Here is a 72,089-nt window from a genome sequence, read left to right on the forward strand (position 1 = left end):
GGGAGAGACGTTAATAAGCAGGCGGTGGATAAATGCAGAGTTCGGATTCAGATCGGCGAGATTGAGATGGGACGAGTGAAGCCCTAAATTAGGTTTGGAATTGTGTGATATCGAGATACAGCTTTTTGCTACACGCCCTGCATTGAAAAAGCAGAACGAATGCGGATGCATTTTATTTATATTTTGTGACCCCTTAATGAAGCAAGGACACTGGATAAGAAGTCGTTTCCAGATAGCAGGTATTAAAGTCGAGCCCCGAGGAAGCCAATGGGTTATGTTTAACCACGGCGAAACGCGTTGGCATGGGATTGGAATGGAAAATAATTAAAAAAGAAGAAATCTTCAAGAGTCCTTTGGATTGTTTAATGCTTCTCTAGATAACATATTATTATTGTTGTGATAAGTGGTGTGCTGCGATTATTGTGACTGTCTAATCGGTCAACATGTTTTGTAGCGGGAATTCCGTTCTCCTACAGAACTGTGCATAGAGACCTGGAACCTCAGTGAATTAGGATGGCCCAAAACTCACCTCAGTACCCAAAATCCCCTTACCGAGCTAGCTACAGTGTCTCATTGGTCATAACAAACTCCCAATGTTTAGACAAACGAGAACATGAACTTAGATTACCTCAGGTATCGTGGCACACATGAACACTCTTTCGCTATATAATCATTTCAAACCAGAACGCGGAGTAAATGAGGACACGTGCATATTTGAAATATTTATTTACTAATGCAGGGTTCTCAAACGCAGTATCTTATATAATACAAGCAAACATATAAGTAACAAAGTTATCAGCATAGTTACTAGTCCATAAAAGGCGAATGGTGACAGCATACTAAGATGCTGTAATCAATAGGAATTAACAACACCTAATTCTCACCCTCCCTATTTAGCATAGTATTTTATATCTATGAAGGTATCATTTGGGTTTTAGCAGGGCGGGCCCATACCTCAAAATCTCAGTGGCAGAGGATCACATCATCTTCCACCAGCTGTCTGCATGCGAAGCACCATCAAGTGTGTTACGTGTGTTTTCAGTAAAGCAATATAAAACCCGCTTAGAGCCTGATTTTGGCAGCAGCATGTGTGTTATGTCTATGGAGGTGCGAAGATCAGACCTCACAACAACACTGTGTCGAGTTATCCTTGGAGGCTTCAGCACTCACTGTGCAGACAGTGTACCAAGCAAAGCTGATATCAGAGCAATAACAAATTATTTCTCAAGTAAATCACGAAGCTCTTCTGGGTTGAAAGCTAAAACAACAATTATGTGTCGTGTGCAAAATGAAGCAAAAGGAAAAATGGCGTTTAAACATTTAATAAGCTCATGCTTACTTAACACAATATATAGAAACTAAATATCTATATGACAGTTTCGAGCATTTCCCCTAATGGCTCTTCTTCAGGACCTATCGGAAAACCTATTCCTATTGGTACCACTCCTCAAAGTCCTTAAATAGGAACCCAATAGATAGCATGTGATACGCATACCACTATCATACATACGGTAACCTGTAACATCATTCCTTATCTGTAACAAGAAAAGAACAGTGGAGAGTTTAAGAACAAACCGCTCATCAGCTACAGCTGACAAACCTTGGATAATATATAGGCAATGATGTGAAACACTGTGCTGTGAAGGTGCTTAATAAACCATAAAATACGTAATTACTCTGTGAGAAAACAAAATTAGCCCACTATCATTGTTTTTACACAGTAGGTGCAAAAATGGTGTGTCATGGTCTTGTCAGGGAGGAGTGGGCCTCTAGTCAACCCTACATTGGAAGAATGAGACACTGAATTGTCAACGTTAATATCCGTCAAATGGCAATCGGTATGATTTTACGTGAAGATAAGAGAATGAATTCCTCCAATCGTGGCTATCAGGAGATATGCCATGCAAAACGCCCTGCTTACTTACTTCGTCATGGCCGTCCTCTGCCTTTGTGTCTATTTCGAATCCCTGGAGACCGCATTTTACCGATGTATGTCTTGGGTTTCCATTTTGAACTGATGCGTGGCGGCTGCTTCCGCACATGTGTCTTTTTTTCACATAAAAACCTACACTGCTCAGAGACCTGAAAAATGGCCACCCGCCCCGGGTCCATTTTGGGATTTTTTATTACAAATGATATCTATGCACACAGGGAGTGGACCCTGTGGTCTCACATAGAGTTTGTGGGTGATAGGAAACGGGAGTATATAGGTACTCTAGGCTGTCCGTTATCTCCTATTTCTTCGACTGTTTAAAAAAAACACTGATCTGGTGTTGCTCACTTCAGTGTTGTAGATCCTCTGAAGGGAATAGTGGACTGGTTCATGACCAATGCATACACTCCTGAGAGGATGTAAAATCATAGAAAAAGGCCAAAGAGATATAATTTAGTCCTTGGGTATCAGTTCTAAGTTTAACAAGCACTGGCGTTGCCAATAGGTTTCGCATTTGGAAAGTTGGAGCTATTGGTTTTGTAAATGACATTTTATATTTATATATTGTTATTGACAATGCCAATAACGATATATAAATATAAAATGCCATTTACAAAACCAATAGCTCCAACTTTCCAAATGCGAAACCTATTGGCAACGCCAGTGCTTGTTCTTGTGACATCTGTTCCATTTTGCACACGTTTGTTGTGAAATTAACGTCGTTCTGCACCTGTGTGGATCAGCGCCTTGTAATATCTGTGCCACCCAGCAACCGCCTATTGAGAAATCATTTCCAATGAGCATCTGTCCCTTGTGGTATTGGTTTCACTTTTCACCTGCCCGTGTCTGCCTGGTGTGACGTCAGTGCCGCTGCTCTCCTGTGGATTGTGAATGATCTCAGTTCATGCTACATCTTTCTGCGTCTAGGTATGGTGACGTTAGAGCCACTTCCCACCAGTGTCTTGTGACATTAGTGTTACCCTGCACGTGTTTTGGATCTGACTCGTGGTTTTAGAGGCATCCTCCAATCTTCTGGATTAGTATGTCGTGAGATCAGTGATACTTTACACATCTCTTGTGACAATAGTGTCAATCTGCACGAGTTTGTGATACAATGACGCGCTTCAATCGTCTGCATTTGCATCTTGTGAGATCAGGGAAACCTTGCACAAATCTCTTGTGAAAACAGTGTCATTCAGCACGAGTTTACATCTGTCTCTTGTGATACAATGACAGGCTTCAATCGTGTGCATTTGTTTTTTTTATTTAAAATTTTTTTTTTTATTAGCATCATGAGTAACATCAAATACATATATATACAATATCAGACAAGTCATATGAGAAAAGGCATTGATCGAAAAATAATACTAAAAATCAATATTTCTGTTTGACCATTAAGACATAATTACTCCCCAAATTTCTTGTACCTTCCGTTTTTGCCTTGGTCCCTTAGTCATCGCTAAAGAGTTTTCCATATTATAAATGTCTTTAACCAAAAGCCACCATTCCATGACCGTGGGGGGATGACTTTGTATCCAGGCCCTGGCAATAGTTAATCTGGCACATGTAAAAAGTATATTCATCAAGTCACGAGATCTATTATTTACCCCAACAACTCCAATCAAAATATCCAGTTGCGTGAGTATAATTGGCGTAGCCAATTTGTTCGAGATAACACCAGCTACATCCTTCCAGAAAATGGAGAGCTCAGGGCATGAAAGAAACATATGAACGATGTTTGCCCCCTTGAGTGCACATTTAGGACATTTTGTGCGATCATTCAATTCGTTCAATTCATTATTACAAGCCCATTTTAGAATCCTGTCTGGTGAATAATACAGTTGAAACAAAGTTCTAAACAGCTGTAGTTTCAGACTAGACGATTGAACTGCGTTATTTAGGCTATTTAGTGAGGAGGTTATCATATCTGGTGTTACATTCACATCCAGCTTTGTACTCCACTTTTCTGCCACCTTACTAATATCATCCTTGTGTAAGATAGAGAAAGTCTTATAACCACAGCTGATCAGTGCCTTGTCAGAATCCCTATACATACAGCTCCAGATTTCGGATTCAGATATACTATCCAGGCCTGTTCTACGGATAATATAATCCTTGATCTGATTGTATTTAAACCAAGCCCTTTCTGGTAATTTATACATCATCTTTAGCTTTTCAAAAGTAGAAAATCCAGTATGGTCATACAGATCTCCCAGATTATTTATGCCATTATCCGAGAACATAAAACTAGCTGGATCATGAAAAACACCTGGTAACCCTGGATTATACCAAAGTGGTGTTTTGGCATGAAATAGGGAGATATTATTCCTATTAAGGATAGATCGCCAGATATTTACTGTGTCTCGAATCGTCTTGAACCGTACTCGTTTAAAGTAGTTGGGGTCATTGAGTCTGTACAAAAACATAATAGCCTCCTCCCCTAATATGAATTTATGAGAATAAAGACATTTGTCGGAAATAAGTAAGCTGCGAAAACGAGTTAAGAAAGCAGCCCAATAATATAATTTAAAGTCTGGTAACCCAAGTCCACCTTGGTCATAGGGGAGTTTAAGCAGAGATATCGCCCGTCGTGCTTTCTTATACCCCCATATGAAGCTGCTAATGATACCCTCCAGTCTGCTAAAATAAGTATTACATACTCTTAAGGGTATAGACCGGAAAAGATATAGAAATCTAGGTAAGATCTTCATTTTGATTAAGTTGATTCGCCCCAAGATCCCCATTGGAAGTTTGTGCCATTTCTTAAGAAGAAGAGAAGTTTCTTTTAATAAAGGTTCATAGTTAAGTGCAATTATTGAATCAAGATTAGAAGAGATTTTTACCCCGAGGTATGTTGCCACATTACATACTCCATCCATTGGTGTTAGTGAAGTAAAATTTGTAATTATTTGCGTTTTGCTGATATTTAATCTATACCCTGATGCCATACCATATTTATCTGCTTCGATACCTATACCTGATATCGCTTCAGGGACATTTGTAGAGAAAACCGCTACATCATCTGCATAAGCAGTTATTTTTAGTGCTTTAAGGCCATTTTTAAACGGTACGATCATCTCTTGCTTGTGCAATGCAATCAAGAAGGGTTCTATTGCTAAAGCGAATAACAGAGGAGACAGAGGACACCCTTGTCGTGTGCCACGTTCAATTGGAAAGATAGGTGAGCATTGTCCTGAGTAGCATACTTTACCCCTTGGTTGATCATACAGGGACTTAACCCATTTCAAGTACTGACCTTTTATGCCGAATGCAACCAAAGCTGCCCAGAGGAAGTCCCACCCCACGCGATCGAATGCCTTTTCTGCATCTAAAAGGATCATACCGAGTGGGGTGGGACATGTCCCCGCAACATCAAATGCCGCTATAGCAGTATTAATGTGAGCGGCAGTATCCCGTTTGGAGATAAACCCGTGTTGGAATGGTGAAACCATCTGCGGCATTAGTAACGCAAGCCTTGTTGCTAATGTTTTTGCAAATATCTTTGCGTCAGCATTAATTAATGATATAGGTCTATAAGACCCTCTCTCTTGTGGGGGTTTCCCCTTCTTAAGAAAAAATATAATTTGAGTGCGATTCCAGGATTTTGGAGCTTGTTCTCCTTTACCGATAGCTTTAATAACCATAATCAGGAGAGGAATTAATTCTTCCATGCATTTTTTATAAAGTTCTAGGGGGATTGAATCTTCGCCTGCAGCTTTTCCCAGTGCTAGGGAGTTAATAGCTGCCTGTATTTCTCCTACTGTTATATCTGCTTCTAAGTGATCAGCTTGCTCATCCTCTATATTCTGTACGACATTTTCTGTCAAATAGACTTTTATATTATCTCCTGTTGGGATTGTTTCAGGCGTATATAACTTTTGGTAGTATGTGGCAAACTGAAGTAAAATTGCTTTAGAATCTTGATGTAATTGTCCGTCGTCACCTTTTATTTCCTTAATCAGCATTTGGGCTCGGTCTTCTGCCACTTTATATGCTAAAATTTTTCCTATCCTCTCCCCACTTTCATATTGATTCAGCCTATATTTAGCTAATTTAGAAATGCTTTCTCCCTAAAAATATTTTTCAAAACTAATCTTGATTCCATCAGTTTTAAATTTAAATCTTCAATTTCTTTTGCCCTTGTAGTAGTAATAGTAGCTAGCATCTTAGATAGCCTCTCTTCGATATTAGATATATCATCTAGTAATTTTTTATTTTGAACCCTATTGGTTTTATTTTGCTGCCAAACATACTGTTGTGTAAACCCAGGGATGCTGGCCTTACATGCATCCCACACCATCAAAGGAGATGTAGAAGACCCATTGATATCAATAAAATCTTTTATATGTCCTTTCAACAAACTCACAAATCGTGTGCATTTGTATCTTGTGAGATCAGTGATACCTTGCATACGTATTTTGTGAAAACATTGTCAATCTGTACGAATGACGCTGCAATTGTCTGCATTTGCATCTTGTAAAATCCGTGACAATTCGCACACATGTCTTGTGAAAATAGTGTCAATCTGTACGAATGACGCTGCAATTGTCCGCATTACCATCTTGTAAAATCCGTGACAATTTGCACACATCTCTTGTGAATCTGTACGAATGACGCTGCAATTGTCTGCATTACCGACGTAATGCTGGCAAATGGCCGGAGGGAAGCCGGATGGGGGCGGGAGAGCCTGGTGGGGGGGCGGGAATGCGAGCGAGGGGAGGAGAAGTGTGGCAGGCGGAATAGGGAGATGCGCGGAGGGAAGCCGGATGGGGGCGGGAGAGCCTGGTGGGGGGGCGGGAATGCGAGCGAGGGGAGGAGAAGTGTGGCAGGCGGATTAGGGAGATGCGCGTGCTTGTGTGGTCACGTGACCCGCTTTTGTGGTCACGTGACTCACATGCACTGTGAGAAAACCGCAGTGGTTTGACGAGTCGATTGAGCACTTGAATTTTCGCCTATTACATTCGCAAGCGAATGATAATAGGCGATATCATCTGTTAGGCTGCGATGCAAGCGGGTTTGTGGAACTGCAACACTGAGTGGCAGGCGCAATTAAAGCGCCTCTCTTCTCAATTAAGAGAAAGCTCCAGCAATAGAGACTTCTTTAAGACGTTCCCAAAGAAAAGAGTCTTGGGCAAATGAGGTTGCAACTTATACAGGTGTTCCAGATATTGGTAGTGATGTTAAAAGTAAAATGCATATTATATGAATACACATATACACTAAAACAACGTAATGGTTAATTTATGATTTCGTCTACTTATAGCATTTTAACACAGTTAAAACAAATCTTAGCTATTCAAATAAAACACGAGGTGAAGAAAACTATTATGAAATAAAACTGAAATCTCGCTGAAATTGACCTGTTAAGGGTAGCCACAAAAAAACAAAGCTTCCGCCCAACTGTGAAAAAAGGTTACTTTCTACTCAAAATGGACAGCTTATTACCTCACAATATATATATATATCAATATATATCAGGACTTAACAACATATCGTTACATAACGCATACAAATAAATTCTAATGTATCCGTATTGATGCCACCAGCAGTGTCAATAGCAAAGAAATAAATAAGGTCACCGACTAGGTCACTTAAGGAAGCATCTGTTGCTTCAGTTTGATTGAGGGAGGTTATAGGCACAACCTGTGTTACTGCTTCCAAATCTAAGGATAGCACAGTTAATTGTCCTTGGCAGAGCGTGTTTCTGTTATATTTGCCAACTGATATTTTTCCATTACAGTGCAAACCGGTATTATGTTGTTCAGTGAGCATGTGATGCCAGCAGATCCGGGTTCAATCCCTGCTCAGTTCTGACAACATTTCCTGCAAGTAGTTTGAAATAAGCAGAGAGACAAATAAACAACACGGAGTGAGTACCTTTTACCTAAATCAGAGTACAATGAGGGAAAAACAGAACTATAGACGCCCATGCAGCTGAAACGCAGTTTAATTTATTTTCATTATATTTTATGTTCTGAAGACAGTTTTATTTAATTGAAATATTGTGGTAAAATGTCCTTCAAGTGTGCAGTAGTATCGAAAAAGTGCTGCAATACCAAGGCTCGCCGACAGGGGTCCCACACAGGACAGTGGTTGTAAACAAGAATAGGCATTTTCCATGCTTTGTTCTCAGTCTTGCTCGATGAACAGAGCTTTTGGCTGTGGCGCAGAAGGTCAACTCGACTATTCTGGCAAGTCCTCTGCGAGTTCAGTCATGCGTAACAAAATATACATCTACACATATGTAAGAAATTCGTTGTAAGTAAAGTAAGAATATCCACGTATTCGAGCACGCAACAAAGTCCCAGGCACGGTATTTTAAATGAAACGCCTTTAAAGTGGAGAGCGCCTTACAAAACATGTTTATTGTAAATTATGTCAGTCGACTAAACACGTTGATATTTTAGTGCGCTTGAACCGATCACCAATCCCAACAAAGTGATGTTGGCCCACTGCGCGAGAGGCATGTGACCAGGGCCAGTGCGGAGACCTCAGAGTCCACGACTCACCTGGGGCTAGTAACACCTTCTTGAAAACGGCGCCGCCTTTTGTCTACACTGCTTAGAAAAGACAGAAGTGCTTACGAAGCGCTATATAAAATTATATTATCTATCTATGTTGGCTAAAGAATGGATAGCAATGCAGTATGGCTGTACATTCCCGCCAAAGGTTTTGGTGGCTTTATAAATGCGAGTCTTGAAAACGCTGTTGTTATTGAAAATATTTGTTTTTCTGTAGTACAAAGGAGAGAAGAAGAATTAAGAATTGAGAATAAAAAAACAACTGGTTTTGTTAAAAAACATATTTTACTGTCTGTAGAATGGAGCGCTCGTTGAAGCTGACCTGACAATGTGAACTAAACACCGGCGCTGCCTGCATTACAATTCTGGTGTTTTGCTAACCTTTCACGAATTAAATGTTGTCTAAACAATGGGAAATGGTAAAACTCCGTAGAACGGCCTGTAGCTTTCATCGTCTAAAAAGAGTGTTATGCTCAGAGGCTAACGCACCGGAGGGATGCAAATCATGCAGAGAATAGGTCCGGCACTGATGACATTGTATGAGATGCGCGGAGGGAAGCCGGATGGGGGCGGGAGAGCCTGGTGGGGGGGCGGGAATGCGAGCGAGGGGAGGAGAAGTGTGGGAGGCGGATTAGGGAGATGCGCGTGCTTGTGTGGTCACGTGACCCGCTTTTGTGGTCACGTGACTCACATGCACTGTGAGAAAACCGCAGTGGTTTGACGAGTCGATTGAGCACTTGAATTTTCGCCTATTACATTCGCAAGCGAATGATAATAGGCGAAACCTAAAAACCCATCTCTGCTCTTTTTCGAGAAGCCTCCGTTCACAATTGTCTGTATTTCTAGTGTATTCAAGGATCACTCATTTGAAATCCAGGGGTGTATGCTTAAGGTCCAAAGAATAGACTGACATCTTCGTTCTGGTGCTTTGACACCTGATATTGCTGTGGTGCTCGCATATTCTGGTTCGGATTTTGCGAGTGGTCATGCCTACATGATGCAAATTGCATGGGCACGTTATCAAATAGACTACTCCTGAAGTGTTGCAATTTGTAAGATTACGCAGTTCCCACCTCATTCCATTGTTAAAGATCACTGTTTTTAGGTCTCGCCTGAGCCAGCGCACGCGCTACTCTGGCGAGACTTTTAGTATGTGGTCTTCAGAAAATGCTAACACGCGCTTTTACTTGTGGCAGCCTAGAGCTTGCGGTTACGCGCGCTCTTACAAGCAGAGGCGCCATCTGGCTTTCCTCTCTCATCAGCAGCCATTGTCTTGGCCGCCACTACCTTCTGTGTTCACCCTTCCGTCATGCTCTTTTTTTATCCCCCCCTTCCCGCTTTGCACTTTCGCGGCTGTGTCACTTTCACGGCCACACGGATCTCTCACTGTCTGCGTGCTCATTTTTACATTATCGTTTACTTCATTTAGCTCTGTTCATATACATGAGAAGCTTTTGGACGTGAGGTAATCTGCCACTTTGAGGGGTATTTGGTTCACCAGACATTCAACATGCTAAATGTTAAATTTGTTTTTAAAAATGGCTTTAATAAACCCACATTTGTGTTCCTGAAACTTGCCAAATGTGTTCTAATGAATCGGTACCTGGAGGTTAATACGTGATGTGATATAAGGCTATTTTGATTGCCAAACAAGTTTTTATTAAAAGAGGAAGGGTTAATAAAGCGTTATCCTGTGACAAAAAAAATGCGTTACTCCATATCTTTAATTGATTGGAGGAACTAATTCTTATTATCGTATCCCTTCTTTGGTATCCATGGCATGCTTTGTGGAAAGTGAAGATGTTTAATGCTTTGCAGAATGTGTTTCCTCTTAATGAATTTCGTGGTTCAAAACTGCTGTGTTATCTTCGAGGAAGTGGAAAATTAGCAGCTTGCTTTTTTCCTGAGAAGACCCTGCCTTCTGCTGTATTTTGATTTCCAGTACACTATATCCAGATGGTTTCTACAGCATTGTGTGTGCGTTAGTTACCCTGTTGACCGCTGTCTCATAACATCTAATAATGTCATTTGGTTTACCCAGCATAACGTGTCCTACGGTAGGACACGTTACGCTGGGTAAGCTGGGACTCCAACCGACACACACAGTGCACTGCCACGAACCCTTATAGCACACCTGAATGCTGTAATACCCATTTGTAACTGGTCAACTACATTTTCAACCAGTGTTAACTCTGCTGAAGAAGGCAGCATATTGCTTGTCTGCCACTGTCTGATGCCGACCCTCTCTCTTCCCGTCTGCAGGTCACAGTAAAATTAGAAGGGCCTGAGTGGAACATCTGCGTGCTCCTTCATGCTCTTTTTTTATCCCCCTCTCCCGCTTTGCACTTTCACGGCTGTGTGGCTCTCTCACTGTCTGTGTGCTGTGAGCTCTTGACAGGACATGTTTTTGTTATTGGTCATTGTACATCTTAGTGCATCTAGAGCGCTCCTGACTTGGAAGATCACCACAACCTTGATGCTCGCACCATTACCGCTGTCTAGATTGTTCAAACTACGCCAATATATTTTCTTGTGCTCCTGTTATATTCACAGCTGAATGTGCTTTCACAGCACTGGTTTCCTGAAGAGGTCAAGGGTGCCATCTATTGGGTAAAATTAGAACTGTTTCCCGATGTTAGAATTTCACAGAAGTCCATCTGTTTTATACAGCGTCTTTCCAATCACCCCGCACTCCGTGATAGGGGTTCACCTTCACCGTGTTTTTCCACACCAGCTATCTGCCCGTCCGTACCCTGACGGTCACATGTTTGAGCCCTGTTCAACCTTTTATTTTTAATCGGAATATTGAAGAAGTGGCATTTAAATTGTCTATTTTTTTTATTTTTTTTCATTTTTTTTATTTTTTAAGAGGTTGGTGCAGCTCGTACAACACAGCAAAGATTTTAAAAAAGAATCTTGAATAGAAAAATACAAAAGCATAACATTACATACAAGCTACATAAATTATTGTTGCAAAAAAGATACGTGCAGCGCTAGGGGGTGGCCGCATGGCGCTCCCATGCTCGTGACGGAACCGCTCCGTCACCAGCATAGCGCGACCGAGTCTGGTGACGGAGCGGTTCCGTAACCAGCATGGAAGGGGTTAAATTAGTGATAGAGTCTCGTCTACATGACTTAATCTCAGTTGCCGAATGGACTGTTGGTTTTCAGCTGGGGGTGGGGGGGTGGTCAATAATCAAATCAGAAGGTACAGCGAAACCCATTTGGTTCCACAAAAACGACGGAGTGATGATAAGGTTTGTTGCTAAATTATAGAATTTTCAGTCAGTTGATCCTTTATCAAATAGCCAGCAAAGTTCAGTAAACCTAATCAATCCAACAAAATATAAATGTGTATTTGTTGCATAAATCATTTGAATTCATTACTTGGAGATATTGCTGTGTTGCGACACATCAAGTCTCTCTCAATAGTAGACACCGCCTCCCAATGCTGGTTTACATAGTCCCGGTGTGGTTCCACCTGGCCCCAGTCCACACGTAGTTTTTTGTACTGGTCCCTCTTGTGATCATACTTCTGGTCTTGATCCTTCTGGGCCTGGTCTCATACTCCATGTTTTTTTGGTCCTGGTACTTTTTGGTTGCCCTGGATTTGACCTTCCTGCTTCTGGTCTTGCTTGTCCTAGTTTTACCCAGGTTTTAATTCTTGTTTTTGCTGATTAGGAATTTTTGAATCTTGAGGCAGCATGAAAGAAAAGAAGAGACCAATAGGGTCTCAGCCCTGTACTACGTTAAGCCACCTGCTGCATAGATCTTTGAGTATCCAGTAGCTTTCAAGACATGCAAGTGGTAGGTTATCTCTGCTGATTATGCATTTGCTGAAGAGCTGTGCATATCACCTCTGATCACTATACCTGCTTTAAAGCATAGGGGTAACGTGTAGGTCATGGGATTGTATTTACATACCATGGGTTAGTAGGTTAATGATCATGTCGAAACCTCCTTGTGTTACCTGCAGATCACATTTTACAGTCCTGATAAAATAGAGGAAATAGAAACGTGAGCACTTTAACCACCATCATGTTACTTGTTAGACATTTGTTTGAAACTTTATAGCTTTTTAGTCTATCTTTTGTTATTTTAAGGTTAATGAACAAATGATTTCTGCAGTGTAGTACTAAAAACACTGTCTAAATTACAAAAAAATCTGCTCGTATTGCAAATTGTGTTGATGTATATTATGAGTGTACACAGATAGACACATATATAGTTTGTGAAAGTCTTAACCATTCTTAATTCAGTTGATCTGTTGGCAATTTCTGAAGTGACGTGAGTGTATCTTACCTCCTCTGGCATAGCCAATAGGTCTCGCTTTTGGGACCTTATAAGTGTTTAGCCATGCAACAGTTGATGTTGTTGCACCAAAGATATTGTGCTGCATAACTAAATACTTATAAGGTCCCAAAAGCGAGATCTATTGGCTATGCCAATGCTTGTTGTGATTCTGGTGAGGTGGCAAACGCTGCAATTCCCGCAAGGATAGTGGCCCATTGGTGTTCCAGTAATAGATTGACTCACTAGTCTCATGTTCGTAAGCCGGGGGTGGTTGGGTGTACTAGCATATCCCTCAAGCATTATCCTTTTCTGTGAGAGAACATTGGCTTGGGTATATGCAAACTGCAACTGTTCAAAATCCGCCAGAGTTTTTGGATGACTTGGAGACTCGGTCTGAAGCTATTCTGTATGTGGTTATACAGCTAGGTCTTGTTTCTTCTCGTTCACTTTGTGTAGGACGGTGTTCAATAGGGTATTCCTATGGTTGTTTAAGGCGTGTTTCTTTGCTTTGGACGCTATTCCTCTGGGATAGTTCCTTGCCATCAATTTCTTTGTTAGTTGGTCTGCCTGTCTCCTGAAGTTGTTGAGTTTCGTGCAGTTTCTCCTGAGTCTTAGAAATTGTCCAAACAGTAGATTTTGTTTCAGATGTCTAGGATAGAAACTGTCATAGTTCCATCCTATTCATGGTATGGGTGAATCTCAGTTAGGTGTTCTGTGTATTGAGCCATGTTAGGAATTCTTCAGCTGTTGACTCATTGCCTTCCAGATCACAAGGATATCATCAATGTATCTTTTCCACGTTTTTATGTGATTGAGGAAGGGGTTGGTTTGATTGAGAATTTTGTGTGTCTCCAGGTGATGTACGTACAAACCCGCAATACTCGGGGCAAATGTGCTCCCCATGCTAGTCCTGTGTTGTTGGAGGAAAAGCATGCCTTCTAAACGAAAAACAATTTCGGTAAGAGCCCATCTACAGCATTCTTAGACCAGGTGTCTAGGTGTAATATAGGTCCAATTTGCTTTGATGAGGTCAAGGGTTTCTTGAAGGGGCAGACTGGTATAGAGGCTTTCGACATCAAGTACGATCAGAATATTGGTGTTGAGATTGAATGGAAAATCCTGTAGGAGACACAGGACTGCCTTCGTATCTTGCAGGTATATATTAGTACTCTGGATAAGAGGTCTGAGGAAGGCATCCTCAAATTTCGAGAGGGGCTATAAAATAGAGCCAATCCCCAACACAATCAGTCGCCCTGGAGGGTTTGTTAGTGACTTGTGGATCTTGGGAATGGTGTAGAATTAGGGTGTGGTAGGGTTTGTGTTGACTAAGAATTCCCCTTCTTTTCTCGTGATCCATCATCTATCTATTGCGTTCCTATTTGAGGACTTTGAGGAGTGGTACCAATAGGAATAGGTTTTCCTATAGGTCTTGAAGAAGAGCCAATAAAGGAAATGCTTGAAACATGTTTTGAAGAGAACAGACTCATTATAATCTACTCCTTCAAACACAACCCATGATTTTTAAACACACCGTCTAGAGGCGGGAATAAAACAAGAGTCCTACTAGTCAGGTATTTTTAACCTACCACTACTTAGTTTCCACTTCCCTCATCTACATTGTGTTTATCACGGATTCCATCTTCAAGTGCTCCTGCATAAACATTTGGTCATCTCGATCCTCAGCGGATCAGGTTGAACCCTAATGATGAAGCATGCCACCAAGGGACAACCCTGGTGGGTGAGGGTTCTGTAGGAAAAACTATTTTTTCCTAAACAATCGCGGTGGAGATTTAGTGCTTATTTACGCAACCTTCTCCAGGCTGGGTTTTTCTTTTTTTTAATACATAGCTACAAGGAGGGTAAACCCAGTTTCTACCTCTTTCACCCCATTTTTAGCTGAATGGCCAGTTACTGTTCAAGGGGCTGGGGCCAAGGATACGTCATCTGTCCTGGATTAATCGCAGAGGCCAAGGGGAGTAGCACACAAGACCAGGCTCAAAGGCAACTCGCATTGAATGTTGGGGTCTAAGATTACAACTACACAATCATGCACCATCCAGGGAAAGATCCAAACCCTGCTGACTACTTCTCCTGAGTGCCTCTACAGTGCCATGGTACAGCTTCCAAGACGGCTAAAGCCTATATAAATTTTATTGTGAAATGAAGGACACAAGATGCCATTTCGCTGGAACAAATTGTCACTGCCATGAGTCAAGATAGTGACATGTTAAAACTAAAAGATATTACACATCAGTCTTGGAATCAGCACACTTGACCTCTTACCTGTGACATTGAGTTTAAAAATGTCAAAGACGAAATGTCCATTACTCAAGAAAGCATTTTCCTAAGAGGTATAAGAAATGTTATTCTGGAGAGTCTGCAGCACCACAAAATTGAAGGGGACCATGAAGAACATCGTGGAATTGTTGCCACAAAACGAGGTCTCCGAGACAGAGTCTGGTTTCCTCATCTCGATGAGAGATTTGAAAGAGCATTGAAGAGTTGTGTTCTCTGCAACATTCCTTATATCGAAAACCACTCCACACACCTTAAACATGTCAGGATTGCCAAAGCATGTATGGCAAAGAATTGCAGTTGACTTCTTCGGTCCTCTTGACAATGGACATCACCTGATGGTGATTACTCCCGTTTTCCATTGCTAGAAGATCTGACATCTGTCGATGAAGAATCATCAAGAGATTACACAGCATCTGCGCGACATAGGAGGTTCCTGCAATCTTAAAATCGGACAAGGGCCCACCTTTCAACATTCGAGAATTCATAGACTTTCTCAGTCATCAATGTGAAGCATCAGAAGAGCACACCTCTTTGGTACTCTTAAGAAAGCTGTTCAGTGTGCTGCATTGGAAAAGCTCGACCTTAAAACTGTCTTGAATTCTACTCTTTGAGCTTACTGTGCGACCCCTCACTCAACCACAGACGAGAGCCCAGCAACCTTAATGTTCAGGAGAGCCTTCACGACCAAGTTACCTCAATGGACCACCAAAAGATCAAGTACAGAGGGAGAAATCTGTGTAAAAGACTTGGATCGTAAAAGGAAAATGAAGGCCTATGTAGACAAGTGCACACATTATTTTCACTAAAAGAGATTGAGTGCTTGTCCGTCAACCTAGAAAATGAACATCTGATTTTCCCTTTGATGCTGAGCCCTTTCATGTTATGTTGTGACATGCAAAGGACACATAGTAACTGTCCAACGTCCTGGGAAGTCCATTACACGAGATTAGTGGTATTTCCAACGAGTGGCTCGTCGCTTTCCGGGCTCTGATGTCAATGTAGAGAGAGACTGGGTCTGAAAGGATAAGTGAAAACCCCCTGACTGCTGCTGTTACTACATCGCCAACACAGACCTAGGGCAATTCTGCTGTCTGTCTCCAGTTTCCAAAGACACGGTCAGGACGAGTGATTAAAGCACCACAAAGACTTATTAAAGAGCTATGATTGTGTATGTATTTATTAAAAAAATGTTTTTTTTAACAGAAGGGGAGCTGTACTGTCCTGTTAGTTCGCAATAAACTGAGACGTAAGCGTTAGAGAATAGTGAAGGGAATGCTGGTTTAGAATGTTGAGTTTGCAGTTAGACGCAGATGAATAAAGAAGTGTTATACTAATCTCAGTGTGTGGTGTAGTCATTAGCGTATATACAGGCTGGAGAAGACGCTACATTACTTGGCAGGGCTGCATGGTAAATCGCTGCTAATGTACTATAATCCGGATTAAATGGAGCCAAGTACACAACTGTAGAACTGCTGCCCTTTTTGTTCATGTTAAATCTAGACTAGAAAGCACTAGGGAATCCTTGCCAGTGATAGAGCCCTTTATAAATACACATAACCCAACTTTTCTTTGGTAACCGGTGTTCTCATTATAACCTTCATATATCTGTGACATTTAATAAATGTAGCTCCTGCATTTATGCCCGTGAAGTATGGGTCACGAGTAACTGCCCCCTAAGCACAAAAGACATACTGTACAGAAGCTTGCCCCTATATACTCCTTACTAATACCCCCCTCCCTAAAACTTAGTCCTGCTGATTTAATTGCCTGACCCGAAGATGGCCGTCGTACAGAGCTGACCACGCACATGCGCAGTTTTGGGTTCGAGTGAATAATGCAAATTGCTCCCGCCTCTAGTAAAAATTCTTGCCGATGATTGGCAGCGGGCTGTTTCCGAATCGTCTCATTGGCTGCGCACTCAGCCCATTGTTTGAACGTCCTGTGGTGATTGGTGACAGGCTCTCTCTGTTACGCTGCCTCGGTTCAGAGCGCTTGGAGGCGCCGCGCGATGGAGCACTTCTCCGCGCTCTTCGGGTCCCCCCAGTCCGACCCCTCGCCAGGCGGCGGCGGTGGCGGCTCCTCGGGCTTCGGGAAGCCCCCTTCGCAAGCAGGACCGGGACCCCCACCTCCTCCCGTACCCGAGGACGGAGCCCGAAAAGGGGGCTGCGGAGGAGGCGGGGCCTTCTATCTGCTGCGTGAGCTGCCAGGTAACAGCCAATCAGAGCAGAAGGTGGGCGGGGTGAGCGAGCCATGGGAAGTAGCGGAAGCGGGGCCTTTGAGTGATGGTTGGACTGACCAGACATAAAGGAGCAGCGTCTAGAGTGACGTTTAAATCGACCAATTGGGCTCACGCTTAGTTTTTATTTTTTTGAGGGGGGCGGGGGGGCTGAGTAGCCCCCGTCGTTGCTCGTTATAACTTTTAAAATTGCTAGAATTGTAAACACCCCCCACTGTATTTGTGACGAGTCTGTTTACTGTGGGCCCCTCGTGACAGCTGTGCGGGGGCTCCTTCGTTCTAACCCGGCCTCAGACCCGCCTGGGTGCCTCGTAGGTGCCCCTCTTGGTTCTGTATTAACATGCGGACCCCCCGGCGCCTCTGAAGCCGTGGGGGGGGGGGGGATCACTCACCCCTCAGTGCTAGCTCTTTGGGGGATGGGGGGACCCCCAACAAGCTGACCTCCCTGGGGACCCCACAACTTACTCACGACCTCAGTGCTAGGCCTCTGGAGTGATGTGGGGGCTACTGGGGGACCCCACAACGAGCTGACCTCACGACCTCAGTGCTAGGCCTCTGGAGTGATGTGGGGGCTCCTGGGGGACCCCACAACGAGCTGACCTCCCCGGAGACCTCACCACCTCCGTGCTAGGCCTCTGGAGTAATGTGGGGGCTCCTGGGAGACCCCAGAACCTGCTAACCCACTAGTCCGCTCAGTACTAGCCCTCTGGGGTGATATGTTTGGGGGGTGGGGGAGGCTCCTCGGTGGACACTACCAAGTCAAGTCAAAAAATTTATATAGCGCGCTACATACCCAGAGGGTCTCAAGGCGCTTGAAGAGGGGTGGGGAATTACTTATCAAATATCCACGTTTTAAGTTGCTTTCTGAATGCTAGGTGGTTCTGAGTAAGGCGAAGGTGAGTGGGAAGAGAGTTCCAAGTTTTAGCTGCCAGGTAGGAGAAGGATCTACCTCCCATGGTGGATTTGTTGATGCGAGGTACAGTGGCAAGGGCTTGGTTGTTTGATCGTAGCTGGCGGGAGGGGGTGTAGAAGGACAGTCGTGTGTTGAGGCATTCGGGTCCGATTTCGTAGAGTGCTTTGTGTGCGTGGGTTAGGAGCCGGAAAGTGATCCTCTTATTGACGGGGAGCCAGTGAAGGTTCTTCAGGTGACCAGAGATATGTTCTTTACGCTGGATGTCTAATATGAGCCTGGCTGAGGCGTTCTGGATTCGTTGGAGTTTTTTCCGAAGTTTAGCGGTAGTACCGGCGTAGAGGGTGTTTCCGTAGTCCAGACGGCTCGTGACCAGAGCGTGGGTGACCGTTTTCCTGGTTTCGGTGGGGATCCAACAAAATGTTTTTTTGAGCATGCGAAGAATGTTGAAGCAGGATGAAGAGACGGCGGTGACTTGTCTGTACATCGAAAGTGAGGAATCCAGGATGACGCCCAGGTTCCGTGCGTGGTCCGTCGGGATGGGTGCTTTTCCAAGGGCTTCTGGCCACCAAGAGTTGTCCCAGGCAGAGGGGGAGGTGCCTAAGATAAGGACTTCTGTTTTATCTGAGTTCAGTTTCAGACGGCTGTGTTTCATCCATTCAGCTACTTCTTTCATTCCTTCGTGTAGGTTAGTTTTGGCGGTGCTAGGGTCATTGGTGAGTGATCGGATCAGTTGAGTGTCATCGGCGTAGGAGATGATGTTGAGGTTGTGTTGGCGTGCGATGGCCGCGAGGGGGCTCATGTATACGTTGAAAAGGGTGGGACTGAGTGAGGACCCTTGGGGTACGCCGCAGATGACTTCAGTGGCCTCTGAGATGAATGGTGGGAGGCGGACTCTCTGGGTTCTTCCGGTGAGGAACGAGTTGATCCATTCCAGTGCTTTTCCTTGTATTCCGATGTTTCTGAGGCGCTGTAGAAGGGTGCTATGGCAGACTGTGTCGAAGGCTGCGGAGAGGTCAAGGAGGATGAGGGCGACTGTGTCTCCATTGTCCAGGAGAGTTCGAATGTCGTCTGTTGCTGCAATGAGGGCAGTTTCAGTGCTGTGCTTGGCTCGGAAGCCGGATTGTGAGGGGTCGAGGGATTTGTTAGTTTCGAGGAAGGCGGCGAGCTGGTTGTTGACCGCTTTCTCGATGACTTTGATCGGGAATGGAAGGAGCGAGATGGGGCGGTAGTTTTTGAGTTCGGTGGGGTCAGCTGTGGGTTTCTTCAGGAGGGCGCTGAGTTCGGCATGTTTCCAGCTTTCCGGGAAGGTTGCGGAGTCGAGGGAGCAGTTGATGACGTCTCGGAGGTGCGGTGCTATGATGGAGTCTGCTTTGTTAAAGATGTGGTGAGGGCATGGGTCTGTGGGAGATCCTGAGTGGATAGAGTTCATCAGACGGATGGTGTCCTCAGTGGAGATTGGCTTCCAGTTATTGAGGGTGTTCAAGGGAGGTGGGGGTCCTGCAGGGGGATGGGTGGGTAGGTCTTCGGATTGGTTGTCGAAGCTGTTGTGGATGTCTACAATTTTGTTGTGGAAGAATGAGGCTAGGGAGTCGCAGAGGGCTTGAGAGGGGGTGATGTCGTTGGAGTTGGCCGAGGGATTGGTAAATTCCTTGACGATGTTGAATAATTCCTTGCTGTTGTGGGCGTTGTTATCTAGTCGGTCCTTGAAAGCGGCTTTCTTGGCATTTCGGATCAGTTGGTGGTGTATGCGGGTGGCGTTTTTGAAGGCGTCCTTGGTGCTGGTGGTTGGGTCTTTTTTCCAGGCCTTCTCAAGGGAGCGGCAGAGTTTCTTGGATTTCTTAAGATCATCGTTGAACCAGGAGGCCTTCTTGCTGCCAAGTTTGATTAGTCGTTTTTTCAGTGGTGCTAGGATGTCGGCGCTGTTGGATAACCATAGGGTGAGGTTGGTGGCGGCTTGGTCGGGGTTTGAGGAGTGGGCTGGGGGGTTTTGAAGAAGCGATGAGGAGATCTGATCTATTTCTATTTCTATTTCTATTTAAAATTATTTGTACAGCGCACGTACACCTGCGGTTTCTTGGCGCTAGTAACTGAGAGAGGTCAGAGGAGAAGTCCCGGGCTAGACAAAAGAAGAGGGACTGGGGAATTATTTAAAGGATTTATCGAAAAGATATGTCTTGAGTTGTTTTCGAAATAACAGATATGAGGTGGAGGCTCTGAGATCTGCAGGCAGGGAGTTCCAAAGCGTCGGGGCGAGGGTCGCAAACTTCGAGCCTCCCCATTTCTTTCTTCGGAACCGTGGGACAGTGAGAAAGGATTGAGAAGATGACCTAAGTTCCCTAGATGGAACATAGGGACTGATCTCTGAGGAGATGAAAGCTGGCGCCGTGCCCAGTCGTGCTTGGAAGGTGATAGATGCAAGCTTAAACTGGACACGGGCCCAGACGGGAAGCCAATGTAAAGCTTTCAAGAGAGGAGTGGTATGAGAGGATTTAGGGAGTTTGAACACCAGGCGTGCCGCCTGGTTCTGGATCTGCTGCAAACGCCGAAGACTATATGCAGGGATACCTGCATATAGGGCGTTGCCATAATCCAGGCGGGATACGACCATGGCAAGGGTGATAAGTTTTAGTGCATCAAAGGAAAAGAAACGGGACACCTTACGAATGGTGCGAAGAGCCAAGAAGGAAGAGGAAACCACAGAACTCACCTGGGAGTGAAGGGTAAGTTGTGAGTTGAGCTTGATGCCAAGGGTTTTAACCGAGGTGGAGGGAACGGGTGGGGCACCAAGGGAAGGGGGCCAGAAAATGGGGGACCAGGGGCTGGATGAACCACCCGTCAACACCAGTTCGGTCTTATCTGGGTTGAGCTTAAGATGGTTGTGGTTCATCCAGTCTCGGATATGCATCATGACGGTTTGAAAGTTGGAGATGGAATCGGGGGAGGAGGAAAGGTTAAACACAAGCTGGAGGTCATCCGCATAATTGAATACGGTGACCTCCATTTGTTGCAATGAAAAGATAAGAGGGGAGATGTAAAGATTGAATAAGAGGGGGGAAAGGGAGGAACCTTGGGGAACCCCGCACTGAACGTCACGGAAGTCTGCGGTGAAGTCACCCAGGCGGACAGCCTGGGTGCGGTCCCTCAGGAAGGAGGATAACCAAACCAGCACGGTACCCCCGATCCCCGCCGCCCTGACACGGGAAAGTAAGATGGAATGATCCACCGTGTCAAAGGCGGCTGAGAGGTCGAGGAGAACCAGGGCCTGAGGTTGGTTGGTGTCCATTCCCTCCCTGAGGTTATCAAGGACCGAAAGCACAACAGACTCCGTGGAGTGTGCGGGGCGGAACCCGGCCTGGCGGGGGGCAAGGGCCCCGTTCTTCTCCACGAAAGAACTCAGAGCGTAGGTGACGTGACGCTCGAGTACTTTCGCCAGGAAAGGTAGGAGAGAGATGGGGCGGAAATTGGCTGGGATAGAGGGATCGGCACCGGGTTTTTTTAGAATAGGGACTATAACAGCAGATTTAAGTGAGCTGGGTACCACACCCTGGGATAAGGAACTGTTAAGGAGGTGGAGAGGGGGATCTGAGCAGTTAGAGAAGATGTGACGGAGGATATGAGCCGGGCAGGGATCTAAAGGAGACCCTGATTTGACGAGTGGGATTATAGCGTTTATTGATTCCTTGGTTAGAGGTGGAAGGGTGGTGAGATGGTCCTTGGGAGGAGGACACTGAGGGTCCACAAAGGTAGGGGAAGGCAAGGGAATATTGGTTTTAATGGTTTCGATTTTTTGAATAAAGAAATTATTTAGGGAGTGACAAAGTTCCAGTGAAGGGGTGGGTTTGAGAGAGGTTCGGTCCGAGAGAGCTAGATTGTGAACAATCGAAAAAATTTCCTTCGATTTGCTTTCGGCTGCGAGGATTTTGGAGGAAAAGTAGGTGGTTTTTGCCTCAAGGATGTTTTTCTTATATAGAGTCAGGATGTTTATAAACTCTAGGCGTAAGGAGGGACAGTAGTTTTTCCTCCAGGCCCGCTCAGCACGCCGTACCGCCAATTTAGTGGCTTTAAGATCTTGATTAAACCACTGGTTGGCGTCTTTCTCTCGTTTGGTTGAGACCCGCTTTAGAGGAGCAATGGTGTTACAGCCTGCCGAAAGCCATTGATCAATGGCAGTGACCTGAGAGCAGGTAGATAGATCTTGGAGGAGGGGGGCGGAGGAAGTGAGTGTGGAGGATAGACTGTCAAGGTCTACTCGGCCCCATGCTCGGACCCAGGTGTTTTTGGGGAGCGAGGGTTTGATCGGGGGGTGAATAGGGAGAGAGAAGGAGATCAGGTGATGATCGGACCAGGTGCAGGGTGAGATTGAAAGGGATTCAACGGGGCAGTTAGAGGACCAGATCTGGTCAAGAGTATGACCTTTGACATGGGTGGGAGAGTGAATGTGAGAGATAAAGTTGAGGGAGAGGAGAGTGTCTGAGAACTCCTTGGAGGATGGGCATTCGGCTTGGTCAGAAGGCCAGAAATTAAAATCACCCAAAAGTAAAATAGAGGAGTTGTTAACTGTGATAGTGGCCATAACATCCAAGAAATCTGGGAGGAACAAAAGGGGAGATTGGGGAGGACGATAGATCAGAATACAGGTAAGAGGGGGCGTGGTGGAGGTGGTACGAATAGCTAAAAACTCAGTAGTAGCGATATCAGGAAAAGACAGGGACTGAAAGGGGAGGTCGGTTCGAGCGATGACCGCCACCCCACCTCCGGCTTTACCATTGGGCCGGTCGGCCCGGATGGCGTAATATGAAGCTGGTAAGGTGGCCAATAAGGTGGGGAGGGAGTCGTCACGGAACCAAGTTTCTGTTAAAAAGAGAAGGTCGGGGGCATGGAGATCCAGTAGGACCGACAGTTCATGGGCGTGGGCAACTGCAGACCTAGTGTTTAGATAGATAGCCGTGAAGGACCTAGGAGCCGCTGGAGCTGTGCCACCGCTGGAGGGAATCGGGGGCTCAGGTTGAGGGTAAGGTGTAATCAGAGGGACAGGAGGGGTTAAGCCAAGAGACGAAATGTGGGAGCGGGTGGAAGCAGATAGCGGCCATGGGCCCCGCAGGCGGCGCAGTTGGGCAGGAGAATAGGTGGTAGCGCGCGCAGCATAACATGCCCCTTGCCCCGGCCGGTCGCGGACGAGCGCAGACGAGCTTGCCTTAAGCGCGCCTTCGGCGCGCAATCGTCGCGCCCGCTGCGCTCGTCCGCTGCGCTTCCTGCCGAGGCACATTATTTATATTGATTGGTTGGGGCGTTGGAGGGGGCGTGGCCAACCGAGGTGGGCGTGTCTCGTGGCTCGCCTCGCCGTCAGGAATGGCGCCCAAGATGTAAATAAGCGTTGCAGCGCGAGGCGCGCTGTTCAGAGAAGCAAGGGTCAGGTAGGTTTTAAAAGTACAAAGTATTACACAAGTTTTAAAAAGGTGTCTTTCGCTCTCCCGGCTTCCGCCTCAGGAGACTCTGTCAGTGTCGCGCTTAGAGAGCTGCGCGCACTATTTATAGTATAGGTGAGGGGGCGTGGCCAACCGAGGTGGGCGTGTCTCGTGGCTCGCCTCGCCGTCAGGAATGGCGCCCAAGATGTAAATAAGCGTTGCAGCGCGAGGCGCGCTGTTCAGAGAAGCAAGGGTCAGGTAGGTTTTAAAAGTACAAAGTATTACACAAGTTTTAAAAAGGTGTCTTTCGCTCTCCCGGCTTCCGCCTCAGGAGACTCTGTCAGTGTCGCGCTTAGAGAGCTGCGCGCACTATTTATAGTATAGGTGAGGGGGCGTGGCCAACCGAGGTGGGCGTGTCTCGTGGCTCGCCTCGCCGTCAGGAATGGCGCCCAAGATGTAAATAAGCGTTGCAGCGCGAGGCGCGCTGTTCAGAGAAGCAAGGGTCAGGTAGGTTTTAAAAGTACAAAGTATTACACAAGTTTTAAAAAGGTGTCTTTCGCTCTCCCGGCTTCCGCCTCAGGAGACTCTGTCAGTGTCGCGCTTAGAGAGCTGCGCGCACTATTTATAGTATAGGTGAGGGGGCGTGGCCAACCGAGGTGGGCGTGTCTCGTGGCTCGCCTCGCCGTCAGGAATGGCGCCCAAGATGTAAATAAGCGTTGCAGCGCGAGGCGCGCTGTTCAGAGAAGCAAGGGTCAGGTAGGTTTTAAAAGTACAAAGTATTACACAAGTTTTAAAAAGGTGTCTTTCGCTCTCCCGGCTTCCGCCTCAGGAGACTCTGTCAGTGACCATCTGATCGATGGTGATTTTGTTCCAGTTTCTTTGCAGAGTTGGTTGGGGGTGGTTGTTGTTGGGTTTGGGCTTGTTGTAGGTAAAGTGAACGCAGCTGTGGTCAGTCCAAAGGAGAGCCGTGGTGTGGCTGAAGGAGACATGATTGCTGGAGGTGAAGATAGGGTCGAGTGTGTGACCTGCGATGTGGGTGGGGGAAGTGACCAGTTGTTTAAGTCCGAGATTGGCTAGGTTGTCCAAAAGGGTGGTGGAGTTGCGGTCGTTGTTCTTTTCAAGGTGAAAGTTGAGGTCTCCCAGAAGGATGTAATCTTTGGAGGGGAGCGCGTGTGGAGTGATGAAGTCCGTGATGTCCTCGCTAAATTGTGCGCGGGGTCCTGGAGGTCTGTAAAGGAGGGTGCCTTTGAGTGTGGTCTTGGGGTCGATGTGGATCTGGAAGTGAAGGTGTTCAGTGTTAGCGAGATTGACGTCTGAGCTGGTTGAGATGTGGATGGATTTCTTATGGACGATAGCGATTCCTCCTCCTGTGTGGCCGGTACGGTCCTTGCGTATGATCTTATAATCTTCCGGGTGGCAGTGGTGATGTCTGGGGCAGAAGAGGCGTTCATCCATGTTTCTGTTAGGAAGGCGACGTCCGGAGAGATGGTGTCTAGTAGATTCCATAGGTCAATGGCGTGCCTGTGGACCGATCGGGTGTTGAGCAAGATGCATTGTAGGTGGTTGGGGTCGGATATCTGTGGTGTGATCGTAGCGGAGTTGTTGTCGGTGCCGTCGAATTTGCAGGAGTTGCATGAGAAAGGTCCGTGGGTTTGTCCAGGAGCGGCTTGGACGCAGTTGGGGGAGCGGCCGGGGTTAAGGGCTAGGAGGGTGGTGGCATCGTAGGTAATGCGGGAGGGGTGGGCATGACGAGGGCCAGGGGGTATGGCGCGTTCCAGGCGCGGACGGGCGTAGACGGGCTTACCTTTGGCGCACCTTCGGCGCGGATTGGGCGCGGTTGCTGTGCGCCCTGGGTCATCACAAGGATCGGAACCCGCTAGTAACCTGAGTGCTAACAATCTGGGATGATGGCCCCTCTCCCACAACTAGCTGACCTCAAAGGCGGACCCCACAGTTACCTGACCCACCTATAACTTCAGTGATAACCCATTTGCGGTGGTGGGGGCTCCCCTGGGGACCCCACAACTAGCTGACCCACTAGTAACTTTAGTGTTAGCCCTCTAATAGGGAAGGGGCTCCACAGGGGATACCACAATTAACTGACCACCCTGTGGACCCCATAATTCGCTGACCCACTAGTAACCTCAGCGTTAGCCCTCTGGGGTGATAGAGGGGCTCCCATTAGTGCTAGCTCTCCGGGGCACTCCGTTATATTAATGTACAATACTAGTATATTGTCATGATACTGTCTTTTCCTTACCCGCTCTCCTTTGTTTGTAACTTACTCGCCCTTAGAACATTAGTGATTGAACGTTCATAGTATGCTAATTGGGCTGGTATTTGTGGGGATGTAAAACAAAAATGAGAACGACCGCAGTGGTTAACTAAACCGAACAATCAGCACCTCTGTTGTAGTTTGCACAAGAGTCTATCCAAACATGTCTAGGTGTGTTCTATGTCAACACTGTGCCATCTCCAGTGTCACTCAGTGCAGCGAGGAAAACTTCCTCAATACACTTCAAATTATAACAATACGAAGACAGAGCAGAACACCAATGGTAATCACTGATCAACAAAAGTCAGTAGTATTTTTCTAATTATCAAAGTGCAATATCAACAAAAACAATCATAATGATAGGAGCATTAAAATGCTGGATAATATCTTGCAGTGTTGACACTTAGTTGTCGTAAGATAACAGCCAGCACGTGTTTCGTCGTAGACCGACTTTCTCAAGGCTGTTGATGAAGTAAAGTACCACAGTTTATGGTAGTTTTAGGTGACAAAACGAAAAAGCATTTTGTATGGCTACATCTTATCAATGATTCAAATTAATGTATCTCAATCATATTCCTGCATAGCAGGAACAGATCCATGAGTGCTCCAGTAGAACAAAGGGTGCCCAAAAAAATTCGGAGGAAGAAACAATGGTAAGACCAAAAGCCGTTGATCACCCAAGCCAATCAACAATTTGTGATTAAAGTAAAGAAAAAAAACTAAAGAAGTAGGAGTGAATACTAGTAATCATCACAGAGAACTCCACCTGCATATCACATCTCTGTGTTACTAAATGATCTCAATCCATAACCAAGTGAAGAGAAAGTGTCTGAAGAACCTAAGAAGCAAGAAATTAAACCTAACAGGGAGTAAAATATAGTCAAAGAATACCTTCCAATTTAGATCAGAGAATCCTGAAATCCAACAGGATTAGAAACTCGAACGACTTTTGTTGGTCAGTGATTACCATTGGTGGTGTGCTCTGTCTACGTATTGTTATAATTTGTGGGGATGTATTTGAGTGGAGACATGTAAAGTGTCACACCCCTCGCACCGTCATTTGAATTGGCTTGTCGGTCGTCATTTATTCACTGCAACACAAATGTTTGGTAGCACAGACATGCTGTCTGCGGCTGCCAAACCTTTAATGTTATGCTATTAAACTTCTATTGCACCTCGCTGGCGTATCCTGAGGCAATGTGCCCCTCATCTTGATGTGACAGGCGCCAGCACAACTGTGTGCCTCTCTAGATCCGCCATAGTATAGCACCAATAGAAGCAGTCCATTTTGACTGCTGGCCACATCTCTTCTCAATGAGAATCACATTTTAAGTTTTGCCTGCACAGCGCTTGCATAATCTCTTGTATTAAAAAAAAAAGATCTTAAAAGGGGCTATAACGCGCCTAATACTTACCATTCGTTGATTCCAACGTTGCTCTAATTGACATGCTTCTGATTGGCTAGCATGTCATCTGCACATCATCCACTTTCACTTTCTGCTCTGGTTTGCCGTCCATACCTAGTTTGGAGCTTGCACCAAGTACTCCTCCTTCTCTTTCTCCTTGGAGCCTGGGCGGCTCATGCGCTGCTGTGAGGCATGCAGTAGTAGAGTATGGCTTTGAAGCCCTGCCCACTCTCTGCCCATATTTGTCATTGGCTTGTGTCATTGTCCTTCGTGAAATGCTGGCTTCTTATTTCTTGTCCCTCCTTAGTACCGCCTTGTCTTCATTTGTAACCTCCCATGAGGACTGACCTTTTACTTGGGTTCTTACACTGAATGTCTTATTTAGTCTGTAAGTACTATTTTCTTTAATGAGCCTCTTTCTGCAGGAGGGTCTCTCCTGCACAATTGTGACCACCTCTGATCATATGTGCTTTCTTTACTTACCGCAGGTTGAAGGATTCCCGTCCGATTCATTTGCCAGTGCTACATCTCTGCAGCACACGCTTCATGGACGTGGGACGCTTCGCTTTAAGCGCAGCTAGTAAAATGTAATCAACTCTGTCTTACCGCCTGCAATGCAGTAGGTCTTGCATGTGCGAGAGTTTAGCTTATTGGCATTGTAAATTACAATGCCTTTTTTTTAAATTTTAAAAACCAAAATCTAAATAGGCATTATCATTTACAATGCCAATAGCTCAAACTCGAGTACTCGAGACACAGAAACTTTATCACTCTGCTGCACACTGAAACGCCGCCCGTGATTTTAAAACTCTGCTCTGGCACCTGTTTGTTTTTAGGAACGTATCAGTCGTTCTAAGGGACGTCTGATTTTTAGTTGTTATAACTCTGTGGGATCGCCTGATATAGCGGGCTTGTGAATTTTTTAACCACATCGCTGCTACAGGAATTTTCCTGCTGTGCTGCTTCTTTACGAACAGGGTGTGGTCGTGACGGAACCATTCCGTCATCAGCACAGCTCAACCGTGACTGATGACGGAATGGTTCCGTCACCAGCATCGAAGGGGTTAAACTGCTCCTTGCACATTTACTTTTCTGCTTTGCTTGCACATTAAAATTGAATTTCATCACTCATCATTTGGGTGAGCCTCACGCTGTCTCGGCTCCCGACCGCCATCTTGGGTGAGGGACCAGGGACTCCTAGACGCTTCCAAGACGCCATCTTGGTTAGCGCACTAGTGTTGCAGGGATTCCTGCCAATCACTATTTAAAGACCCGGAATGCAAGCGAGGAGGCGCGCCAGAGGCAAGCCCGTCTGCGCCCGTCCGCGCCATGACGGGCCTAGGGGCCAGTACCCCTACTCAACTCCATATCTATCCTGGTGCGACCCTTCTGGCCCTAAGAACTGGCGACGAGGTGCTAGATAGCACTACGCTAGCCAGGCTACGAGAAGAGTCACTGGATCCTGGAAGAAGGTGGAGGCTGAACCTCTGGTTTCTACGCTTCTCTCTACCCCATCCCCAAATATGAGTGAGGGAAACCTAGACCAACAAACTACAGCATTAATGTCTTGGCTTCAGGCTGTTGTTGACACTCTAGCCCCTGAACGGATAGAGGGGACCAGAGCGAAAGGAAAAGGAGCCCCCTGATTCGATGTCTCCCTAAGAGAGAAAAAACAAGCTCTGCGCCAAGCAGAGAGAAGGTGGAGACTCAACTATAGCCTGGCAGAGTCCGAAACCTACAAGGCACTTCTGTCTAAATATAAGACTGATATCCCTTTGAGGAAGGCAGCCTTTTATGAGGACAGAATCTGCCGTGCTGGGAATAAGCAAAGGGAGATTTTCTCCATCCTGAGGGAACTAACGCAGATGGAAGGTCAAGTCCCTAGAAATGATCGCCCGGACTGTGACACCTTCCAGAAGTTCTTTCTTCAGAAAGTGCAGGATATCATCATGGAGATTACAAGAATTCCGACCGACCTCATGTCACTAGATCTACCCAATCCCCATGACTTGGCCTGGAATCTGAACAGTATTCCACGTTTTGATGAAGGGAGTTTGGCGGCAATTGCTCACCAAATCAAATCAAGCTCCAGTGTGGACCCTTTTCCTCCGAGAATATTCCAAATGGCCTTGCCAGGTTTGGAAAGGCAGTTGCTGAATCTATTGAATGAGTCACTCGATTCAGGCTACCTGCCAGTGAATATGAAAGAAGCCAGGGTTATCCCCCTCCTGAAAAAAGCAGGAGCGGATATCAAGGCTTTAAAAAACTATAGGCCCATCTCTCAACTCCCGTTTATAGCAAAGATCTTGGAAAAGCAGGTCTTGAATACTCTGGCCTGCTACTTGGCGGAACATGGTCTACTCCACCCTAGAGAGGCAGGCTTCCGATCACAACACACCACTGAGCTGGTGATGGCCACGGTTGTTGACGATCTGAGAATCGGGGCTGATAATGCCAACTCCGGGAAGAGTAGTCAAAAGCTTAGGATTAAAAATTGATGCAGACCTGTCCATGGCCCCTCAAGTCTCTGCGGTGGTAGGCAACTCGGGAAACTTGTACCTATCCTCTCTGTCCCTACACTGCAATCCATTGTGTCCGCCACGGTTATTTCCCGGCTGGACTATGGTAATGCCCTCTATTTAGGTCTGCCACGGAAACTCTTTAGGAAATTCAAGTTTAACATTTGTATAGCGCACTACTCACCCAGAGGGTCTCAAGGCGCTTGAGGGGGGTGGGGGGGGGGGTAATTTACTTATCGAATATCCACGTTTTTAGTTGTTTTCTGAAGGAGAGGTGGTTCTGTGTAAGGCGGAGGTGGGTGGGCAGAGAATTCCAGGTTTTGGCCGCTAAGTAGGAGAAGGATCTTCCCCCCCATGGTCGATCTATGGATGCGTGGGATTACGGCGAGGGCTTGATTGGACGATCGAAGTTGGCGGGTGGGGGTGTAAAAGGACCGGCGCGTGTTGAGGCATTCGGGTCCTAGGTCGTAGAGGGCTTTGTGTGCGTGGGTGAGGAGACGTAACGTTATTCTCTTGTTGACGGGGAGCCAGTGGAGGTAAATGTAAATGTATTGGCATTTATATAGCGCACTACTTACCCATAGGGTCCCAAGGCGCTTCGACCGCTGCGAAACCCTTCCTGGCTTCCCTGAGAGATGGTCCCTTAATGGGTATCTCCAGGGTGAGACCAGGCATCCCCGGCGGTCTGGTGGGGCCGTTAGTGAAGATGAGGCAAGCTAATGCCCAGAGTTGCCGAGTGTGATCGCTGATCAGAGTGGGCACCGAGGCGAGAGAATTATTGAGTCCGCTGACCCTGGTCCAGAAACCTGCCGCGCCGGGAATCGAACCCTGGTCCCGGGCCGTCCTCTGCTCTCGGGTCTGCCGCCTCTAACCAGTGAGCCACACTACTTCACTCGGGTGGCCGGAAATGCGAGCTTGGCGAGGGATGTCTAGTATGAGTCTGGCTGAGGCGTTTTGGATGCGTTGGAGTTTTTTCTGTAGTTTGGCTGTGGTTCCGGCATAAAGGGTGTTTCCGTAGTCTAGTCGGCTTGTGACCAGTGCGTGGGTGACCGTCTTTCTAGTTTCGGTGGGGATCCAACTGAAGATTTTTTTGAGCACGCGTAGGATGTTGAAGCATGATGATGAGACGGCGTTGGCTTGTCTGGTCATCGAGAGGGAGGAGTCCAGGATGAAGCCCAGGTTACGTGCGTGGTGCGTGGGTATGGGTGCGTTTCCCAGGGCCGGTGGCCACCATGAGTCGTCCCAGGCGGAGGGGGATGAACCTAAGATGAGAACTTCCGTTTGTCCGAGTTCAGTTTTAAACGGCTGTTATTCATCCACTCGGCTACTTCTTTCATCCCTTCGTGTTGGTTAGTTTTTGCGGTGTTTGGGTCTTTGGTGAGGGAGAGGATCAGCTGGGTGTCGTCTGCGTAGGAGATGATTTTGAGTTTGTGTTGGCGCGCGATGGATGCGAGGGGACTTATGTATACGTTGAAGAGGGTGGAACTGAGTGGTGATCCTTGTGGTACGCCGCAGATGACATCGGTGGCCTCTGATCTAAAAGGAGGGAGGCGGACTCTCTGGGTTCTTCCGTCGAGGAACGAGATGATCCAGTCCAATGCTCTTCCTTGTATTCCGACGTTGCTGAGGCGTTGTATAAGGGTGCTATGACAGACTGTGTCGAAGGCTGTGGAGAGGTCAAGTAGGATGAGGGCAGCTGTTTCTCCGTTGTGCAGTAGTGTTCGAATGTCGTCTGTTGCTGCGATGAGGGCGGTCTCGGTGCTGTGTTTGGCTCGGAAGCCGGACTGTGAAGGGTCGAGGGATTTGTTGGATTCGAGGAAGGCTGACTGTTGACGGCTTTCTCAATGACTTTGGCAGGGAATGGGAGGAGCGAGATGGGGCGGTAGTTTTTAAGTTCAGTGGGGTCTCCTGTGGGTTTCTTCAAAAGGGCGCTGAGTTCGGCATGTTTCCAGCTTTCCGGGAAGGTAGCAGAGTTGAGGGAGCAGTTGATGACGTCTCGGAGATGGGGTGCGATGATGGAGTCTGCTTTGTTGAAAATGTGGTGGGGACAAGGATTGGTTGGCGATCCTGAGTGGATGGAGTTCATCAGGCGGATGGTGTCTTCAGTGGTGATTGGGTTCCAGGCGCAAAGGTTGTTGGAGGGGGGTTTTAGTTCGGAGGTGGGTGGGGTGGACTGGTCTCCGGACTGGTTTTCAAAGCTGTTATGTATGTCAGCGATTTTGTTGTGGAAGAATGAGGCTAGGGAGTCGCAGAGGTTTTGGGAGGGAGTGATGTCGTTGGTGCCGGCGGTGGAGTTAGTAAATTCTTTGACGATGTTGAATAGTTCCTTGCTGTTGTGGGCGTTGTTGTCGAGTCGATCCTTGAATGCTGATTTCTTGGTGGATCGGATTAGTTGGTGGCGTTCTTGAAGGTGGCCAGGTTGTCAGTGGTTGGGTTTTTTCTCCAGGCTTTCTCGAGGGTGCGACAGAACTTCTTGGATTTCTTAAGGTCATCGTTGAACCAGGGGGCTTTTTTGCTACCTTGCTTTATTTGATGTTTTATCAAGGGTGCTAATTCGTCAGCGCTATGGGTGATCCATTGTGTGAGGTTGGTGGCTGCAAGGTTTGGCTTCGATGATTTTATAGGAGGGTTTTGGTGAAGCGATGTGAAGAGTTGGTCGGTGGTAATTTTGTTCCAGTTTCTGCGGGGAATTGGTTGTGGGTCGTAGTCTTTTTGTAGTTGAAGTGAACGCAGCTGTGGTCTGTCCAATGGAGAGCTGTGGTGTGATTGAAGGAGATGTGCTTGCTAGAAGTGAAGATTGGGTTGAGTGTGTGTCCGGCGTAGTGGGTGGGGGTTTTTACTAGTTGTTTGAGTCAGAGATTGGCGAGGTTGTCCAGAAGGGTGGTGGTGTTGCTGTCGTTGTTCTTTTCCAAGTGGAAGTTAAGGTCTCCCAGTAGAATGTAGTCCTCGGAGGGGAGGGCGTGTGGGCTGATGAAGTCAGTGATGTCTTCGCTGAATTGTGTGCGGGGTCCTGGTGGCCTGTAGATGAGGGTGCCTCTGAGTGTGGTCTTGGGTCGGTGTGGATCTGGAAGTGAAGGTGTTCGGCGGCTGCAAGGTGATCGTCGGAACTGGTCGTGATGCGGATGGTATTCTTATGGGCAATGGCGATGCCTCCTCCTGTTTGGTTGATGCGGTCCTTTCGGATAATTTTGTATCCGGCCGGGATGGCTATGGCGATGTCGCGCGTTGATGAGGCGTTCATCCAGGTTTCTGTAAGAAAGGCGATGTGGTGTCTAGTAGGTTCCAAAGTTCAATGGCGTGATTGTGGACCCAGCGGGTGTTGAGTAGGATGCACTTCAGGTGGTTAGTGTTGGAGCTCTGTTTGGAGTTTATGGATTTGGTGTGGGTCCTGATGCAGTCGAACTAGCAGGAGTGGCAGGTGAAGGGTCCATGGGTATGTCCTGGGGCGGCTTGGTAGCAGTTTGGTGTTCGGCCGGGGTTAAGGACTGAGAGGGATGCGGCGTCATACTTTATGCGGGTGGAGTGGAATTTGCGGGGGCCAGGGGGTCTGGCGCTGGGCGCGGTCCAGGCGCGGACGGGCGTAGACAGGCTTACCTTTGGCGCACCTTCGGCGTGCATGGGGCACGTCCGCTGCGCGCCAGCTGTTATGACATAAGTGGATGGGGGGGGCGGAGCGAGGGAGGAGCAGCTGGGAGGCGGGAGCGGGGTGGAGAGGACGGGCTCCGAGGCACAACAAACAAAATGGATGGCAGCAAAAGCAAAACCGAAACAGGCTGGGGGCACAAAGTGGGATCACGCTGTGGGCAGTGGCACCGGCACAACAAGGCAACAATAATTAAATTGCGGCTAGGCAAAGGGGGAGGGAGGCGGGGTGAGAGGGCAGCCCACAGGTGTTTGCGCCCAATCTCAGCCAGCAGGTCACACCCACAAGCTAGATATGAAATTATACCAGGGGAAGCGATAATGCCCCCTCTGAAGATATGCAGTCTTTGAACGCCCCCCATCCCAGTCATCTCCAGAACTGTAAAGGGTGCAGCAGAGGTTCTGAAAGTGTCTTGCACCTGGTAGAAGTGCGCTACACAGATGTATGTAACACAACAAGGGACCCATTTACTTGCAGTTAATCCAAGTGTAAGCTGTTTGCGCAGTAGGTGTTTTTCCGCTACATGTAGCCCGGCTCCAGCCCTCGTGGCCCAATGCTGGACACCTTTGGTGTGGATCCTGGAATAATTGTGGTTTGACTGTGAGCTACAGGTAGACTTATACACGGTCGACACATCATTGGAACAGGATGACATGTCTCATGATTTTTAATAAGGGTTTAGAAGGCATATCTGTTTTTTACAGCAGAAGTGATCTGTGGGGTGCGCTCATGTGACCTCGATCTAGCTAGTGATGAATAATGTTGAATGAGCAGCCGGCAAGGGAGAGGAAATCTAGGGCAAGTCTGGTTTTGAAATGGTACCTACATTGGGAAACTCATTGGAAGAGGCTACTATCAGGGGTCGAGTCGGGGTCCCACGCGGGTGGACGGCGTCCCCCCAGTTAATTTACCGGGAGCTCAATAACTGGAGCAAACGGAGCTACACATTCGCTCTTTTTGGCCTCTCTGGGGCGAGATCAGAGCAAATTCAGAACGCTGCTCTGATGCAATCGCATCCAAGGGGTGAGCAAGGGGAGGCAATGAGTCCGATGGTGCAAGCCACCTTTCATGACGTCGCTTCCTGTTGTGACGTCAGCGTCCACATTTTTATAAAGGTTCCTGAAGAAAAAGGAGCCAAACTCTGATTGTTTATAACCTGAAACCATTTCCAAGCAGACCGCTGTGCACCATCACAACTGACGTTAATTGGAGCCTCGGCTCGGTTGCCTTCATAAAATGCACCTACCTCGAGACTCAATTGGCCATAGTTTGTGTCTACATATCCGCCTACCAACAAATGTCAGTGCACACTTGACCACCAGGCACCACCAGCCTTCAGAGCACGATTCCAGACACACACACCACCAGCTGTGCATGCTTTGCCACCAGGCGCACACACCACCAGCCGTCAGTGCACGCTTTCAACAGGCACACAAACAGCACCAGCCGCCAGTGCACGCTTTCACCAGGCATACAAACCACCGGCTGTCAGTGCACACTCACCAGGCACACACACCACCAGCCATCAGGGCACAATTTCTACAGGCACACACACCACCTGCCGTCAGTGCGCGCTTTCACCAGGCACACACCACCAGCCGTCAGTGCACACTCACCAGGCACACACACCACCAGCCGTCAGTGCATGCTTCCACCACACACACACACACACACACACACACACACACACACACACACACCACCAGATGTCAGTGCACGCTTTCACCAGGCGCACACACCACCAGCTGTTAGTGCACGCTTTCGCCAGGCACACACCACCAGCCGTCATTGCATGCTTTCACCAGGCACAGTGCACGCTTTCACCAGGCACACACACACCACCAGCCAATAGTGCACGCTTTCACCAGGCACACACACACCACCAGCCAATAGTGCACGCTTTCACCAGGCACACACACCACCAGCCGTCAGTGCACGCTTCCACCAGGCACACACACCTCCAGCCATCCGGGCACAATTCCTACAGGTACACACACCACCAGCCATCAGTGCGCACATCAATTGTTAACGCATCCACAATTAACTATTGTAGCAATCGCAGTATGGCGCATTTTACTTTTAAACATATTCATCTAAAGCGCAGCATGTCACCATTGCTACAAATACACATTTTTTTGGCCTACAATTGATAGACTTTTGTTGCAATTGGTGTTGCAATATTTAGCAATGCGAATAGCTCAAACTTAATTAATGCGAGACCTATTGCATTGCAAATGCTTGTTTAAGGAATGTCCTCTCTCTGTATCATGTGCTGTTATCCCATTATTTAAAGAGCTGTAACCTTTGGGTTTTCATGCTGTATGGTATCTTCAGCATCCAGGCATTCTTGAAGGCCGGAACTGTCCTTAATGCCATGGTCTCATACTGGAATTACTCCCACCCATTCATTGTTCTTGGGTTCCTCTCTTTGGTGAGCTGGTTTAACTCCTTGGAAGATTGGGGCTGTGGTTGTCATGACTCACTCTTTTTTATGGACTTGTGGGTGGTTGCCCATCCCATCCCATCCTCTCCAGCAGCCATGGAGTCAAAATTGCAGCAAGTCTGCACTAATTCTTCCATTGCATTATGGTAGATGTAGTTCCTAGTATGTTGGTACTTACTAGTTGTATAGTGTTTGTCATCACTGTCGCTGCAGTCAGTGTTTGTACTTCTGAATACCTGTTTCTAGGGTTCTGGACACTTTTCAGAAGGAAGTAGGTTTGGGGTGCTTGAAATGCTGGGGGCTAGTGGGGGAAACGTCCTTTGGGACAAAGCCGGAATCACGCTGTGTCAACACAGTGCCGACAATAGAACAAGCGCGGCATTAGCATGCATTCGTTCAGCACACAAGTTGTAACAACTACTTCCTTTTAGGGGGACTCAATGGTGGAATGGTGTTTGATTTAAAGTCGAGAGTGTTCGTTTCTGTATCCTTCATTCTGCTGCTACATGTGCCTGTGCATGTTGGGTTTCGCCAACATTCACCACCAACATTCACCACACTGTATAAAAGTCCAAAACAAAGAAAGGAAATAAAAAGATACATGAATTGTTGCTGAAATTGGCCTTAGACGAGAACTGCACCCATGCAGCTTGCTTGGTGCTAGACTTGCTCCTTGGCTGCCACAAAGAAACAGCGTTTCTTTTCTAAGTGACTTTGTCTACCACTTTTGGATTATTGTATTCGGACTACTGAGGGAAACTTGTTCCTAACATGTACAGCGCCTGAAAGCGTTTAGTGTTTGTCATCCCCAGGAGGTCTGCTGAGAGAGTCCATAGCGCCAAGGGAGCCACTCACAGTTGCGGTCTGGTATGGCACCCCCTTGCCAAAGCACTCCCTCTCCCCTTTTTGGGGAAGGATCCAGTATGTAAGCCTTGGAGTCTGAGACCCCTCTGATAGTGTCCACTGTGTATAGGTAGCCTCTCGCATCAGAGATGGGGTAATGATACCACTTCCCCTGGGATCACAGCTTTGACTCGTCTACCGGTTTGTGTCCCCGCCACCCTCCCCCTCTTCTCTCCATGCTCTGTCACTCACCCTCCCCTCCTGTTTCCCTCCTTGATTCTGTCTACTTCCCCTGCTTCTACCCCCTCGCCTGAATCTCTCCCCTTGCCTGCTGTTTCCCTTACATATGTCCTTTTTGTTTGTCTCGCCCTTACATGTAACTATGTTGCTAGGCTCTAGTAACTGTGTAACCTGCAAGTATGGTATGATACTCATGTAGAGCGCTCTCATACCTCCGGGTCTAGCCAGCGCTATATAAAACCTTTTAAAATAAATAAATTGTGCCTTGTAGTTTATTTGCCTGTGATTAAGAGCCCCCTACTTCTTTGAAGACATCGCATTTGCTGGAAGTTGAGTTGGATGTTTGTTTTCTGTGCTGTTCAATAGCTGAATATCTAACCCCTACCACATCCTACAGTGAGCCTAGACTGCTTGACTTAGCTACCCCTCAAGAGTCCAGAAGTAATAGTGAGTAACTTGGTAGTACGATTGGAGTTAAATGGTATTGGTGGTCCTTGGGCAGGAGTGATAAAAAGTTTCCCACCCAGGATGCTGCACAGTAACCATTCGCTACCTTAAGATCCCTCAAAAACATCTTGCAGGTTAGCACAGAAAGTGAGTGGACAGAAGTGTGTGCGGGCCATCTACAGCACTTATTTCAATAAAAGTGCCAGGACTGTGCGCACATGCGCTCTCTGACAGGCTATCCCTGGTCAGTGACTGGACTGTGCGCACATGCGCTCTCTGACAGGCTATCCCTGGTCAGTGCCTGGACTGTGCGCTCTGACGGACTACTCCTAATATAGCAGGGCGCTCTCACTGCACAGAAAAGAGAGCACCCTGAGCCCCACACCAGGGTTCCCAAGTTGAGGCATCTCACCCGACAACTGCAGTTTGACCGTCAGTGGATCATTAGGGTTTGTATCTCTAGACACTTTCCTTACGCAGTAGCACTTCACTCACAGGTCTCGAAGAATGCCATACCCCTCTGTTGAGGGTAAAACGGTAGAAACATGTTGATCTTCTGTTGTGACACAATGAAGCAGCACTAATTAAATTCCTGCTGTGTCTTGTTCTTGTTGATCAGCTGTGTATTCGCTTATAGTCTGTGGGGTGCTAATTCTAAAGCACAACATGTGCTGACATTTCTTGGCTTGTTACACCCAGTGTAGTGTCCAAGTGTTGGCATCCAGTCCATGGCTCCCCACATTCCCCTGGTTGTCCCTCTGTCATCTCTCTGTGCTCCAGACCTGTTCTAAGATTGGATGTTCTTCTCACCCCATCATAGGTGCCACCGAGCTGACTGGGAGCACAAACCTCATCACCCACTTTAGCCTGGAGCACGCCTTCATGAAGTTCTGTGGGAAGAAGGTGAAGGAAAAGCTGAGCAACTTCTTGCCTGACCTCCCAGGTGAGCCCAGGGCTTGAGGACTTCCCGTGTAGGAGCTACTGTTAGAGGGAGGGATGCTGGGCGAGGCTGGCAGGAGCAATGGTTGGAGGGAGGGACGCTGAGCCTGGCCAGCAGGAGCTACCGTTGGAGGGAGGGAGGCTGGGCCTGGCTGGCAGGAGCTACCATTTGAGGGAGGGATGCTGGGCCTAGCTGGCAGCAGCTACCATTTGAGGGAGGGAGGCTGGGCCTGGCTGGCAGGAGCTACCGTTGGAGGGAGGGAAGCTGGGCCTGGCTGGCAGGAGCTACCGTTGGAGGGAGGGAAGCTGGGCCTGGCTGGCAGGAGCTACCGTTGGAGGGAGAGCCGCGGGCCTGGCCAGCGGGAACCCTGTGTTTATCAGCGCACAGTGGGCATTAAAGAGGCTCTTGTATAACAAACCGCGTTCTTATCCGGGACTTAGGCCCTGTGACTCCATTAAATGTTCTTTCAGGGGAAATAGAAATGCAATGAATTGTTGATGTAGAACAAAATAATCTGGGACTGTTCTACACACTGATTACTTGTATTCATATTAGCAAGTGGTATTTGAGGGAGCACCGGGAGAGCGGCTTCGGGAAGGTTCATGAACCGGTGATACCTCCACAGGAAGAGGGTTGCTGCAGAGGTATTGATGTCTGTATTACCTCTTTATTTTTCAATCCTGTACAGGTACGATTGACATGCCAGGATCGCATGATAACAGCAGCCTCCGTTCCCTGATTGAGAAACCTCCCATCTGTGGGAACTCCTTCAATCCACTGACGGGGACCATGCTGACCGGCTTCCGGCTTCACCCAGGCCCGGTAAGGATGAACAGGTTCATCCCTGAAGTAGCCACTGGTTCTTTTCACATGCTTAAGCCACCTTTACTGGGGGTATTTTCCAGGGGGAAGATTACTCGGCTCCTGGGGTAGAGTAAGTGCCATGAAGCAGGTGAGCGCAGCAGTGAATTCACATGCCAATGGATGCAGTATTAATCACAGCACCTGCTACCTTATGGTTTATAGCAAAAACTGGACATACGGTGGCCACTGATGAGTTGCATTTCACCAGACTTGTAGCTAAATTGGGGCCCACCAATGCCCTCTGTGCAGCTGGATCATGGTGTGGGCGCAGCACGTGTCAAACCTGTTACTGCAGATGACTGCCATCTTGACAGTAAAGTAACATTAAGATGTCCCCTATGGTATTCTATCAATTCAAGCTGTCCTCTTACATACACTCATACGTGCCCCCACGTCCGTAAAGAAGGGGGGACAGATGGGTTGTGTAACTGCGGTTAACAGGAGTCTCCTGACCGCGCCTGCACAAAAGGCATAACCGCGCCTAAGAATCTTACCTCTGGACCGCTTGCGGAATTTTCAGACGCGGTGCGTCGTAGGCCAAACTGTGGATATAGAGTACACCAAAAGGAGGACACTTAAGCAAGGAGGGGTTAGGGAGCCGCAAGAGACCTGCTGCCGTGCCTAGTATAACCGAGGAACCGAGGAAGCCAGCTCTAATAGGGCCCAATGCCAGCAGGATTCTGAAAAAGGGGGCCATGTCGCTCTGGAGGTCGGGGCTACACACCACCTCTACCAGGGAGGGGAGTGGGTTGTGTGTCAGTCCTGAATATAATCCCAGGGTGTCCCAATGTTTGCGACCATCTCCTGCAACTTCGATCCATCGCAATTTATGAGCATGTATCATTAAAATATATGATTATAGGTAACACCAAAATGCACAATATAAAAACAATATTCAAAGAGAAAAAAGTTGTACCTCCCTTCAGTTTATATAGGTTATTCATATAATATCGTTGGGGACCACACCTAATCTTGCAATATTATAAAATATACTTCTGTACAAATATTTCTCTCTGCGTCCTTTGATGGAAATTTTGAAGGACGTCCCGATTGATTTACACATGTATGATCATCCCGCTAACAGCTACCTTTGAAGGAAATTTTGAAGGACGTCCCGATTGATTTATACACGTATGATAATCCCGCTACCAAGTATCAGTAAATATTGGCGCTTTCTAAGGAGAATGCTGAGAGAAATATACGTACCAGACGTACACTTTATACCGCTGGCAGATTGTGTGGTCCCCAACGATATTCTATGTAAAACCTATATAAACTGAAGGGAGGTATACACTTAACTTGGATTACGGTGTACAGAAATGGATGAATCCCACTGTTGAAGCTTTGAAGCATCTAGACATCCTCTAACTATAGGATTGGCTTATTCCTTCATTAATCCTAGGACAACAGGAGGTGTTAACAGAACCCCAGGGATAAATCAAATCAATACAATGTACATGTAACTATACATGAACCACAATTCTATTTTAAATTCAACAATACTGTTTTTTAACCCCTTCCATGCTGATGACGGCCCCCATCCTTCATGCATTACGGTGCTCGTGACGGCTGGGGGCCGTCATAAAGCCATTGATTCTTTAAAAGCCTAGCACACGAGCAAAATCGGCCCAGCATGGAAGGGGTTAACTTGTGAGTTTGTCCGGAAAAAAGTGGTGTCAACCAATCTCATCCCACGAAAACACTGCATCAACAACTTTTTTTCACTTTGAATATTGTTTTTATATTGTGAATTTGGTGTTATCTATAATCATATATTTTAATGATATATGCTCATAAATTGCGATGGAGCAACAGTAATGACTTGGTACATAAAGAAATATATTGTATTTGGTGTCATACAAGTTAAGCCATATCTATGTGAATGAGACAGTGATATAAAAGTTTGCTTCTTCCTCTTATGGAATTGCATGTGTTTTTAATGAAATTGCTTTTCTGAACTTTTTATGGTGTATAAAACGAAAAAAAAGTGAATATATATATATATATATATATTTTTAAATAAAGGAGATATTTTTGTACTGTCAACAAGGCATTTAGTCTGTATGTGGGGCAAGTATGAGTGGATGTGTATGTAAGAGGACAGCTTGATTTGATAGAATACCACCGGGAACATCTTTTTGTTACTTGTCTCAACCCCTTTTCTTTTGTGTGCGATGGGTCTCTCTCTCTTGTTTTTTGGAATCTTGGCATTAAAGACATCGCCTGCTTTTGATCCACTCAGGGGCTGGGATTCTAAGACACCATGATCTTCCCTCTTAGCCGCCATTCTAGAAGAGAGGCCACCCCCTGGTTCACAGTCTTATGGTGGTTTGCATAGATTGCCATGTAGTTGTGGGTCTTTTGATATGAGTGCTGCTCTATTTGTCGCTTTGCTTCAGTTGCGTGCTGGAACGGATTTGCTGTCACTCTAGTAGGTGAGGGTAGCTTGAGAGAGATTGGCTGCTGCTAGATTTTTACTGTCACTCTAGAAGGAGAGGGCGGCTTGATAGAGCCTGGCTCCTGTTGGACTCTGCATGGAGTCAAGGGAAAGGGTTTTTCAGATGCCCTAAACATATGCTCTTTCCTCCATTTAGTAATGGAGGTAGCACTGGCCCCCTGCGTTGTTCCTTTCTTTCACTCATTTGCTATGTCTGCTTTATGTTTTTTTCTAGTTGCCAGAGCAGTGTCGCTTGATGCACATCCAGCCCCCAAAGAAAAAGAGTAAACACAAGCACAAGCAGAGCCGAACGCAGGACCCTGTGCCACCAGGTAATCTGAGGAGCAGACCCTATGGATCTTTATTGATTTCCACCTTCTCTGTTCATGATTACCTCGGGAGAAGGCGGATAAAGCACAAGCGCACAGAGATGGACACATGTTTGCCTGTTAAACACTAGCCCTTCATCCTGAACTCCATGGAGGACCAGTCATTCAAAGGTGTTCCATTTCTAAGGGCCTTGTAATGTGAATGAAGGTTGAGCAGCGTGTGTGATGCAATGGATAAGCGACGGTCCAGCCAGGGCTGGAGACTCCTCAGTGAGCTGGATTAAGTCTTAGTTTGCTCAGTGTGCTGGTAAATGGAGTCCAGTCTGAGAGTGAAGGTGATGGACGGGTGGCCACGGGGCTCAGCTTTCAGTCAGCTCTCCTCTACGCTTTCATATTTGAGTCTGGTAATGCTGGTCTGTGAATGAAGCAGAAATGTGAGAGGGTTGAACACCCCAGAGAAGAGGAAGAATTGAGCAATGTAATGAGGGTGGAAAGTGGTCTGAGAAGCAGCGGCCTGGACACAACGCAGAGCTGTTTACCTAAGCAGATCACCTCTAGGATATTGCAGTATGGATTAGAAAATGTTGTGGCATTTTTGCAGTACTTTATCTAGATATTTTAATGTATATTTAACATTTTTTTTAAAAATGCCATTTGGGCCCACCACTGCCCCATGGGCGGCAAGCCCTAAACATAAAAAAAGCACTTTGTGCCCGCCACATGCCCAAAACTCAATCTATCCTCTACCTCAACTGACTCATCTCAAACCTCATTCTACTATTTCCAATGCACTACCCTATTTTTCACCCTACACCTCTATCAATGTATCCTCTACCTCATCCCAAACCCCATAACACTACTATAATCCTCAAAATAACCCTTTCTGGACTCCTCCCTACTCTAACCCTCCTTGCATCATCTCAGACCTCTTTACTATTCAGATCCCCAAAATTAAGCCTTTCTAAACCCTTCCCTCTGACTCTTCCCCCTTCACCTACCTTTTACTCATCCCAGCCTTCCTCCTACTGCTATGAGCTCCCCAAAGAACATTCTAAATCCTCCCCTCTTCTCTCCTGCCACTGTTCTCTTCAATACAAATACCTGACTAATTTGAGTGGTGTGTATCTTACTTTCATATTTCACTATACTAATTCACCACTAATCCTTAATGGGTTCCGGAGTAATGTGCTATTCACTAAAAAAGCTCTTCAACGCCTCGTCGGGAGTAGTAAGCGCTACATAAATGCAATTACAATACAATAAAAAGTAATGCCCTCCCTGGGCCAGCTACCCACGTGTCAGCTGGGGGACATTAACGTTTATCAAGTTTTGAGCCCGTCGCCCACACTGCACGCGGTGGGCCCAATGGGCATGCATTCTTTAAAATGATTAGGGCCTGGGTCCAAGTTGCCCTATTGGCAGCAGGCCGAAAACTTGACTAGTTACTGCCCCTCGGGTGCCTTGTGCGCAGCTGGCCCAGGGGAGCATTTATTTCCATCAAGTTTTAGACCCTCCACCCGCAGGGCATGAGGCGGTCCGAGGGGGGCATTTATTTTTTAGAATGTTTATGGCTCATGGGGAACTCAGCAGGCCAGGGGGCATAGTCATCGTGGCCCTAAGGAATGCAGGAAGCCTTCCTTGTATTGGCCCAGTGGCGACCGCTCTCCCAATACAAGGAGGGTCGATTTTCTCCAATTTCAACCGCAAGATTCTGGAGGGTCTACTTAAGACACAGAACTAGAAAGCAGCAGCACAGGGTGAAAGTTCAGTGTTCCAAGGTCTTGATGTTAGAATGGATACACATAGGTTTATGCACAGAACATCAAAATGAATGGTGAAAAGGTAAAATCCAAAGACAGAAAAAGATTGTTATGGTGTTTACTTTTCTGTATATAGAATGAGGCTTTTTTTTTTTAAAAAAATATTTTTTTATTTTTCCATCAACATCAGATTTACAGATTCATAATACATTGCCAGAGAAACAGAAACAAACAAAAACATTTTTTTAAAAAATGTATCTTACAATTCAGAAAGCATTATCAATAGGTTTAAAACAAATAAAGTATATTTTTTTTCCAAAAACACACAAAGGGCTTTAGACTGGGTAAAATAGGCTAACAAATGGGAAAAAATTGTCTCAGAATTAATAGAAAGCCATCATTAAGAAATATCTTATAATCTTAATTGCGTCTGACTTTCCCCTTAATTCGTCTTAAATCTCTCCCAGTCTCCTTTTCCATTCAATTATTGGGGCTCATATCCTCCGACCGGCCTTTTTTTTCCCTCCCTCTTTTTTCATATAGGGCCATTTCTAAGACATATATCGCCAGTACACGTGAGATCCATTGCTGTAATGTTGGGGGGTTACGATCCTTCCAGAGTGTGGCTATGCATAATCTGCTAAGGGTCATAGCTAAATACAGAAACTCGTGGTGAAGAACATCTACACCCGCCCTCACTACACCCAAAATCATAACTTCATCTGTCAAAGTTAAATGTATCCCCAGAGAGTCGGCAAAAAATGGTTCCAAAGATTTTTTTATATACATCCAAAGAGTGGCATGATGCAAACATGTGTATAGTATCTGCTTGCGTGGATTGGCATCTCGGACAGATTCCCCCGCTATTTCCCCCCCACTGCGCTATTTTATGAGGAGTGTAGTAAAGTTCAAACAAAGTCTTGTAGTGTTGAGATTGTAAATTTGCCACAAGACCGAATTTGATAGTTTTAATGACTTCTCTGCCTCATTTCCTGTTAGACCTAATTTGTTTCTCCACTTCTCGTACATTCTTTCGCAATCATCCTTTTTATTTTTACAAATTTCTTTGTATAATTGCGAGATGGAGGTTCCCCCTTCATCCCTTACACATTCCAGCAATTCGATTCTTTGAAAATTCATGTCTCCTCCCTGTTTCTGTATCAGAACTGACCTCACTTGTAGGTACTTAAAGAAGTTTCTAAGCCCTAGGTTATATAAGCGTTGTGCCTGCTCAAAAGAGATCAGACCGGTTGCCCCTATAAGGTTCCCGATAGTTTTAACCCCTAATACATCCCAGCCCTTCATAACTGGGCCGTGAAATACCCCCGGCAGTGATGGGTTCCCATACAGAGGGGTATAATAGTTCATTCTCCGTAGTTTTAATTTTCTCCTTATCCCAGACCAGACTGATCTTGCGGCCACCAAGGTCTTAAACCTTACTTTTTTGTGATAGCTCCTCTCCTCATATGTGAGTAACCATTGGTTAGAGTTTTTCACTACTAATTCATATACGTCTGGGACACCATCTCTACCTCTCCATCTGTCTAAAACGCTCCCCCCCCCCCCCCCCCCAGCATACCTTTGATGTATTGTAGGACCGTTGCCCAGTAATAGGTCTTAAAGTCTGGTAGCGCGAGCCCACCTCTTTCTCTTGGGAGTGACAGAAATTTTTGGCTGCGGCCTGTTTTACCCTTGGCCCAAATAAATCTATTTGTCACCTTTTCTAGCTCCCTGAACCAGCTATTATTAAAGATCAGAGATGTGTCCTTGCCCCTGCCCCAGATGACGGAATGAGGCGTTCTTTTTAAAGCATTTTACTGCTAAGGATAATGTGGTCCTGTTGTGGCCCACTGCAGCTGCCATGCTTTTTACCCCTGGTTCTTGCAGCTGGAGAGCATGACTTTTGTCAGGGATCGCAGAGCCTGCAGTGTTTGAGTCTGCACTCCTGTTCACCTCCCGAGCATTCTGTTTCATCCGGGATGGTGAACCCTGCCGTTATGTGGTCTGCACTCCTTTTCACCTCCTGAGCATTCTGTTTCATCAGGGATGGTGAACCCTGCAGTGCTAGTCTGCACTCCTTTTCACCTCCCAAGCATTCGGTTTCATCCGGGATGGTGAACTCTGCAGTGCTGTGGTCTGCACTCCTGTGACCTGGGCTTGCTTATTTCAGCAGGGATGGCAGAGCCTGCACAGCTCTGGTCTGCACTCATGTGACCTCCTGAGCTTGCTTATTTCAGCAGTGATGGCAGAACCTGCACAGCTCTGGTTGACCTCCTGAGCTTGCTTATTTCATCATGGATGATGGAACCTGCACAGCTGTTGTCTGCACTCCCTGGGAGCACCTGAACTTGCTTGTACAGCTAGAGATATACTGCTCGCGTCCACTAGGACCGACAACTGCAGTTTGTTGAAGAAATGTGAGATGGAATACACATTTGTTAATGACTTGAAGAAGAAAATAAACAGCAGTTCATGGCTGCTGCAACAGGAGGAACAAGTGAAATATCTGAATGTAATAGAGGCCCGAGGTCTGAACCTTCAATACTGGGGTTAGGCTGGTTCCCTGGGAGTCCCAAAAGATTTTGGCATTAAGTGAGAAATACCGTCCTCACTCGCACTGACTTAAACCAGTTCAACTTCCAACATGTTTTTAGTTCATCCAGGCTCGAATCTAGTTAAAGTGGGATTGTAAGTGAGAGGCGATGATGTTGGGTCTCCATGAAGTGAATACCTGTAGAACTCAACACTGCCTAGTCGAAGAGGGGAGAACTGTCATACGTTACACACCAGGTTGCAGGTACAGGTCCTCTGTCGTCCTACCAAGTAAAGGCTTCTAAAGCACTTTTGAGAATGGACATGTGACTCATTAAAACTTTTTATGATGGGGAACGGGAAATCATGTACAAGATCTGTCATCACTGTGAATGTCTCTAGCAGGGGCTTTATCTGGAGTATTGTTTCCTGGTCTGAGGAGCCCATCTCTATAAAATGAAGTGACCGGTTCTGCTTAGCTTCACTCCTTTAATAGCGAGCACTACAAGTGGGGCCCAAAAAACTGCAAAAGCAGAGGAATAATGGCGGTATGTTAAGGACTGTCAAACGTGATTATCTTAATATGTCTTTCCTATGAACCTTTTCCCCAGAGACACCCTCAGACTCTGATCACAAGAAGAAAAAAAAGAAGAAAGAGGAAGATCCAGAGCGGAAGAAGAAGAAAAAGGAAAAAAAGAAAAAAAAGGTGAGCGGAGAAAATGTTGACATCTCAAGACTACCTTAAAATAAAATACAGCATTGGTTACTTTCTAGTCCATGACGTGGGGTAGGACACGTCATCTGGGGCAGGGGCGAGGACACATCTCTGATCTTTTGCCCTGCAGACGTCCACTGGAAGCATTGTTGCCTCAAATCTGGCTTATCTACCTGTGGAATATTGTGTTTTGATTTCACTTGCTTGTACGTGATGAACCTGTTGGTTCTTCTCCGTATTTGCCCAATGAGTCTTCTCCTTGTGTGACAAGTGTCTTCAGACATGGTTGTTGGCTGTCTGAGAATGGTCCTCCTACAAAGTAAAACAATGTAGTTTACGCCAGTCTGTCTACACGCGCTCCTGGTAATAATGGCTGTTGAATCACACATTCGGCTTCCAACACATTCTCCTATTGTAGGTCGCTTTGTCTGTCGCGTGTATTGGCTGGAACTCTCACTTCCGGTATCAGTTGCTTCTTTTGTCTACCACAATATCTTGGGGGGGACAGATCCTTCCTGTCACTTAAATTGTCCCTGTCTCCATGACAGTTGTGCTCTATTGGTGAGCTCTTATTTCCACCCTGGATCGCCGACCAATTATCCTCTTGTGGTCACTTGTTATTTCCACCCTGGATCAGAGGCCAGGGTCCTATACCAGGTCCCCATTTCCACGTGCCTTCCTAAAGGGGTGCTGCATGAGGGTCTTTCAGAGAGTTACACTCCCACGTTTCAACTTGTTTTCCTGATGCGGATCCTGCAGTAAGATTGCTCTGCTAGTCCCATATTTCCTGTTATGTTTTCCTGATGTGGGTTGTCTGGGTTAATCACTTTCGTAGTTATCATCTCCCTGTGCTACCCATGTCCTGAGAAGACCCTGTTCAGTCTTGTTATCCTGTGTATAACCCTGTTGAGCGCATGTTTATGGCAATGTCTCTGTTTTCACTGAACGAAGCTCAGTATTTAACAAGTACCCAGATTCCCTCTTCAGCTGCCTCTTGCTAATGTGTGTTCTGCGGGTCACCTAATAACTACCTCCACTTGCCACATTGATCCTAAGTTGACTCCTCCAGGCTCCAGATGGTTTTTTCCTCCAGCTTGTGTTTCATCAAAGACAAAGGCCTGCCGTGTGCTCTTGGTCAGACACAATAGCAACACTAAACTTAATTACATATCTTTTTATTTCCTGCAGAACCGTCACAGCCCGGATCACCCTGGTGTTGGAAGCTCTCAGGCCAGCAGCAACAGCAGCCTTCGATAGAAGTTCTGTGAAAGGGCGCACTCTGGCAAAAAGATGGTTGAAACGGGCACCATTCTATCATCCTTAGCTTGTGCCCTACCTGGAGGGAGCGTGTAAAGTGGAGACTCCCATTGGCCAACCTTGGTGCTATTGATGACTTGAGCCTTGTTCAGGAACTGTGAGTTTCAGACCTGTACTTGGACAACCTGTGTATGCAGAACGAGTTTTGCTTTAACCTGCCAAGATGATCTACGTTCTTCCTCGTGAGTTGGTGAATTCTAGGTGGCTTTGGACTTGTGTACAGCGTGTGAACGAAGTTTACAAACTGACTGCCTGGAAGCTAGCCATCCATCCTGGAGTATTTTAGGCTATCCTAAATTTAGCACAATATATTGAAATGACAAAAGCAACATTCTAGCCACTTGACTAGGAATTTCCAGGGGCTCCTAAACCACAGCATGGACCTAGGGCTTGAAAGTACAAACCTCTAAACTGTCTGTAGCCAAATCACCTAAATTCCAGGGTGTTTAGAACTAGTCCTGTGCATATAGCGTATGAACCAGGCTTTCAAACATGGTCACATTCTACAACTAGTCGTTTTCATTAGAGAGATCTAGACCAATGACTGGTTGATCGGCCTCGGCAGAGAGTTCAAACCATGGATGCAAAGGTATAGACCGACCTAACCCCACTGTTCGAAGAATTCCATGGGTTGTTGGAACTGTACGTAAATGTGTGCGTTGAGACTATAAATGGCAAGGCTGTGTACATACCCATCCTGTTTGTGAGTCCTGGGGGGATCATAGACATCTGCATGGTTGTGTAAGGAGCATGGTTCCTGCGCTCCATCGCAAGTATCCAGCTTGTCTGCAGACAAGATTGGTAATCGCAGGGGGTATTTCAAGGACACAGACCCACCGATAACCTCCACAAAGGCGCAAACTTGTTTTTACAGACCGAAAGACTGCCTGCATGTATGGATGTGGAACTCCCATGGATTCAGACATGTACATTGGCCTGTGCACAATGAAAGAGTGCAAGCCTTCGTTGCGAACATTGAGGCTGACTGGATTTGGCATTGGAGATTTCAGGGGTCTCGGAAATGACTGGAATTCCATTCTAAAAATCTGAGCCAATAGCTCTGCCTCTGTTTCTTTTGAAATGTATAATTTGTTTGTAATGGAACAAAGGTTTGATTATCACATCAGCCTTATGTTTTGGTTATTTATGTTTATAAAACATTATCCTATTTTTATTTTTGTGTATTTTAAATAAATACAATGGCAAGCCTATACTGTTTACCTCATCTTTACTACATTGGAGGCTTTGTTCTTCTCCGTCACAGGCCTTCTAATCCAAGATTCATGTTGAGTGCTTTGCTGGGCAAGATTTTGCAACGGATACAGAAAAAAAACAGATACATGGGGCAGTGATCTATTACTATAGGGCATATTGTTTGTTTTCTAGGGATCAGTGAAACAACCAGTGGGTGAATTTATTATGAAATGCAGGTAAGTGCAGGTGTTTGATTAATAACCAATTTCTGTTGCAAGCCATGTGCTAAACGGTTTTCCTTGATTCTTGCTAAAAGTCAGTTTATCTGCGACATGAGTAGCTCTTCACCAGAGACATATCTTTATTTGCTTCAAAGCTTTCCGCTACTTCCTTTCCCATGTCTGTACAAAGACTGAAGCCAGAGGTTCAGTAATGTTCGCCTGTCAATGGATTGTATTCTTGGAATCAGTGGATCTAGAACACAGACGTCACTCTGGTCTTGCGATGGGTGCGTTCACCTCCCTTCATGGCAAAGTGGTGAACTCCAGTATAGGAAACATGGAGCTCATTGTATCAGTACTAGAAATACCCGAAGATAATCTGATTTTACAATCGGAGACTGTCTGCTTTTGTTCACGCAAGAGAGCAAATTGAGGAACTTGGGTCATAAGCCACCTTCGTTTCACATCCAGGATCTGAGAACTAGAAGGGATTAGTTCCTTCCTTAGCTCTTTTCTATAGAGTGGTCTCTCTTCTTCCCTCTTTACCATTAGTGAGACTTTGACAGTACAGACAAACCTTGCTTCTCCTTCATGACAAATACACACTGAATGCTCCTGCTCGTTTGTGTGTTCCTGGACCACTTTTACAAGAGCTGATGCCAGTCTATCAATCATAGATGTTCCCTGACTGCAGATTCCATTGACACCTTCTAAAATAAAAATACAGGTGAGGCTTGACCATGCCACTGTCTGCTGGCTTTATTGTGTAATACAAATTCTGAGAGTGGGCTTTGGATTGGCTTTTTCATCCATTGTCTTTATGACTGCCCCTACCAGCTACTGCTTAGGGACATTGTCCATTACATTGGCTCCTCCCAGAAGAGTATGTTCGAGGCATAGGATCTGCAGATGACACACTATGCATAGATCGCCATCTGGTGTTAGGCCCGGATGTTTGAATGTTTGCACTTCGTTGTTGTCTTGGAAGAAGTCTTTGGCAGTCACGAGATGGATGACCCCTCCTGTGGACAATAGTGTGCATGGGCATCAACTCCATCTTCAGATTTCTTTTCTCAATCGGGCTCGGATGTGTTTGTCGCGCTCCAGTTCGGTGCCGTTACTGATCTAACTTTCAACGCGGAATCCTTCACCCATTCTTTGGTATTGTTTTCGATCGCGTTTCCCATTCCACGCGTATCTCTACAAACTTAAATTCTTAGATTCCGGTCGTCGATGTAGGTCTTCGGGCCTATCTGCGTCATCAGGCCCTTTGGCTCATGGAAAGGACTCCTCAATGTAGATCCAAGTTTCCACACGCTGATCTTCACGAGGTGTGTAACCTCTACCTTTCGCCTGAGCACGGGGCCAAAGTCTGTCTAGCTTGTGCCTCTTTCCGTTCCAAGAAAACAATACGGGATAGTCTGGCTCGAAGAACTGTGGTTCGATCATCGATACCGGACGATATCTTCCAAGAAGGCATCAATGTACCGGAGCAGATCGAAGAGGGCAACTTTAGTGCCGACGACTCCGATGTCGAATTCATCACTCCAGGGTAGCGGGTCGTAAGTACTAACGCCGACCCCTCTCCTCCCCCTGCCCCCAACCATTCCAAAAATGGATTCGGTAACACCATCACCCTTGAACCTAGGTGCACACCAGGACAAAACTTCCCACGCCTCGCCTTTGGGCCCATCAAAGAAGTCAACACCTAAGCCTTTGGGCGTCTCGGGATCGAGCCAGCATACCGTCGATACCGAAACCCCATCCCCGGCACTGAAAACAAAAGACAAACTCAAAGAGAAACCACTGTCTTCGTCCGCACCGAAGTCTGGTTCCAAAACAGCACATTCTGCACCGAAATTCACTGGCACTGAACCTTTTGGATACAAGAAAATCATCAGAACCAAACAAACAGCCGGTTCCGAAGACCCCAACTAAACCTTCGGAACCCAGGAAAACTCCTGATTCGAAATCTAAGGAGCATAAAACAACTCCAAAACTTGTGCCACACAAACAGTCGGACCCGAAAAAATCGACACTGAAGCAAGACCCTCCAGAGGAGGAGCTTTTTCGACCTGATCCAACCCAAAAATACTCTCAAAACAGACCCAAAGACAGGTCATCTTATAGTTAGTCCTTCCAACAAAAGGAAAATGGACAAACCTGCACCAGTTTCACTCCCTTTAAAGAAAAGAGACATTGCCACTTCCCCTGTAAGAAATCCTTCGCCACCTCCTCCTCCACACCCTATCTCCAGTACCCTCACAATCTCCTCCACCTCAGAATGTTGAGGGCCACTTTGGGGAGCGAGGGGTTGGTGAACCTTTAGGGGAACCTAATCAACCTAATATCCCAAATTAACCATAGGACAATTATGCCACACCAGATGTTCATGACACACCACAAGATTATATCTACCCATCTAGACCACCCCCTCCAGTGGACACTATAGGATTCACTCCTCTCATACACAGAGCTGCAGAATACCACGGTGTGAATTTGCACACAGACCCTATACAAGAAGATTTCCCCATGGTCACTTTTGCACCATCTCAAAGGTCCACTTCAATTCTCCCAATGTTAAAAGGGATAATCACTCACGGTCCTGGAATCTTTTAAGATCCTGTAAGGGCTAGAGTCATTAACCCCAGAGTGGAAAAGAAATACAAGTCTGCCCCAGCCGACCCTGTTTACATTAAAGGGCAACTCCCCTTAAATTCCTTGGTAGTCTCCAACGCCAGGAAATGGGCTAACTCTCAGACCTTGGGTGATGTTCCACCTCCTGATAAGGAGTCAAAACTGTTGAACACATCTGGTAAAAGAAAAGCGTCCCAATCAGCCAACATATGGAGAATTGCCAACACACAGGCTTTGCTGGCTAGGTATAATAGGACGCACTATGATGAACTAGAGACCCTGCTACAACACCTTCCAGATCACTATAAAACAAGGGTCAATGATCTCATCAAGGAAGGGAAACTTGTAACTAATACATCTATTCAATGTGCTCTGGATGCAGCAGACACAGCCTCCAAAGGTAGCTAGACCAGTATTTTGCGCACACATGCGTGGCTATGTATTTCGGGGTTCAAACTACCATATTAAACTAACCTTTGACCAGGAACATGTATTTGGGCTTAGTGTAGATTCATCTTTAGAAAAGATGAAAAAAGATACTGATACTGCCAAATCAATGGGAGCTTTGCAATCGCAAACTCCCAGAAGTTCCTTTTGTTGCTGCTCTCATAGATGTGCCACTAGAGGTTTTACCACAGACAACTCCTCCACCTCCTATAAAAATCCCACCCAGACTTCCTCTACCAGAGGAGGCTACAGGGGCAATAACAACAAGGTTAGAGGCAAATACTCGCACTGCCTCCACCTCCAAACAATGACTCCCCTTCACTCCTCCCGGGCCATTATACACTGGTTGGGGAAAGATTTACAGTTCCTACCTGTCTGGAACCCAATTACCACAGACAGGTGGGTGAGACAAATCATACAATCCAGTTATTACCTGGAGCTCACTTCAACTCCCCCAAACATACCACCCAAACAGCGTCCAATGTCAACTGAGCATTTAACACTTCTAAAACGAGAGGTGCTCTCCCTCCTACAAAAACATGCAATAGAACCAGTTCCCCTGCATCATCAAAATGCAGGGGTTTACTCCCTGTATTTTCTCATTCCAAAGAAGGTTGGAACCCTGAGGCCCACTTTGGACCTCAGACCATTAAACCTCTACATACAATCAGACCATTTTCATATGGTCACTAATCAACAGGTCCTTCCTCTACTCAAACAAGGCGATTTCCTTGCCACCTTAGAACTCAAGGACGCCTACTTTCCCAATCACCCTGCTCACAGGAAATATCTTCGGTTTGTAGTGGACCGTCAGTATGACCAGTTCAAGGCTCTCCTATTAGGAGTCACCTCAGCACCCAGAGTCTTCGCAAAATGTCTGGCAGTGGTATCAGCCCACTTAAGAAGACAACAAATTAATGTCTTCTCATACTTGGACGACTGACTCATGAAAGCCAAGTCTCATACCCAGTGTATAAATCACACATGCACCATAATCCAACTACTCCACGACTTAGGGTGTACAATAAACCTCACAAAGTCTCACCTCCAACCGTCTCACATCCAAAAATATCTAGGTGCCACAATAAACCCCTCAAAAGGCCTTGCATATTCCAATCCAGCCGGGATGGCAAGCATGTAAGCCCTTATAACAAAATTCCAGCTGAAACACTCACTTCCAGCTCAAGTGTTTATGCAACTAATAGGGATGATGGCCTTTTGCATATACATAGTACCTCATGCAAGACTCCAGATGCGCACCTTACAGGAATGCTTACCACATCAATGGAACCAAGCCCCACGTAAGCTAACAGATCTGGTGTTGGTGGACGGCCGCACGCATGCTCTCTGCAGTGGTGGAACACCCAAAACCTTTCCAAAGGGCGACCGTACCTAGAGGCAGTTCCACAGATCGTGCTAACAGCAGACTCATTGCTTACCGGCTGGGGAGCTCATCTACTACATCACACCACACAGGGCACATGGACACCTCAGCAAAAGCTACTCCACATCAATCATTTGGAGTTAATGGCAATCTTTCTGGCATTAAAATCATTCCAGAAGTAATTATCGGGCAAAGCTGCCTTAGTCCGGACGGACAATATAACAGCAATGTATTATTTACAAAAACAGTGGGGGATGCACTCTCTGCAGCTCTCTCTAGTAGCACAGAGCATATGGAGGTGGGCTGTTCCTCAAAACATATTCCTTTTAGCCCAACATCTTCCAGGAATACAGAATCAAATGGCAGATCTATTAAGTCGTCAAAGCCAACAGATTCACGAGTGGGAACTTCATCCACAAGTTCTTGAACCATTTTTCTAAATGTGGGGGCATCCAGAGATGAATCTTTTTGTCATCCATTCAAACGCAAAATGCCCAAGCTTCGCCACCAGATATCCACACCCATTACAGGTGTATATAATTTGTCACATACTGATTTATGTTTATTATATTGTTTTGTAACCTATGAAATTGCCTATCTTTGAACTCCAATAAAAAATTATGACACAAAGGCAATGCGATATGGATGAATTGGTCAGGCAGATTTGCGTACGCATTTCCGCCTCCCCCATTTATTCCATTAGTGGTGTGCTAGCTGCAACAACAGTCACTAACACTGATCCTAGTTGCTCCAACATGGGCCAGGCAACCATGGTACACAACGTTACTGGAACTATTAGTAGTACCACACCAAAAACTACACCTCTCCCCACAACTCTTCCTAATATAAAATGCATTTCTTTCATTTTAGATATATAATCTAACATATAAACAAAACTATTAAACATAAATACAAAAAAAACAACTTCTAATTGGTTTTTGAGCAATCTATGATCAACGCTATACTAAAGACATACCCCCAAACCTCAATTCAAGGGTGTTATTACCATTTTAATCAATGCTTACGCAGGCACCTACAAAAATCATCCATAAGGGTCCCATTAGGATTGCGGACGGACTGCCACCGCCGGCCCGGCAGTGGCGATCTGCCCGCCGTATGGCCCCCTATCTCCCCCTCCATATTACTATGGCGAGGGGCTCCGTGGCGGACGGTATGACTGATAAGCGACAGAGCGGAAAAGGTCCTAAATATGGTGGCGGTGCCTTACAGGCACCACCATCCATATTATGATGTGGCAAATGTCATGCCTTTCCATGGCGGAGACTCCGCCATGGACAGGCATGCGGTATTTGCTACGGGGCCTGTTGCAGGCCCCCAGGGGTGTGGGGGGCTGCACTTGGGATGGACAAGGTGGGAGGCACCGCCTGGTGCCTGTCACGTTGTGCATGCCAATGCATAACAGCCATTCACAACATTGTGGCGGCCGGTCCCAATGGGGCCCTAAGTGTAGAGTATGCAACTCGTACATCTTTTGCATACCAAATAAAAAAATGAAACGCACTAGCCTATGTGCCAGTAACAGAGCAGTATTACATACTACTAGAAAGCCCCTTTTATCAGCAGCATGAACAACAACTAAGTCCACTATTGGACTACTTTGAAGACGTTTGGGTTGGCAGATTACATAGATCTGGCCACAGAAAACAGCCCAAATTTAAAATTCCTTGGTGGAATGTATACACAAGCACACTTAATCAACAAGCCAAAACTAATAACGCTGTGGAAGGATGGCATTATGCCTTCCAACAAACAGGTAGAGTCAGACCAACACTAGAAAAAAAACTAATAACGTCCTTTCAACAAAAAAAACAAAGGGGCCCTTTAGGATGGTGGGTGGTTCACCCCCGCCGTGCCGGCGGTACCCACCGGCGGTCAGGCGGGGGCGAACCACCCACCATCCACACCAGAAAGAGCCCCTGCCATTTTAGGATGGCTAGGGAGTCTGCGGGGGACATAAAGACTGTCTGCCACATTTCCGCCGGTCGACTCGTTGACCGGGCGAAAAACATACATAATATGGTGGCAGTAACTGCAAGACACCGCCATCCATATTATGATGATGGCGGAGACCAGCCTTTCCATGGCGGCGTTGCCGCAATGGCAAGGCATGCAGTCTTTTCTTTGGGGGCCCGTTACGGGCCCCCAGGTGGTTGGGGGGCTGGGGGGTTGCACTTGGGGAGGTGCCCATGGTACCCCCGACATTTGCATGCACAAGGTGGCAGGCACCGCGCAGTGCCTGATATGTTGAGCATCCAAATGCACAACAACCTTGAAGAAGGTGCTGCTTGCAGCACTGCCCACTGCAATGTAAACTATGCGGGATGCGCCTGCTAGTGTGGCGGGAATGCGCCCACCAGTGTGGCGGGCACATCATAATGTGCACAGTGGGACCGCCGCACCCCTGGCTGGCGGGCGGCCCGCGTACCGTTAGTCTGCCCGCCATCGTAATAGTGCCCAAAGGTATCAGGAATTATGAATGGAACAATCTGTCATTCAACTAAAACCAAAAACATCCAAACAGACTAAACAAATGTACAAATACCTAGAACAGCAAGTAAAACTATACCCTAGTACAAGAGGCCTGGAGTATCTAGGAATGATCGCCAAACCTCGACTTTAAAACTTCCATACAAATTATATACAAAATACTCTTCTTTAAACCAGAACATAAAATAAAATGTATTTATTTTACCACAAATATAATTACTGTGTAATATATTTTTAACTAAAAATAATAATATATTGACACATTAATTATATATGTAATAAAATAAAACCCAACAATAATACATAACATTATTTCCCTCCCACAATTAAATAAATTAAATAAACTTAAGAGTTTCTTGCCGTAGCTGTAAAACCCAACTTCTTCAGATCCAATCCAATTAAATAAGAATAAAATAATCCACAAAAGTTTCCCCCCCAAAAAAAGGAAAAATGCAACTGTGGCAAAAAATAAATCCTCCATCGAGAAAACGACCATCCGAAAACAATAAAAAATCTGAAAATATCTGTAAAATCAGTAACGCTCCAGGAAAGCTGAAAAATTAAAGAAGTGTTCAAAATATAGTAGTTAGTAAAACGAACAAACACTTCTTTAAAATGACCCCCGCCATATTACAATGGTTGGGGGGCCCGCGGCGGACGGAAAGACCGTCCGCCGCTTTTCCGCCCGGTCAACATGTCAACCGGGCGAAAAAGGGTTCTATATGATGGCGGGGTCTGAAAGACACCGCCAGTCATTTTAGAATGTGGGTTTCCGTGGCGGCATTGCTGCCACGGAAAGGCATGCGGAGCCTGCTTGAGGGGGGCCCGTTGCGGCCCCCAGGGACTCCGTGTGTGTGATTTCGGGGTGCACCCCTGCAGTTCTATGCACAACATGGCAGGCACCGCGCGGTGCCTGCCATGTTGTGCATGGAAGTGCACAACCTGCCTTCCTGGCATTGTGGAGGGCGGTGCTGAGTGCACCGCCCGCCACAATGTTAGGAAATCAGGATGCACCCGCCACTTTGGCGGGCGCATCCTAATGGGACCCACGGGAGACCCGCCCTTATCCGCCAGCCATCCTAATATGCCTCCATATTTTTATCTATCCACCATATTTTTATGTCAAGTCGAGTCAAGTCAGAGAATTTATATAGCGCACTACATACCCAGAGGGTCTCAAGGCGCTTAGAAAGGGGAGGAGTATTACTTGTCAAATATCCACGTTTTAAGTTGCTTTCTGAATGCTAGGTGGTTCTGGGTAAGGCGAAGGTAGGTGGGGAGTGAGTTCCATGTTTTAGCAGCCAGGTATGAGAAGGATCTGCCTCCCATGGTGGTCTTGTTGATGCGAGGTACAGTGGCGAGGGCTTGGCTGGAAGAACGTAGTTGGCGGGAGGGGGTGTAGAAGGACAGTCGTGAGTTGAGGCATTCTGGTCCGATGTCGTAGAGTGATTTGTGTGCGTGGGTTAGCAGTCGGAAAGTGATCCTCTTATTGACGGGTAGCCAGTGGAGGTCTTAAAGGTGACCAGAGATGTGTTTGTTGCGTGGGATGTCTAATATGATCCTGGCTGAGGCGTTTTGGATTCGTTGGAGTTTCTTCTGGAGTTTAGCGGTAGTGCCTGCGTAGAGGGTGTTTCCGTAGTCCAGTCGGCTCGTGACCAGAGCATGTGTGACTGTTTTCCTTGTTTCGGTGGGGATCCAGCGAAATGTTTTTCTGAGCATGCGAAGAATGTTGAAGCAGGAAGAGGATACGGCGCTGACTTGTCTGTTCATTGAGAGTGAAGAATCCAGGATGACGCCTAGGTTCCGTGCGTGGTCTGTCGGGATGGGTGCTTTTCCGAGGGCTTCCGGCCACCAGGAGTCGTCCCATGCAGAGGGGGATGTACCTAAGATGAGGACTTCTGTTTTGTCTGAGTTCAGTTTCAGACAGCTTTGTTTCATCCATTCGGCAACTTCTTTCATTCCTTCGTGTAGGTTAGTTTTGGCGGTGCTGGGGTCATTGGTGAGAGAAAGGATTAGTTGAGTGTCATCCGCGTAAGAGATGATGTTGAGGTTGTGTTGGCGGGCGATGGCCGCGAGGGGGCTCATGTATACGTTGAAGAGGGTGGGGCTGAGAGAGGATCCTTGTGGTACGCCACAGATGACTTCAGTGGCCTCGGACTTGAATGGTGGGAGGCGGACTCTCTGGGTTCTTCCGGTGAGGAACGAGGTGATCCATTCAAGTGCTTTTCCTTGGATTCCGATGTTATTGAGGCGTTGTAAAAGGGTGCTGTGGCAGACTGTGTCGAATGCTGCAGAGAGGTCGAGGAGGATGAGGGCGACTGTGTCTCCATTGTCCAGTAGAGTTCGAATGTCGTCTGTTGCTGCGATGAGGGCGGTCTCAATGCTGTGTTTTGCTCGGAAGCCAGATTGTGAGGAGTCGAGGGATTTGTTGGCTTCGAGGAAGGCGGCGAGCTGGTTGTTGACAGCTTTCTCGATGACTTTGGCCGGGAATGGAAGGAGCGAGATGGGGCGGTAATTTTTGAGTTCGGTGGGGTCCGCTGTGGGTTTTTTCAGAAGGGCGGTGAGTTCAGCGTGTTTCCAGTCTTCCGGGTAGGTGGCGGAGTTGAAGGAGCAGTTGATGACTTCTCGGAGGTGCGGTGCTATGACGGAGTCTGCTTTGTTGAAGATGTGGTGAGGACATGGGTCTGTGGGGGATCCTGAGTGGATGGAATTCATCAGGCGGATTGTGTCCTCAGTGGAGATTGGGTTCCAGTCGTTAAGGGTGTTCGTGGGGGGAGAATGTTCAGCAAATGGTAGGGTGGGCTGGTTTCCGGGTTGGTTGTCGAAGCTGTTGTGGATGTCTGCAATCTTGTTGTGGAAGAATGAGGCTAGGGAGTCGCAGAGGGCTTGAGAGGGGGTGATGTCGTTGGAGTTGGCTGAGGGATTGGAAAATTCCTTGACGATGTTGAAAAGTTCCTTGCTGTTGTGGGCGTTGTTGTCAAGTCGATCCTTGAATGCTGTTTTCTTGGCCTTTCGGATTAGTTGGTGGTGAGTGCGGGTGGCGTTTTTGAAGGCGTCCTTGGTGCTAGTGGTTGGGTCTTTTTTCCAGGCCTTTTCAAGGGAGCGGCAGAGTTTCTTGGACTTCTTAAGATCATCGTTGAACCATGAGGCCTTTCTGCTGCCAGGTTTGCTTTGACGTTTCTTCAGTGGTGCTAAGGTGTCGGCGGTGTTGGATAACCATAGGGTGAGGTTGGCGGCGGCTTCGTTTGCGTTAGAAGAGTGGGCTGGGGTGTTTAGAAGGAGCGATGCGGAGATCTGGTCCGTGGTGATTTTGTTCCAGTTTCTTTGCAGAGTTGGTTGGAGGTGGTTGGTGGGTTTTGGTTTGTTGTAGGTGAAGTGGACGCAGCTGTGGTCAGTCCAGAGGAGATCTGTAGTGTGGCTGAAGGAGACATGATTGCTGGAGGTGAAGATGGGGTCGAGTGTGTGACCTGCGATGTGGGTGGGGGAAGTGACCAGTTGTTTAAGTTCGAGGTTGGCGAGATTGTCCAGGAGGGTGGTGGTGTTGCGGTCGTTGATCTTTTCAAGGTGAAAGTTGAGGTCTCCCAGAAGGATGTACTCTTTGGAGGTGAGCGCGTGAGGAGTGATGAAGTCCGTGATGTCTTCACTGAATTTTACGCGGGGTCCTGGTGGTCTGTAGAGGAGGGTGCCTCTGAGTGTGGTCTTGGGGTCGATGTGGATCTGGAAGTGAAGGTGTTCGGAGTTAGCGAGGTTGGCGTCAGAGGTGGTTGAGATGCGGATTGATTTCTTATGGACGATAGCGATTCCTCCTCCTGTGTGGCCGGTACGGTCCTTGCGTGTGATCTTATAGTCTTCAGGGATGGCAATGGTGATGTCTGGGGCGGAGGAAGCGTTCATCCAAGTTTCTGTTAGGAAGGCGACGTCTGGAGAGATGGTGTCTAGTAGATTCCATAGGTCAATGGCGTGTCTGTGGACCGATCGAGTGTTGAGAAGGATGCACTGTAGGTGGTTGGGGTCAGGAATCTGTGTTGTGGTGGTAGCGGAGATGTTGTCGGTGCCGATGAATTTGCAGGAGTAGCAAGAGAAAGGTCCATGGGTGTGTCCGGGAGCGGCTTGGACGCAGTTGGGGGCGCGACCGGGGTTAAGGGCTAGGAGGGTGGAGGCATCGTAGGTAATGCGGGAGGGCTGGGCAGCGCGAGGGGCAGGGGGTCTGGCGCTGGGCGCGGTCCAGGCGCGGACGGGCGTAGACGGGCTTACCTTTGGCGCACCTTCGGCGTGGCCGTAGCGCGTGGACGCTGCGCGTGGGACCATCAGACATAAATGGAGAGTGGAGGGGGCGGAGCGTGGGAGGGTCAGCAGGGAGGCGGTAGCGGGGAGGCGGGGCAGGGGTCAACACGACAACAAGATGGTGGGTGGATGTGAAATCGAAACCTAGGGAAGCACAATGCAAAACAAATACAAGCACAGCTGAAGGAGCAACAGCGCGTCCCCTCTGAGCCTCCGGGTGAGAGAGCAAACCAGGCTGCAAGTGGAGCGAGAATTAAAGCCACAAATACAAAGGCTCTATCCAGACGCGGCCCCACCCGTTATTCGAACGTTCAGCACTGGGCGCTGAACGTTCGCACTAAACGGGTTAACATATAACACTGCCTAACATCACTAATAAATCTCTAAATACACTAAACACTCTCTAACTATCTTCAAAATAAGTGTAAAAGTTATTTAAAAGAAAGAAATTAAACCTTACCTTGTTCGACGTAAACCATCTTCCAACCGCAAGCTTCCATCCAACCAAATGACCCAAAACAACAGTAAGCGGTTACAAAACACAAAGCTCAAACAAATATGGCAACTTTAAAGATAGAGAATTAAACAATGTAATTTTGTAAAAAGTGATTTTAAATGTAAAAAATGTAAAAGTATTTAATTAAAGTGCTACAAATATACAATTTTTTTGAAAAACCTTACATTTTCAACCTTTGTAAAATTATAATAATAAACATTACATATGTAAAATTATAATTCTATAAAATGAAAGCGACCAAAAAACTGTATAAAATGTTTTCTTTTTTGTGTATTATAAAAAAACATTGAAAAAAATATAATAATTGAAAAAGATACATATTAATATTGTAAATAGGAATATTATTATTAATTCAAATGAATTAAATGATTTCATTTATATTATATTAAAAAATGAAACTTTTTTGTATAAATATGTCCAACACATCTGTTATTGTAAAACTTATGATTAATAATAAACAATTATGAACAATATTTTGAAAATGTTTCTATATTAAAAAATGTACAAACTATTGTAAATGTACATTACCTAATTTCAGAAATGTATATACAAATGTTTCCAATATTTTTGATGTACTATTTTTTTTAATTTAATTATCCTACCCATATTACCGAATAGAAAAATGTGATATTACTTCCACAATAAAAAAACAACTGTTATACTGTTCTAATTATTTTTGTATTTATCATTTAAAAAAATTGCATATGCAAATTACACTTTATTCCTAATAAATATTGCACCAAATTAATATTCCCAATTTGTTTACCATTTCATATTTTTCAACTCAAAAATATTTTTATTTTATATTTATAAATTAAACTATATTAATGAACATATCATAATTTATACTTAAACTATATTAATTTCCTACACTGAACCTAACTAATTTACTATTCCCACTCCAGTCTAAAATAAATTGGGGTAAGTGTTGGACACTAAACCTAATTAAGGGGCCGATTAGGATGGCGGTAAATCCGCATCCTCCGGGCTGGCGGAAGCCACCGCCGGCCTGGAGGATGCGGATTCACCGCCACGGACATTGGAAACACCCACCGCCAGATTAGGATGGCGGTGGGATCAGCGGTGGACGGCAAGTCCGTCTGCCTCTGATCCTCGGTGTATGCACGCAAATATGGTGGCGGTGTCTGCAAGACACCGCCAGCCATATTAGGATGCAGGCGTAAACATGCTTTTCCACGGCGGCTTTTCCGCCGTGGAAAAGCATGTGGTCTTTTGTGTTTGGGGGCCTGTTGCAGGCCCCCAGGGTTTTGGGGGGTGGGAGGTGCACATGGGGGGTACCTATGGTACCTCCCCTGCTTTGGCATGCACAAGGTGGTAGGCACCACTCTGTGCCTGCCAAGTTGTGCATGCCAAAGTTGAAAATACATATTTTACATTGCGGCGGGTGCTTATTAAAGCAGCACCCGCCGCAATGTAAAATATACGGGATGTGACCGCCAGGGTGGAGGTCACATCCTAATTGCTACGGAGGGACCGCCGCTGCCCCTGCGGTCGGTCCCTCCACCTCGGGGTGGCGGCGTCCGTCCGCCATCCTAATCGACCACTAATTTACTATCCCCACTCCAGTGTATAATAAATGGAGGTAGGTGCTGGACACTGAACCTAATTAATTTACTATTACCACACTTAATTACGCAGATGATACCCAATTGGTCTTTTCTCTGGAGGGCAAAGACGCCGTCTCCTTAGAGACATTTCACCACTGTATGACAGCTACAGCGGACTGGCTACGTTCCAACTACCTCCAGTTTAATTGGTCAAAAATGGAGGTGCTGCACTGCTCCAATGATCGTGTCCCGCGCTCATTGCCAGATGATTTCTGGCCTTCCTCCTTTTCTGGGGCAGTGACTGCAGCAGAGTCTGCCCGTAATCTGGGGGTCATGTTTTGCCCCAACCTGCAACTGGACATTTTCGTTAATAAAATCGTAGCCACCTGCATGATGCTGCTTCGGATGCTACGTAAAGTCTTACCATTGCTCCCAGCGCAGGCTAGGCCAGAGGTAGTGCGGGGTATCATCCTAAGCAGACTGGATTATTGCAACGCACTGCTTCTGGAGGCACCTAAAACGCTGGTGGGCAAGTTGCAGCGGGTACAAAATATGGCAGCCAAGCTGGCACTTTCTTGCCCGCGCACTGCCTCTTCCACCACGGCACTACTGGATCTACATTGGCTGCCTGTTCATCAACGGATCCTTTTTAAAGCATCCTGTCTGGTTTTTAGAGCCTTGCATGGACAGGGTCCAGTTTTGCTGCAGAACTTATTTTCATGGTACTCTACCTCTCGGAGCCTACGATCTTCCTCTGCGTGTCTGGTGACGGTTCCCAGAATCCAGAGGGTAAGGGTGGGAGGTTGGTCGTTTAGTTTTGCGGCTGCTAGACTTTGGAATTCTCTCCCGATATTGCTGAGGAGTCAGGGTGAATTTCTAACCTTTAAGAGAGGTTTGAAGACCCACCTGTTTCCAAGAGCAGTGTGATTTCTGCATCGGTGGTTTCGGCTATGCTGAGTCAAAGCGCCAGGATACCCTCTGGGTGACAGTGTAGCGCTATATAAGTATGCAAATACAATACAATACAAAAACAATACTCCAGTATGAAATACATTGGGGTAGGTGCTGGACAGTACAATAAATTAATTTACTATTCCCACTCCAGTCTAAAATAAATTGGGGTACGTGCTGTACACTAAACCGAACTAATTTACTATTCCCACTCCAGTCTAAAATAAATTGAGGTAGGTGGTGGATACTACAATAAATTAATGTACTATTCACACTCCAGTCTAAAATAAATTGGAGTAGGTGCTGGACACTAAACTTAATAAATGTACTATGCCCACTCCATTCAGTATTAAATTACGATAATTGTTGGACAGTAAACTTTATCTATTTACTTTACCCAATCCAAAAAAGAGATTACATTACATAAATGTCATAACTAAAAATACAAAATCTAACTATAAACACCCCAAAAAATGTTTTAAATATCAAAGCTTAAATATTAATATACAAATATAATAACACTACAAACCTATTATATGAATTGTTAAACTGCTAATTTCTAAACAACTTTATTACCAAAATTCAATTTCATAAATCAATTGAATATCCAATTTATATATAATCTACAGAACTCAAAAATAACATTACGTGTTTAAAATCATAAACGCCATAAACAACTATAAGTATAACATTCCACTACAAGAATTAAATATACATTTCGAAAAATATTTTTTCCATAAAATTATAAAATGCAGCACACCCTTAAAATCATAAACACAACATCCCAATAATTATATTTCTATTCAACTTAAAAAAATTAACATCTCAAATTAATCTAAATAAAATGTAAATTAAAAAATATTTTTACTATTTATTTTGTAAAAATACCAACAATATCCCCAATAAAACAAATCCCACCTAATAATTTATATTTCTACAAACAAATATATAATTTCAAAATAAAAATTTGATATTTTTTAATTTAAATATTCTCAACAAAATTCTTTCAAAACTCCCCACCCTTATCCCCTAAAAACACAACATAATACTTACATATACTCAAAAACTAAAAATGGTTATTGAAATTTCAATTATTTTTAATTGGCTTCATTTTACAAAAAATGTGCCATCCTAATACCTTATGAACACAACATCCCAGTTCTCAAATTATACATTGAAAATATTAAATTTTTATCCAAATTAGACTTTAAATTATTAAAATATTCTAATCAATTTTTTTAAATACTCCTCACCCATATCCCCTATAAACCCAACATCCCGCTCATAAAACATTTTTTTTCTAAATTCAATTATACCATTTGAAAAGTAAAAATTTACATTTAAAAAAATAAAAAGAATATTTCAATTGTTTTTTAAAACACTCCCCACCCTTATCCCCTATAAACCCAACATCCCGCTCCTAAAAATAAAAATCAAATTTAAAATGCAGAAATTAAATATTTAATTTTTTTAACAAATTTTATTTTTTTCAATATTTTTAAAACACTCCCCACCCATATCCCCTATAAACCCAACATCTCACCTCAAAAAATTTAAATCTAAATTCAAAAATCTAATTTCTAAATTAAAATTTAATTTTAAATTTGTTATAAAAATAATCAAAATTCTTTTTAAAGCACTCCTTACCCTTATCCCCTATAAATCCAACATCCGGCTCCTAAAATTAAATTTCTAAATTCAAATTTAAATTTCTGAAATTGGAGATTTCAAAATTTTAATAAATTATAATTTTCTAATCTTTTTTAAAACACTCCCCACCCTTATTCCCTATAAACCCAACATCCCACTCCTAAAATTATATTTCAAAATACTGAGGGGGTCATTAGGATAGCGGGCGGATCGCCATTACCCGTATGGCGGTGGTGATCCGGCCACCAAAATCCTCCGCCTGCATGACTTTTCCCCCTGCCACATTCCGATGGCGGGGGGACCCCAGTGGACAGGAACACCGTCCGCCGGTTTTCCGCCTGTAGGTAATCCGCCTCATTGCCTACTGGGCGGAAAAGGCCAGGAATATGCACTGCAGTTCTATGCTCAACATGGAAGGCACCGCGCGGTGCATGCCCCGTTGTGAATGGAAATGCACAACATGCCTTCTAGGCATTGCGGTGGGCGGTGCTAAGAGTACCGCCTGCCGCAATGTCAAGAATGCAGGCTGCGCCCAACAGTGTGGCGAGCGCATCCTAATGTCACCCATGGGATCCCCGCACCAATGGCGTGCGGTCCCTTTATATGAAAGCCATTCTAATGATGCCCTTAGGGGGGGTCATTAGGATAGCGAGTGGATCGTCACCGCCAGTATGGCGGTGGCGATCCGCCCGCCAGAATCCTCCAGCTGCATGACTTTCCCCCCCCCGCCACATTACGATGGCGGACGGGAAAACCGTCCGCCGGTTTTCTGCCGGTAGGCAATCCGCCCAATTGCCTACCAGGCGGAAAAGGCCAGGAATATGGTGGCGGTGCCTTGCAGGCACGCCATCCATATTAGCATCATGGCAGTGGAATGCCTTTCCATGGCGGAGACTCTGCCGTGTAAATCATGCGGTTTTGTCTCTCTGGTCCCATTGTGGGCCCCCAGGGTGTTTGTGTAGGTGGAGGGTTCACACTCCCCCCTGTAGTTACATGCACAACATGGCAGGCACCACGTGGTGCCTGCCACGTTGTGCATGGAACTGCACGACATGCCTTTTAGGCACTGCACCGCCTGCCGCAATATCAAGAATGCAGGATGCGCCCGCCAGTGTGGCGGGTGCATCCTAATGTCATACAAAAGGGGGTGATGGAAGGAGCGTTCGGGCTGGACTGTTTCCATGAGGCACAGGGTCAGACTGATTTGCATATGGCTATGTCTGAACTGGGGTGGCTGAGTGAGCTAAAGAATGGTGATGGATTAAACCCAGATCAGTTGACTGGGGGTGAGTGATTGATTGGCTCAAACGCTCCGTCCATCATCCCCTTTTGTATCTCTGCATCCTAATGCCACCCATAGGACCCCCGCACCAATGGCGGGCGGTCCCTTTCTACAAAAGGATGGCGGGCGGACAGATCTTTTCTCAGCATTTGGATGTTGTTAATGAGTATGGTCCTAGGATGGGGGGAGTGCAAATTAGCTACCTCCAGTATGCTCATGATATGATTCTTATGAGCCATACCCCTATCAGAAGTTTAATCCCTGGAATGCCAGAGCAGGTACAATTGATATTGTTAAGACATATAGATACTTAAGGGTATATTTGACAATCACAGGTCTTTTAAATTTCATCTTAAAGATCTACGGGCCAAGGCTGTGACATTGACAGTTCAGTGATTTTTTAAAACATTTAAAAGCATGGATCAATCATATGAGTTTATTCTTTAAGTAATCGAAGCCAAGTTACAACCTACCCTCATTTATGGTTCCCCGATTACTAGAGGAAAAGATGTGAAGGTGCTGGACTTACTGATTGTTAAGGTTTTAAAGCAACCTTTGGAATTGCCAGGTCAGTGTGTCAAGCAGCAATTAGATTTGAATTTGGTCTCCAAAGACAGTGCCTGGTATCAAAAGGATCTTTCTTAAAATGTTTGGTTGCATTGTCAACATCAGACCCTGCATCTTAAGGGGATTTTTGTTGGCAAGAAATTGATGAATCTGCTTACACGGCTACATGGAGAGCTTATATTTTAACTTGCCTACGAGATATCGGCCTGCAAATTGAACTGCCAGCTCTGTAAATGCCCAACTATTAATTAATGTTAAAAAAGCATATTAAAGCTGAATCGTTTAAATTGGATAAAATTGCATTAGCTGAGAAACTATGCATGGTACGTGATCAATTCATACCAATCCCCGCGTGTTCAGCTGTATTTAAATATTTTTTTTCTGTAAAGTTTAAAAAAATGTTTATAAACCCAACAAAGGAGGGCACTCGATCTTGGATCAAACAGTGGCCGGATTCTAATTGTAGATTTTGCGGATGGCCACAGGAAACTCTTGTACATATAATATGTGTATGCCCGAAGCTGATTAATCTTAGATGTATAGAGGCTCATTAGTATAAGTCCGCCCACCATACCAGCGGGAAATGGGAACGCCCGCTAAGGGTGCGGCGATCCCGCACATCCCATTAGGATGCGCCCGCCACACTGGCGGGTGGATCCCGCATGTGTAACATTGCGCCGGGAGGTGCTGAAAGCACCGCCCGCTGCTATGCCAAAAATGCATGTTGTGCATTGAAAAGCACAACGTGACAGGCACTGTACGGTGCCTGCCATAGGTACCCCCCATTTGCACCTCCATCCCCCAGATTCCCTGGGGGCCCGCAACAGGCCCCCACATGAGATTCCCACCACGGAAAGGCTTGTTTCCGCCCACATTCTAATATGACTGGCGGAGTCTAGCAGACACCGCCGCCATATTGAACTCTTTTCCGTCCGCTGGGGCCCCCCCCGCCATATGGCGGGGTGAAATGAGTGGCGGGCGGGGAAGGATGTCGGGCAAGTCACCACCGCCATGCAGGCGTTGGCGATCTACCCGACATCCTAATGGGCCCCTCAGTTTTGAAACCTTATTTTCTGATGAGTGGCGTGAGATCTGCCCGACAGGCATTAATCATGTGATTGTCTGGTGAATCGGTTCCATTGCCATGTCAACTGGTAAATTTTTTTATGGCAGTTGAAAAATTTCGAATATAGGGCAGATCCTCTCTATTTTTATGGCCTTGGTGCTATTAGTTTTAACAGCTTATAAATTCAGTTACTTAATAATTTTTGTTGCAATGGTATTAATTGAAATGTAACAATAGCTGGGTTATCATCGCAACAAATGGATGCATTTTTTGCACATTGGCACTTGAAAGGAAGGGGAAATGAATAATTATTTGTCAGAATATTTCTCTGTTTTATCCATGGAAATAGTATATAATTCACACCGTCACTCTAAAATGTATAATGTGCAATAATAACCTGTGATTAACAATGTAAAGTGGATAGATTTGGGCTTATCGATACGTTTTTAAATTGTATTTATGGGACAGTTTTTTATATTATGTGATGAGAAGATGTTTTGCTTGTAATGTAAATGGGTTTTTCTTGGAGATATAAGATGTGATTGCAATGATTGTAATTAACCAAGCAAAAAAAGATTATATATATAAAATATAAATAATACAATTTGCAAATATTTCACAACACATTTTCAAACACTACCCACCCTTATATCCTATACAAACAACTAAACACTACTAAAAATATAACCTACAAATCATTTCTTCATAACACAAACATTTAAAAAATACAATGCTATAACAATATTTTTACATGACATTATTTTGTCATTCGATATTATGAACTTCAATATTGTTGTACATACTTATACATCGATATTTTTGCCATTGATATACAATACATCGAGATTTATTACCAACTAGAATATATTAAACTCGATATTTTTGTATATTGATATATAAAAATCGATATTTAGACTACTTACCGCTGAAGAGGGCACCGCCTCTGCCATGAGCTTGTGCCGCAGCGGAGCTCTTGACTCAGGCTGCCATTTTTCTTCGTGGCCAGACCACGCCCCCAGGACTGCTACTCTTAATAGTTTAAATTCCCGCCATAGCCCTAGGAACTGGGACCGCCTGCAATGCATGTGATGGTCCCACACATTCCATTAGGATGCGTCCACCACACTGGCGGGCGTATCCCACATTTTTAATATTGCTGCTGGCGGTGCTGAGAGCACCGCCCGCCGCAATGCCAAAAATGCAAGATATGCATTTCAATGCACAACATGACAGGCACCGCGCGGTGCCTGCCACATTGTACATTGAAATGCAGGGGGTACCATAGGCACCCCCCAGAATCCCTGGGGGCCCGCTACGGGCCCCAATGTTGAAGTCTGCATGCCTTTCCGTGGCGGCGTTGCCGCCACAGAAAGGCATGTCCCCGCACGCATGCTAATATGGATGGCGGTGTCTACCACACACCGCCACCATATTAACAGCTTGAGTCGACCGGGCGGAAAACTGGCGGACGGTCTTTACATCCGCCGGGGTTCCCCCCCCATAGTAATGTGGCAGGGGAATTTGCATGCGGGCGGGGGATTGTGTCGGGCGGATCGCCACCGCCTTGCGGATGGTGGCGATCCGCCCGACATACTAATGGGGCCCTTTGCGTCTAATTCAGCCTCACAATTCCCTTTAGCGTGAACACCAGCACGCTGGTGGCCCAAAGTTTTCCTGACATGGACCAGTGGAAGCTTGTCTTGCAAGACGGCTACCTTTCCCCATGGCGGTTTATTCCTTTCTGTTTTCCCTTTGAATCACTGAATACGTTCAAATGCCAATGCTTCAAGCCAGCATTGTAACCTTGCACACAGGGTGAGTGTGGCACAATAAGTGGGGGAACCGACGATTCATCCTTCTGTAACCCCAGTAGCTGGGCATATAGTTCTGCATGCTGTGCCGTGCGTTCACCTAGGATTTTAGTGTGGAGGCGCTGCAGGTGGAATTCACCATCTTTCACTTCACCAGGCTGTGGACTATTTGTTCCTACCACTGGCTCGGCAAAGCCATCTGTTTAGAATACTCTCCCGTAAGACTCCATAGGTAAAGTGGCTGGAGTTGGGGCAATGTGCTCATATTGGAGAAAAGTTTGGGTACAGACAGTAGGATCATACTGAAACTTTACATCTCTTGCACTTAAGGAAGAGGCTAACTGTAACCCCCTCAAGTGTAGGGTGCAAGCATTGGGAATTCTGCCTTGGTGACAGCCTCTAGCGCCGGAACAGGATAAACAAAAATATGTTTTCCCTGTGCCAAAAGGCACTCCTCTAGGATGACTTGTACTTTTGAATTGGAAGCAAAACGTGCTTCGGGTAAAGATTACAAGTGAGAATTGTAAGCAATAGTAGTAGTCTGTCACCCATTGTAGGTCACATATATAAATATAGTGACTGAGTATGATTGATAACTGGCTCTGAACTGGCTTCCTCTTGAGGCCAGAATCCAACTTAATCTGGCTTGTATCAGTACAAACCTCTATTCTCAAATTCCCCAGCATTTCTCGCCCAGAAACTCGTGGTATCCGGAGGAGCCAGAAACTCCCGGTCCATCAGAAACCTCGTGCCCCGGCCAGCATGTTTACGGAGAAAAAAAAACCAACTGGGCCTTCTCTGGGGCAGCACCAAGAATATGAAACTCACTCCCGCCAGCCATTAGAAGAATTCCACATCTGTCATGCTTTAAAAAGGAGGCCAAAACCTTCCTATGGGCAAATTCCTTTCCTAAACCCTGTTTGCAACCACCTCAGCGACTTTGCTCCACGTCTGATTACTGCCACACCTTGGATTATACACCAATCGCTATTAAATGTAAACCCTTCCCTCTTCTATCCCTCCAGCTGCGCCGGAAGTCTAGGCGAGTTGAGAGTTTAAGGGATTCGGTTGGTGCCCACTATTACTGGGATGTTGGGGTAGGGGAGATGATCAGTCTCCTGGGACTTAGGGAGATAGGATTTGCTAAGGGTGTTACGGTCAACAGTGGAGAGAGAGCAAACAGCACAGTAATGCCTGTGAGTCAGTCTGCAAAGGGGGATGGTCTGCCACCGGGCGCATTGAGAGAAGTTGGAAGAGCTTGTGAGAGTAGTATCAGAGATGTAGGGGATGCCCGGGAGTTAAGGTTAGAAAGATCCCCTCTAAGAAGGGTTAATTCTGTAGCCAGAGAATTGACGGAGTTCAATTCTATTCAGAATCTGTGCAATAAAGTTGGGGGGCGGGGGGGGAGTCCTGCAGTGAAGGTTGCGGGATGAAGTTCTTTCTGTGTTGACTGGGGAGGGCGATCCCACGAGGGGATGGTGATCAGAGATGGGGGCTGTGAGCCAAAACATTAGGCAGGCGGTCAATGAGTTTTGGACAAGTATTTAATGGGCTCTGCGTGAAGTGCTTTGAGTCGGCCGTACGATATGGGGAGGAATTGGAAGAGTGAAAGTAAGCGGTGTAATTGAGGGAATAAACCTCATTGTATCGCTTGGAATGGATTTTGTTAGAAGTCGCGTCATTAGACTTAGAG

At 46.0% G+C, this 72,089-nt stretch overlaps 1 protein-coding gene across 1 annotated transcript; it reads left to right on the forward strand.

Moving 5' to 3' along the window:
- Positions 1-16,977: 16,977 nt before the first annotated feature.
- MED19 (mediator complex subunit 19) lies at positions 16,978-49,520 on the forward strand. Its single transcript, XM_086953379.1, has 6 exons — positions 16,978-17,252; positions 38,236-38,358; positions 39,044-39,177; positions 41,892-41,988; positions 46,889-46,983; positions 48,181-49,520. The coding sequence occupies exons 1-6, from the start codon at positions 17,054-17,056 to the stop codon at positions 48,247-48,249; spliced, it is 717 nt and encodes a 238-aa protein (XP_086809505.1). The 5' UTR covers positions 16,978-17,053; the 3' UTR covers positions 48,250-49,520.
- The last annotated feature ends 22,569 nt before the right edge of the window (positions 49,521-72,089 follow it).

This window comes from Lissotriton vulgaris, chromosome 1_2, assembly GCF_964263255.1.
Source record: "Lissotriton vulgaris chromosome 1_2, aLisVul1.2, whole genome shotgun sequence".
In the NCBI taxonomy this organism is placed as follows: Eukaryota; Metazoa; Chordata; class Amphibia; order Caudata; family Salamandridae; genus Lissotriton; species Lissotriton vulgaris.

Excerpts from the sequence above, each read along its gene's own strand:
- MED19 (XM_086953379.1), top strand. The coding sequence starts at position 17,054 with ATGGAGCACTTCTCCGCGCTCTTCGGGTCCCCCCAGTCCGACCCCTCG. Across the intron at positions 39,178-41,891 it reads TCCGGCTTCACCCAGGCCCG|TTGCCAGAGCAGTGTCGCTT; the intron begins GTAAGGATGAAC and ends GTTTTTTTCTAG. Across the intron at positions 46,984-48,180 it reads AGGAAAAAAAGAAAAAAAAG|AACCGTCACAGCCCGGATCA; the intron begins GTGAGCGGAGAA and ends TATTTCCTGCAG.